General features: G+C 43.5%; 1 long non-coding RNA gene across 2 annotated transcripts; it reads right to left on the reverse strand.

Annotated features, from left to right (window-relative positions):
• Positions 1–22,506: 22,506 nt before the first annotated feature.
• Positions 22,507–60,715, reverse strand: LOC112648752 (uncharacterized). 2 transcript variants are annotated; one of them, XR_003129282.3, is made up of 3 exons: positions 60,334–60,715; positions 44,413–44,491; positions 22,507–22,869 (listed from the first exon to the last, which is right to left on the reverse strand). It is a non-coding gene; the product is annotated as an uncharacterized LOC112648752 (long non-coding RNA). The 2 variants fall into 2 exon arrangements; XR_004817670.2 differs by lacking the exon at positions 60,334–60,715 and adding an exon at positions 48,864–49,072.
• Positions 60,716–60,948: the final 233 nt, after the last annotated feature.

Below are 60,948 nucleotides of genomic sequence, written 5' to 3' on the forward strand. Positions count from 1 at the left end.
CCAGAGATGGGACACCACATGGGGCTCAGTTTAGAATCGGCTTGAGATTCTTTCTCCTTCTCCCTCTGCCCTTCCCACTCATGCCCTCTCTCTTTCAAATAAATAAATAAATACATATTTTTAAAAAACTGATTAAAACTTTAAGAATAAGATTGCTACCCTACCCCTGCAAAAGCCCTGACCCTCCCAGCATTCAGGCCCAGGCTTCCTGGCATGCCCTATACATTTGTAATTGTCATCTCGGGTCCTTATTTTGCAGACTGGACACTGATACAGTCATGGTGAGTCACATGGTCAACGTAAGCAAGCTGCCGTGTGGGGCAGTGCCCCAGGCCACTGAGCGCTGTCACAGCCTGCTACCGGGAGGGGTGAGGTCAGCAATATGCCCCACCTACCCTCTCACTTCCCTTGGCGAAATTTCAGAACAGCCCATCTTGTCTTCCCGGGATCTTGTCAGACCCAGACTCCCTCCATCTCTGCTCTTTAGACTCCTCTTAGAGGGTGATTTGAGGTCTGCTCCAAAAAAGGAGAAGTGCAGGTGGGAAGCAGTCGCCCCCCACCCCCGGGGTGGCCTCTGGATCGGTGGGAAAGCCCAGGCCTCACTGTGGATGCAGCGCGTCACCGTGTCATCTGCAGACGATTTCACTACCCCCGGGCCTTCCCACGGGCAGCAGGCTGGCTGCTCTCTCTTCCTCTAAGTGGACGGGCCTCCGGGGAATTGCCTGAGCCGGTCCCAGCAAGGAACTGGAACTGAGAGCCCAGAACTTGGTTCTCCAAAGTCACATGTCCAGGGCCGCAGGGCCCAGCCCCGCGGAGTCTCCCAGAGACCCCCGGTCATCAGAGAAAGGCTGTGTCCGCCACACCTCGGGACAAAGAATGCGTCTTTGAGGTTCCAGATGGTGCTTTTTGTTGCCCTCAGTGACTTTGCTCTGCCGGCTCAGAGGGCAAGCTGGGACTCCGAGCTGGTCCCCAGAGAGCCCTGCACCCCCGGGCGCTCACTCCCGCCCCCTCCATGCTGGGGCTGGGTGCCACCACCGTCCCTCCTGACATTCATTCGGAGTTAAAGGGAAATCCTGCACCCAGTGGCTCCAGTCTGGGAGGTCGAGCCGAAGTGGGACAGGAGCAGACAGTGCTTCCTAAAGAGAACGTTGAATGAAAATTTGCAATTAAAAATTCAGAGCATTGGGACCCCTGGGTGGCTCAGAGGCTGAGCGTCTGCCTTCGGCCCACGGTGTTATCCTGGAGTCCTGGGATCAAGTCCCACATCGGGCTCCCTATGTGGAGCCTGCTTCTCCCTCTGCCTGTGTCTCTGCCTCTCTCTCTCCCTGTGTCTCTCATGAATAAATAAAATCTTAAAAAAAAAGAAATTCAGAGCATCCCATCAAATACTTAACATCCTGCAACCCTGCATGGAGCAGTGGCACATGCGCAGGCGGGGAGCACCCAGGGATTCTGAGCGTGGCCTCCTTGCCCCGGGACAGGTGATAATTCCTAGGAATTAAGCATTCAGTGTGGTGCAGGGGACACGGTGGCTTCCGGATAAGACTTGAGCCCGTTACTTAATCTTCCTGAGTATGTATCTATAAAATTGCCATAATAATAAAAATCTCCCAGGATCTTATGAGGATTAACTGAGATAAGGTAGCCCAGCGCCCCGGCAGGACACAGTCTCAGGCCCGCATTAGACAAAGAAGGTGTCAGATTCCACTCCTTGCCCTGCAGTCTTCTTGTCTCTAGGGTCTGTTAGCTTCCTTATTCCCCAGGCTCACATGGTGCCACACGTAAACAAAAGAGCATTGCACAAATAAGTCACCTCATTAGGACTACCAAGCCCCTGATCAAAAAATTAATCCTATTTGTTAAGGTGGGTGGAGACAGCTGAACCTCCTACACTCTGAAAACCTGAGTAACATCTCTTTGCTTAGGTCTGGAATGTGTCAGAGACCAAGTCTTCCACCGCACAGGTCAGCAAACTCTGGCCCAAGGGCCCAGTGAGGTTCCCCTCCTGCCTGCTTTTGTAAGGACAGTTTTATTGGCTGCAGCCATGCTCATTCCTGGTGCATTCTATAGGGCTGCTTGCTCGGACAACCAGCAAACCAAGCTGTGTTGATCTCCGTATGGCCCACAAAGCCTAAAATACTTCCTTGTCTGGAACTTTACAGGAAAAAATTTGTCAACCTCTGCTCCACTGAATACTGTCTATTCCTCTATCATGAATATCCACAAAGCTGAGCCTAAATGCTAGGAATTAAACTGTGTAGCCCAAGAGTCATTTGAGGTTTACAAGCCCAGTGGTTGGGGATGGAGACTCAAAGGGATCTGAAGTTTGGAAAGAAGAGGCCTCTTTTTGGGTTGTGTCTGGCTTATTACTGCATAGCCCTGAAGGAAACATAGACCAAAATAAGACTTTCAAATAAACCTGAGGGTTTTAAGATTTGAGGTGGCTCAGTGGTTGAGCATCTGCCTTGGGCTCAGGCCATGACCCCAGGGTCCTGGGATTGAGTCCCGCATCAGGCTCCCCACAGGGAACCTGCTTCTCCTTCTGCTTATGTCTCTGCTTCCCTGTGTCTCTCATGAATAAATACATAAAACCTTTAAAAAAAATAAAATGTGAGGAAGCAAAGTGGAGTAGAAGCAGTGCTATCCTGCGGGTTCCAGTCCCTGGTTGGCCACCAATTATGATCATGGGCAATCGCTTCACGTTCCTGGAGCAGTTACTCTACATGTAAATAAGGTAACATTCGCCGAACACCTGTTGAACTCCTTCTATAGGGAACCCACCCACCTGGACATGGAAGTTTGGGGCCAGATCATGACAGTCCCAACACAGGCCCTTCAGCTTGGTTATGTAATAGGATCTGGGACCGGCAGATGGGCCTTCTGGATCATGCCTTTTACACTGGCGTGAGCACCAGTTTACCACCCTAAGCACTCACCAGCCGACACTGCAAGCACGGCTTTATCTCTAGAACCACTAGTCCATGTGGCAAAAGGACCCTAAAGGTGCTGCCAACAGTCTCGGGATAATTGGGACCTGGCAGCAAATAAACCCTGCAGAATCAGGACCATGTTTGTTATCCCAGAGCCCCAAAGTGAGGATCACCTTCCAAAAGCTCAGAATCCAAGCCTCCTGATCCCATCTGCAGAGAGCCCATCATCCTGGACTGCGTGCCCCTCTCTCCTCTCCCGGAAGACCCATTCGGGGTGGTGACCCCGGTTGGCAAGGCAGAGGCTCACGGACGGTGGGCACATCACACCCAGATGAGACCCACAGCTGACAGCCCGGCATTGGGGTCAGTGGCTGCTGGGCGCAGCTCTTTCCCTGCCTCCTGAAGTTCAAATGCCAGCCTGATTTCTATCTGGAAGCATCCCAGCCCAAACATGGAACAAAAGTTCCCTCTGACAAGCCCATTCCGGGTTCCAAAGTATGTTTTTATGTTTGTTGGCAAATAGAACTGTCACCAGCAACAATAACAACACTGTTTCCCCTCTACTGAAGCTACTTCATTTCTTCACATTTGTTCCAGGGCTGGCGCTGGACAGATGAATAATGTAGGCTCGGCGGCTGGCCCAAGGCCTGACCTCGTGCCTCCGAAAGCAAACAGGGTGGTGCAAACGGGGAGACTTGTTTGTTTGAACTCTCCCTGCCTGATTTTAAAAAGAAAAGGAAAAAAGAGAAAAAGAAAAACAAACCTCCCACCACCCCATTTCATCATGGTAGACACTGAGGTTTTATTGTTTTGTTTTGTTTTTCTTTTTTGTTTTCATTTCTCACTTTTTGCAACGAGGAACTACAGCCCTCTACTGGTGCGGGGGACTGGCGCCAAGTCCTCGGTCGTCGGGGCGACCCTGCCATCTTGTGGCTGCGCGGGGGATGTGCACCTGCCCGAGCATCTCAGCATCTCCGCTTGCTGGAAGGGTTCTTCCCAGGGCCCAGACGGCCTTTCACTCAAGAATTCAAGACATCGCAGGGAAGTAAGTGGATCCCAGTCTGTGGGGGGAAACGTACACGAATCTGAAGTCATGATGTTGGTTCTTGATCTCAGTGTAGTCAACTATCTGTGACCTCACGCTTGAGCGCATGATCTCATGTTTATGAACCTGTTTTCGCCATCTGTAAATTGGAGCTCATGATACACGTTTGAATCGTAGAGTTTGGTGAAGCTTTGATGAGGTAGCACATATAAAGAGTGGCTTGTCAACTTTATACATGAATACACGAAAATATATTAAACATCCATAAAGAAGTGGATTCTCTCATCGTACCTGGTAAAACTGTTTCAGAGACTCAAAACCTGTTTGGCCACTAAGCCCTCCTATAGTATAAAGCCCACGGCTTAAGATGAAAGAAAAGGACTTCACGCTGACTTCCGCCCTCCTACATGCACAGACTGTCAATTTCTCTTCTTTTTCGCTTTTTGGGTTTAAGTAAAACCAGGCTCTTTGGCCTTTCTGCGTAGGGCCAGCAAGGAATGTAGATGGGCCTGTGGAGGTTAAACTTTGCTTACCTGGAATCATAAAGTGCCCATTAGCGTTGAGGCTTGGGTATTTGGCTACCTCATATCCTCTTAAAAGCCAGAACCAGACACAGCAGCGAAAGAAGCACTCATACAATGTCTGTGCCACACGATGCAGACACAAGATGACTCATCAAACACAAGATAGGTTTGGCCACTGCTTCTCTGCAGTTGTTTGGAGGAAGCCAAGAATTTCTGGTGTCTAGCTCCGGGCTTGCTGAACAAACCCAAATATTGCGGTCCTCACCTTGCGCTAAGTTTCAGTTCTGCTTAGGCTGGCAGGCCAGCCTGTGCTCAGTCCACGGATAAAATTTCCAAGGCACTGGTCTGAGTCCAGAGGTCTCCTACTCACAGCTGGCCCTTTCTGGGTCTTCCAGTTACATAGTTTGTCACTCATCTCACTGACACGCGAGGCAGGCTTAGGGTACTTTTGGCAGCGGGATAGATAGTTTTGCAAAGAGAAAATAGCATACCAGTCAGGGGACAGCAAATCCTTGGGCAAGTAGTGAAGAACTATGACTCAGATTTCCAGGCCATCTGCACCCCCAGGCTAGGCCCTGTTACCTCCGTGCTCACCTTCTTCTAAGTTGGGTTCGCCTAGGCCTGTTGTGAGGAAGCCACCTTTAGAGTCATGCATGTCACCAAGGAGCCTGTGTTACAGTTGGAGAGGAATAGAAGACTGAGACAGGCTGTGTCTCTGGGAAGGTCCTATGGCAGATCAGGGGTGGGGTGGAGGTGAGGGATGGAAAGGCAAGGTAATGCCCTGCCCTGCAGATTGAGTGTGTCCCTCCCAACCCTCAGAGATGACATGCCGGAACTCTAAACCCAGAGAAGCCGCAGGAAGACACAAGGGGGGAAGGCTTTTCTTCAGAGATTTCCCATATCTGATCAACTATTTACATTAACCAGATGAGAGTAGGAATTCAGGGTGTGGTGGCCAGACTTTTGGAACTGAAATACAGTATGACCACACAAGGCAAAGGTGATTGTGGGCATGATAAGACTGCAGATGAAAGTATTAGCCGCCTGTGGTGTGTCCTAAAGGAGAAGTTCGGGCATCAGAGTTTGAGTGCTAGCCACATGGCCAGGAGATTGCAGAAAGCCAGAGGGTGGAGGATGTCTCAGAACGTACTATTGCACCCAACACTTTCACATCCACATATGCAACTGGAATTGGCAAACAGACACAATGAGTGACCAGACAGCACCAACTTTAAGTATAAACCAATGAATTCATTTATTTGGATGAATATAGTTATTTTTAGGATAATTTTTTAGATTTATTTGGGATAAACTTATTAATATCACCCAGTAGTTAAAATACCTATTCTGTGTACCAGATCTCGCAAAAGTTTAAGGAGGAGTAGAGAAAATATTTTCAGAGTTGGCTTAAAGGGGCGCTTGAGTGGCTCAGTCGGTTAAGCTTCCAACTCTTGATTTCAGCCTGGGTCATGATCTCAGGGTCATAAGATCAAGCACCGCATGGGTCTCCATGCCCAGCGCAGAGTCTATTTGAGTTTCTCTCTCCCTCTCCCTCTGCTCCTCCTCCCCATGCTCTCCTTTTCTCTCTCTCTAAAATAAATAAAGAAATATTTTTTAAAATGTGGCTGTGGTATATGTTACACAACACATTTGAAGATTTTGACTGGCCTTTGCCCCTGATTGCTGGGAGGAGCCTCTCCACCCTTGGAGTAGGAGTGTCTTGTTATTCATGGTGGGCCCCACAGATCACACTTGACTTTATGCTAACCAGGGGCTTCAGGGTGGATTCCTAAACAGTTTCAGGGATGGGGACTGGCCATGATGGAAAGACTAGCCATGTGATTGGAGAATGGAAGATTTGAGCCACATGATGTCAAGCCCAATCTCTGGGGAATGGAGATTCAGTGACTCTGGCCAATGATTCAATTAATCATGCTTACATAACTGAACCCCAATAAAAACTCTGGACACCAAAACTTAAGTGAGCTTCCCTGGTTGGTAATCATACACTGACATGCTGACACAGTAACTCATGCTGAGGACACCAGAGCTACATGTTCAGGACCCGCCCTGGTTCCCACTCTGGCATCCATTTCTTCATCTGGCTGGTCCTGATATGTATCCTTTACAAGAAAACTATATTGTACATATAGCACTTTCCTGAGTTCTGGGAGTCACTCCAGCAAATTATGGAACCTGAGTGAGTAATGGGAACCAAATTTCTAGCCAGTTGGTGAGAAGTGCAGGGAATCCCCAAGCCTGCGGCTGGTATCTGGAGGGAGGGAAGTCTTGTGGACGAGTGTGCCTTAATCTGATATGTGATCCAACTCGGATAGTTGGTGTCAGAATTGCATAGCACTATGAGGATGCAGAGTCCCTGGGGAAATTCACAAAGCGCTGTGTTTAATGGGAATTATGTCTGTTCACATATTCACCTCCCATATACATGAGACGCATCCAGAAATATTGGTTGAACGAATGAGTTAATGATGTAAAAGTGGGTTCTCTGCCCACTTCTCTGCCTGGGTTGTGGATCATGCCTCATGTGACCCGCCCAAATCAAGCCCCATCCCCACCTATACCCCACTAAGTGTCCTTGGTGTGGTGGAACTTTATGAGTGTCCTGGGGAGAATCTGTCTGGCTGTCTCCCCTCACCTTGATACTCAGATCCCTCCTACAAGAACGCTCATTTGCTTACTTTCACCCACAATATGGGCGAGAAAAAAAAAATCTAGTGGTATTTTATCCCATAGTCCAAAACTAATAGCAACACAAAACTAGAAAACTTATTCTTTTCCCTGGAAAGGAAAGGGAACTACTGGAAGAAGAATCTGGCAGGCATGTTTGAAGAGACTTCATTGGAACTGGAAGGGCTTTCTAATTGAGCCATAATCAACATGTAACACTATATTAGTTTTAGGCATATACACGAAATGATGACCAGAATTAGTTTAGTCAGCACTTGCCACCACACATGGTGGCAAATTTTTTCTTGTGGTGAGAAATTTAATGACCTACTCTCTTAGCAACTTTCAAATGTCCAATGCGATGTTATTAACTGTGGTCACCATGCTGTACATTACAGCCCCAGACCTTACTCTTCTCATACAGGAAGTTTGTACCTTTGACCCCCTCTATCCACCCCTACCCCATGTGTCTGGCAACCACCTATGTGTTCTTGGTATCTATGAGTTTCACTCTGTTTAAGATTCCACATACAAGAGAGATCATACAGTATTTATCTTTCTCTGTCTGTTTTATTTTACTCAGCATAATGCTCTCAAGGTCTATCTATAATGTCAAAAATAGCAGAATTTCCTTCTTTTTTGTGGCTGGATAATACTCTATCCTGTGTGTGTGTGTGTGTGTGTGTGTGTGTGTTTGTGTGTGTGTGTGTACCACATTTTCTTTATCCATTCATCCACTGATGAACCATTAGGTTGTTTCTAGGTCTTGGCTATTGTGAATAAAGCTGCAGTGAACATGGGGGTGCAGAGAGCTTTTCAAGATAGTGATTTCATTTCCTTCAGATAAATACCCAGCAGTGGGATTACTGGATCATATGACAATTCTATTTTTAGAATAGTTTTCTGTTTTCCACAGTGGCTGCACCGATTTACATTCCTACCAACACTGCATGTAGGTTCCTTTTTCTCCACATCCTCACCAGCGCTTGTTATTTCTTGTCTTTTTGATACTAGCCATTCTGACAGGTGTGAGGCGGTATCTCACATTGGTTTCAACTTGCATTTCCCTGATGACTGGCAATGTTGAGCACCTGTTCATGTGAACTGGAAGTTTAGACTGTATGACCAGGAGACTTGTTCATGGTAGTCACCCAGAACACATGCCTCACCTCCCCTCCCGCTCACAAATCCCTAAGCATTATAGAAAAGACAGTCTTAAAAATCATAAGAGCACAGGAAACCTAGAAGAGGTGCTCTTAATGATCCAGACATGTTGTCAAATCCTCAGAGCCCAGAAGGCAGGCAGGGATGGGGCTCGAGAAGGAAGCCACAGCGCCAGACACCATCAAGAGATGACTGTTGCTAGTGATGGTGCCTCAGGCCAGGGGACAGAGATGCGAGGACGGAGAGGAGGCTGGGGCGCTATTGCTGAGGCTGGTTTGGGACAGCCTTGGTGAGCTGATGAGGGATTATTTAGGTTTAAGAAGCAGATTCCCTGAAACAACAGGGAGTCCTTCAAGCTGACGTGACCCCTCCTTCCACTTTCCCCTCCCTGCTACTCACAGGAGGGGGCTACAGCCTTCACAGGGAGGCCAAGAGAAGATCTTGAGTACAGCTACGTGCCCACCACCAGGAAACAGCAACTGCTTGAGGAAAAACCAATCCCATGAAAGACAGACACCAAACTCCACAGACAGAACATTCTCAGGGACTCCAGGGCAACAGAATGAAGTGAGGCAGCCTGCAGAGGAGTCTCACAGGCTGGGTGACTTGGTGGCATAGCTGTTGGAGGCTGGAAAAGCCTAGGTCCAGGCAAGGAGGCCTGGCTGCACTCTGACCAGTATCCCCGTGTTTGCACAGAACCTGTCCTGCCCTCCCCAGATGGGTTCCATTTCCAGTCCCTATGTGAAGCACAGAATGCTCCCATCTTCAGAGCCTGCAGGCTCCACACTTTCATCTGGGATGGAGTCCCCATCTTGTGTTTCTTTCCCCTGGGATTTGGGCTGTGATTTATTGGACCTTAACCTCTCTGTGTTTTTTTCTCTTCAGAAACTTTTGCTGTTCTCATAGGGCCTCTCATGTCTGGAACACATTTGAACCTGAGAAATACTTGCTGAACCGACAGACTTACCAAAGGCACAGAAGTGCCCCTGGGCTCTGCCCCTGCTCATAGAACCTCTGGAAGTTGCATGTTGTCAGCCCCCACCATTTGGGAGCTGAATGACTGAATTCATACTTTTCTAGATATTCATTTTTAATTGTTAAGCTAATATGATGAAATATATATCCATTCCATATTTCATATCCACTTTAATACATACATCAGTCATAGAATTAGCAATATTTCTAGAAGCATATGAACAAGGTTTTAGGGCTGGATTAATGAGTGGTTCTTCTAGAGGCAGGAGTTCACAGGCACCAAGCACACACAATATCATTAGATCCCCTGGCAACGCAGGGTGGGAGGGGTGGGTGGGGGGATGTGAGGCAAACACCAGATTCTCTTCTGACTTTCAGGGGTTTTTTAGGTTTTGGGTTTTTTGTTTGTTTGTTTGTTTTTTGTTTTTTTAGGTTTTGTTTTTTGTGGGTTTTTTTTTTTTTGAAGATTTTATTTATTTATTCACGAGAGATACAGAGAGAGAGAGAAGCAGAGACATAGGCAGAGGGAGAAGCAAGTTCCCTGCAGGGAGCCTGATGAAGGACTCAATCCCAGGACCCCGGGATCATGACCTGAGCCGAAGGCAGATGCTCAACAACTGAGCCACCCAAGTGCCCCTGACTTTCAGTTTTCTAGATCATTCTAATGAATGATTCTCAGGTTGTTAGAAAATGTAACTCCCAGGCCTAGACTGTAGGGCTAAGTCAACAATTCACATTAAAATGGTTACTCTAGAGTCTGGCAATATAAATAAATAACTGTGCCACCATGTGTATTCTTATCTCATGTCTAATTCTTGGCTTTGAACACCTTTCAATGTCTAGTGTTCATATTGTTCAAACCAATAATTCCCCCTACACTACCATCTCTTCTAAGTGTGAGAATTAATTGCTGGCACCAGGATTCCTCCTAGGACGGGAGCTGTCTTTGCTGAGAAAAGATGCCTTGATTAGTGTTTGAGTAGAAGATGAGCCTTATTCTTAGGGGCCTGGGTATCAGATGGCCTCATACCTGCCAAGGATAAGGCCAAAGTGCTACATAACCAAGGGACAGAGATGAGCAAAAAGGGGATGGAGGGAGGGCCCCAAGTGGCCATCCTAGGACCCTCAAAATCTTGAGCAACATCTAAACACATGACTGTTCTGTGTGAGTGATTTTCTATTGTGAAAGCCACAGAAGTAGCTGAGTCGTTTGTGAAGGTAAACATGATCCTGGGCTAAGACAGGCTAGGGGAAGGCTAGACCCAGGGCAGAGGAGGCTGGGGGACCCACATCCCCATCACTTAGCAACCTCTACGACATCTGTGGCTTCCATCAGTTTCAGGATTGGGAGTTTTGAGGCATCTCATATGGACAATCTCAGTTGATACCTGGATTAATCAGAGATGCGGACAGGAATTTGTGTACAAGGATATAAATCACAGAATTACATATAATGTTGCAAACTGGGAAACCTAATGGTATGATGATAGGGATCTGGTTAAATAAACCAAGAGAGAGCCATTTAGTAACGTGAGAAAGTTTCCACTATAAACATCAATAAAAAAAACAATCGGAATATTACTGGTATTATCGATACTTGGTATTTGTTTGTTTTATATTTTAAATAAGTGACCTTTTCTCAAAGAAAAGAGAAAGACTAAAATTTCAACAGATCATTCCAGAGCTTGCAGGATTATGATGACTTGTCTTTTCTTTGGTTTACTTCTACATGATTTTCAGATTCTCCATAATGAGCAAAGTAAGGTTATAATCAGGAGAATCAACATCACTCTTGCAGCGTGGGAGTGAAGTTTGTTTGTGTTAGTTGGCTTACTTGGCAGACATAGGAGAAATGAGCAAGGATGGTTGCCCTTAAGTGATGTTTGGTCATCACTTATTTATACCATTTAGGTAGAGACAACATTTGTTTAGCAGAGATGGGAAGGGTTCAGAAACATTTTTTGGAAATCTCCATCCAGTCTTGTCAGGAAAAAAAAAAAAAGGAAAGAAGAAAAAACAGAGAAGGAAGATAGGAAATGGAGGGAAAAAATACATTTAGACTCTCTTCCGAAATGGGCTCTGAACTGGCAGGTGGTTTTTGTTTCACTTTTGCATGTCATTAGTTCTCTTTTACCAAGTCAAAAAGAGTGACAGTTGGATTATGGATGAGTCGGCAGTCACGCAGAACTTGCGTGTGTATGCACGTGTGTGTGTGTGTGTGTGTATCTATGTGTACAGAGGGAGGCAACAACTCCTTTCCATGTCCTATGTAAATTATCTGCTATAAAGAAAGACAGAGCCTCCATGAAGCTTTGACTCCTGCCCCCCTCTCCCACCAACCCCCGCAAAACTGAGGAAACCTTAATCATTTTCAAGCTGTAATCATTCTCAAATCTGCTGCCAGATTGAGTTGCAAGAGGTCAGGCTTGACATATTATGATCTCAAAGATATTTGAGGAAGAAATTATATCAGATGTTCTGGGTCAGCCAGATAATGCCTGAGCCTGGTGTCCCATCCCCAGCCCTGACATTAAAGAGACACAGTTCCTCCTCTTGACATCGGCCACCAAAGAACAGCATCATATTGGCAAAATTTTGGAGACCATACCATGACTTCGAATTAAGTACAGGCTATGGCACCTGTGCCTGCGCAACCCTAGTCAAGCCACCTCATGTCTTGGGACCTGCCACCTCCTCTGTAGCATGAGCACTTAACTTGGGGCATTTTTAAGGTGTCTTTAAGCACTGGTAGTCTATCATTCTTTAATTGTAGAATTTACGTACAAGAGTATGCATATGTCTGTGTCTGTGTGATATTTATTTGCCCAAATGGAAGACAAGTAAGGGCATAGGTGACAATTTCAATGATATTTAACACTAAGGGGGAAAAGGAAGGGAATAATCATTGATTGAACTACTCCTGAGAGTCTAGACGGCATAGAATAACTTTACAGTTTTGGAAACTGAGGCTCAGTTGGAAAGTGACTTGCTCAAGATCATCCAGTCTTTAGGAGCCACAGGTGAGAAACAGCATCCAGACTAACTCCAAACTGTGGATTGGCAAATCATTATGGCTTGGGACCCCTCCCCTTCATGAGGCTCTTTTGGTGTTGAGGTGGGGTTAGGTACCACCTGGACCTTACCACTCTCGTCACTCGTGGCACTGAGACAACGCTGCCAAGCTCTCACACCTTCTGCCACTAGGCTGGCCACCACCACTCCAGACAACACCCATCCGTACTACAGCAGCTGCCAATGGGGACTTGCAGTTGGAAGAAGAGTGGTTACAGCCCACAAGCTCCATGGAAGGTCATCTTGCTTATGAGCTGTGCGTTCCAGGCTCTGGGCTGAAGGGTAGTTAACTGAGAGGTAACACCTCAAGACTATTAACCACGGCCCTCAGCATGCCTGACAGCTCTAGGACTACTGGTCGACACACCTTCCCACTCAGGGTGAGTTTTCTGCCTCCCCAGGCGAGGTGCACCTCCCATCTCTCACCCCTCAGGGGTTGGGAAAGATGTGACTAAGCCAAGCTCCTCATTACTGCGCTGACTGCCATTCCTGGAACATCTGCTCATATAGGAGCAGAGCATGGGCAAGGACCCAAAAGGTTCCATCGCCTTGTTCTAGCCACCATGCCACCTTTGCCTCTTTCAGCAACCTGTTTTCAGGAGAAAGTGAATTCCAAAAGTTCAACATATGCCATACCATTTCAGGAGGCTGAGTTATATTGAAAAGAGTAAAAGACCAGGAAATTACTAGTTGTCCTGTCGCTGTTTAGCTATGAGACTCTGGGCAAGCCACCACCACTCTTCAGGCCTGAGTTCCCACTTCCATACAGTAAAGACATTAGGGAAGGCAATCCCTTGCACCTTCTCTGTCTCTGGGGTCCACCCTGTTCCCCAGCCCGGCCACTTTCCCAGGGTGCGGGCAGCATCCTTCTAGAAGCTGGATTTTGTGGAGTCACTTGGCGTTCACCTTTCTTGACTTTTCTGAGTTTACTTCCTCCCGGCATGGTGGAGCGCTAGCCTCCTTCTGTTGACGCGTGTGGCTCTCCGAGTGCCGCAGAGACAGAGCAGAGCCGGATGCCAGCCACCGCCCCCGAGAGGCACCGTTGCCCGCCACCGGGGCTGCCTGCTGACCTCTCCCCATGGCCGCGGCCATCTTGCAGGCCCTGCCTGGCAGCCTCCCACGGCGGGCAGGTGCGGCCTCCCCAGCTCCCCCAGACACCCCCTGAGGCGTCAGCTGGCCCCGGCGCCTTTGCCACCGGGAATACTGGCACCGACCCTTCGGAGCACAAGGAGCTCTTGCGCCCTGGGGCCTTCCCAGGCGTCTCACACAGACGAGTCCCCACAGGGCCAATAATCTCACCCCATTTCACAGACGGGGAACTGTGGCCACAGAAGCTCCTCGTCTTCCAGGAAGGAACAAAGGCGAGGCATCAGCCAGGGCAGCAGCCAGAGCCCAGGCACTCTCCCAGAGCCATGCAAGCTTTCGTAATCGGTCATGCGTCTTTTTACCTTTTGAAACTTTGTGGGATTTATATATAGCCTCCATCTTGTCCCTCTGAACTCGGCAGGGCTCACCATCAGTCACTGGGCTGAACACCTGGAACTCTGTGGGGACTGTCATTAGAAGGATGCGAGGCCAGGTGTGGTTTTGGACCAGAGACCTATTGGAATAGGGAGGATTTCTCACTTTCCAAGTTTACTCTGCTCAAGTTAAAACAATTAACCTCCTTTCCCCTTCAAACAACTGTTCTCCGCAGCTTTCTACTAGCTATAGCCAACCCGGAGACACAATGTCAAAAGTGGACTCTCTCTACCCTTGAAGCCTCCCAGGGAAGAGGACAGTAGACCCTCCCCCTGGGCTTCCTTCTGCCCTCGCTGCCCCCTTCCCCACCAGCGTCACCCACCACCCTCTGGATGCCAGACCTCCTGAGAGTGGGGATTTTCTCCTCTGCTGGGGTCATGACGAGATGGCAGTGAAGGGGGGCTTATAGGCCCCCACGTTGGGCCCCAGACTCATCTCTCGAGGGTTTGCCAGGCAAGCCAGCAGGGAGGGAAGGACAGATGGCAAGGTTATTCCCAACCACTTGGGGTCTTAGCTCTCTTAACTGATGTAGCTGTCAGCACGTTCCCCTTCTCGGGCTGCAGCCTCCCCCAGGACACACTCACACACACACACGCGCACACACACTCAAAAACTCTTGATGGTATTAATATTTTTAGGAAATCACCTGCCTCCTTCTTGTATAACACAGTAGCTAGCATGAATTGAATGCTGATCCCACTCTGGGTACAGTGCTGGGTGATTTTCATGCACTGATGACTGCATTCAATGCTCACAACAATCCTATGACGATGCACATGTGATGGATCTAAGGCTCAAGAACTGGGGTAAATGACCTGGGTCCCCCAGCCAGTACGTGGCAAAGCCAGGACTTGAGACCCAGTTTTATCTGACAGGTGAGTTCACTGGCCACCATCTGATGGGGCACCTGGTGGCTCAGTCTATTAGGCATCTCTCTCTCTCTCTCTCTCTCTTTTTTTAAGATTTTATTTATTTATTCAGAAGAGACACAGAGAGAGGCAGAGACACAGGCAGAGGGAGAATCAGGCTCCATGCAGGGAGCCCGATGCAGGACTCAACCTTGGAACCCCAGGATCACGCCCTGAGCCAAAGGCAGATGCCCAACCACTGAGCCACCCAGACATCCTGGCGTCTGACTCTTGATTTCAGCTCCAGTAATGATCTTAGGGTTGTGAGATCGAGGACCCTGTCAGGCTCTGCGCTCAGCACAGAGTTTGCTTGAGACTCTCTTTCCCTCTCCCTCTGCCCCTGCCCGCCACTTGCACTCTCTTCCTAAAAAAGAAAAAAAAAATTAGTTAATTAAAAAAAATTTTTTAAGTAAAAAAATACTGGCCATCATCTGAGATCTTCTCCATGATGTAGGGGTGAGCTGCAGGTATAAGACATTGCTGGTCTGTATGAGGCAGTCCCAGGCAGCCCTTGGTACCCTTGTGCCTGAGAGGGAAGGTCACCCTCATCCATTGCACATAGGCTGGCCTTTTCCTCAGGTGACAGGGAGGGGCCAGGATGGCCTGCCCCCCTTCAAAAACACTGCCCAATGCAGGCTTTTCAGATGGTTGGAAGTAATTCAGCATTGAGATGAATTGATCATCTTGCAGAAATGACCTAAAGCAGTGGTTTTCAGACATGGTTGCACACTAGACAGCAGGAGAGACTTTTTAAATCTGGATGACCAGACTACACCCCATGCCACTTAAATCAACACATAATTGGAAATCAACCATCAGAAATTTTCAAAAATATTTAAAAATTTTCCAACAATCACAAATTTGTAGAAAGTTTCCAAATTGCTGTGGATGGACTGTGTGCCCTCCAAAACTCTTATGTTAAAACTCAAGTGTGGGAGCACCAGGGTGGCTCAGTCAGTTAAGCATCTGCCTTCAGCTCAGGTCATGATTCCAGAGTTCTGAGACAGAGCCCTGTGTTGGGCTCTCTGCTCAGTGGGGAGTCTGCTTCTCCCTCTCCCTTGCCTGTCACTCCCCCTGCTTGTGTTCTCTCTTTATATATATCAAATAAATAAATAAAATCTTAAAAAAAATAAAACTCTAATGTGATGGTGTCAGGTGGCCTTGGGGATGATTAGGTCCTGAGGGTGGAGCCCTGGTGAATGGAATCAGTGCCCTCATGAGAAGAGACAGGGAAGTTTGCTACTTCTCTCTGCTTTCCACCCTGCGAGAATATGGCCATCTACAGCCAGGAAGAATGTCTTCATCAAGAAACCTGGTGTCCTGGCACCCTGATCTTAGACTCCAGCCTCCAGAAATGTGAGAAATACACTTCTGGTGCCTAACTAAGCTGCCCTGATCATGGCATCTTGTTATAGCAGCCCAAATTGATTAAGATACACGTAAAATACAAAAAACTTTTTTTCTGAACTGATTGAGTGTAATTTGCCAACTTAGCATACCACTTCTTCAAACATATTTGGGTCTGTTCCCTATAAACATAGACATTCTCCTACATAACCACAATAAAAATCCCCAAATCAGGAAATTAACATTGTTACGTCTCTACCAACTAATCCACAGACTCTGTTTGGGTTTCACCAATACGGTTGAATAATAAAAAAAAATATTATTATTATTGCCCTGACAACATTTTTAACAGCAAGAGGGTGTACTTCAGAAATCACAAGGAGTGGTCATTGGTCAAGTGTCTTCAGTCTCCTTCAGCCTGGAAAGTTCCTCAGTCTTCCCTTGACTTTTAGGACCTTGATACATTTCAAGAATATTTGGGAGAACATCCCTCCACTTGGGTTCACCCAACATCCCCTTATGAGGAGGTTCAATTTATTCATTCTTGGCAAGAATATGACAGAGAGGATGCTCTGTTCTCCTTGCATCCTGTTGGGTGGCTCACAATTTTTATTTATCCCATTACTGATGGCATCCAATTTGATCTCTTGATTTAAGGTGGTGTCTGCCAGCCCTCCCCACTGTAAAGTCGCTCCTTTTCCCTTTGTAAAGTCATTTGTATTTCATGATGAGAGGCAAGTGGTGAGTTGCATCCTGGGAGACTGGATGGTTATTTTTACTTCTTGCCAGGTGATCCCAGAGTGCAATCAACTTTGGGAATCAGCGGCCTAATTCCTCCCTGTGAAATAAGTGTCAGCAAACACATAGGGGCCTTTGTGACATGAGTTAATAATAACAGTAAATCTTACATGTACTAGCTAACATTTATCACGGTCTTGTGTGCCATCTACTGAGCTAGTTATTCTGTGTGCATTGTCACCATCATCTAACAGCTCACAGTTATAATTCATGCATTCAGCAGATTCTTATTATACACCAACTATGGGCCAAATACTTCTAGGTGCTGGGGATACAGCTTTGCATGACAGAGACCCAAATCCTCTTTCTCGTGGTGGCTACACTCTAGAGGAACGCCATGTATCAAATACCATACTAATTACTCTATGTTCATAGTAATGATGACAATAATATTCATGACTTGTCTTCATCAAGCACTATGGGCCAGACCCTTAGATCACCACCACAACAACACGAGGAGGCAGGTGCTTTTATTATGTACTTAAGAATTCATGTCAGGGAAAGAAAGGCTCTAAGGCATATAGAAATGCAGCCAGCACAGCATTTGATACATTAATTACACTCTCGTCAGTGTTAGCAAAGATGATTGTGGACGCTGGGATTTTTGGAGAATCACACCAAACTAACAAATACATTACATGCATCAAGTTGGTAGAAATAGAAAGATGGACAATATCAAGTTCTGACAAGGATGTGGGGCAATGTGACCTTTACGCAATGTTGGTTCAAATGTTAGCTAGTGCAGACATTTTGAAGAGCATACTCTATATGTATTCCCAAGAACCCTGGAAAACCATCCTTAGGTAGATTCACTGGAGAAATCACCATGCAAGTTCACAAAGAGGCATATGCATAGAAGTTCATGCAGAGTTGTGTGTACCACTGAGTTGAAGGCAAGCAAGGGACCCTTACTGGGGAGATAGACAAGCAAAATCTGTTATGTGTATTTGGTGAAATACTTTGCAGGAGACAGAAGAAATCATCTGGATTACATAAAACGTGTAAATCTCAAAATCATAATGTTAATCCAAAAATGTAAGAAACAGAATATGTATAACATAATAACATTTATAAGAGTTTAAAAACAACCTTCAGGGGCACTTGGGTGGCTCAGTGGTTGAGTGTCTGCCTTTGGCTCAGTTGTGATCCTGGGGTCCCAAAATCGAGTCTTGCATCAGGCTCCCCAGGAAGCCTGCTTCTCCCTCTGCCTATGTCTCTGCTTCTCTCTATGTCTCTCATGAACAAATACATAAAATCTGTTAAAAGAAATAAAATTAAAAAGAAAACAACCTACAGAACAACATTGTGTATTGTGGAAGATGTATATGTACATATGTGTGGTGGAAGGCGGATTGGAAGAAGATGCATTAAATATATGTCTGGATGTGCAGTGGGGATGGGGATGGGGGGTGGTAATGGGACTGTAGCTGGAGGACCAAGGGAAACAATAATAATTTAAAAATAGAAGAAAGGGCATCTGGTTGGCTTAGTTGGTTAAGTATCTGACTCTCGATTTTTGGCTTAGGTCACGATCTCAGGGTCATGAAATTGAGCGCTGGATGTGGAGCGGTTAGGATTCTCTCTGCCCCTCCCCCACTCACTCTCTCTCTCTCTAAAAAAAAAAAAAAAAGGAAGAATAGAAGAAGAATCTTGTAAGGACAATTCCTTACATGCTATGGATTAGTGAATATGACCAACTTGATCTTGCACCTGATTTGATACTGCCTGGGAACGGAATAAAAATGAATGAATGAATAAAAATGGAATGAAAGTCTGTCAAAAAAGGTAAATGAAGGGTACCTGGGTGGCTCAGTTGGTTAAGCATCTGACTCTTGATCTCAGCTCAGATCTTGATCTCAAAGTTGTGAGTTCAAGCCCCATGTTCAGCTCCATTCTGAGTGTGGAGCCTACTTGAAAAAAAAAAAAAAAAGACATATGAATAATCCAGAAAGAGCTTCTTTACACTCAACTCTCTTCAAGCCATTCCTCATAGAAGGAGTATGGTCTCTGGATCACATGAACACCCTTTTGCTTCAAATTGACCTAATGAAAACAGGCCCACACTGACATTCACTCCCACCCCTACCAGAACAACCCTGTGTCCTCTGAACTTTTCTTATACCTGTTCTCCATAATACTCTTGTCCAGTGACAGAGTCGCCCAGGAGGAAGACAGAGTGGCCCTGATCAAGAAACCAAAGCATGGGTCCTGGCTTTGCAACTCACTAGCTGTGTGACTCTGACCAAGATGTACAGCTTCTTCAAGCATTTCCTCTTCTTTCAAAGTAGGGATCATGCTAGCTGCCCGGAAGGGCTGTTTGGAGAAATAAATCAGACTTTGCATGAAGGAGCATGGCTATATAGATGCTACCTTCTCCCTCCCTCTAGAGAACCTCAAAGGTACCTCAAGCCTCTTTGTCTATAATGCCAAACGTCCCCCAACAATGGCACAAGCCCTGGACACTGTTGGTGAGTGAGGGCTACACACATGGCTGGACTGTTCTCCCTCAGACCTCCATGTCCAGACCTGCCAACGGGGGAGACACTGGTGGTCCTGGCCCTGTACCCAAGGAAGGCAAATGTGTGGGCAGGAAGTGCCTGGAGGAGAGCAAGAGTGGTGGCTCCCTGGCAGCCAGCCTACTTGTCTCCACTAAGTGGCCCAGTATGTTCCAGAGTATCCCAAATGATGTCATTGTCTTTGTTGCACTTCCCTCAAAGTAGATGGCACTGTCTCCCAACCAGCCTTTAAAGTCCCCTGCCCATGACCAGAGTCTAATCCCCAGCCAGGTCTTGTGGGTCCTGCCACCAGCGAGTCTCTCACAGCTTCCCTGGCTGTCTGGGGACTGTCCAGGCCCTCAGCACACCTTTTCTCCGGGAAGGCAGCCATGGTCATGGGGCCCCTTTCCACCACCTGTGCCAATACAGAACTCACAGAGATTCAGTCTCACGGGGCAAGGTTGTTAAACCAACATCAGAACCCTAGAATCACAAGTGGTGGTCAACCGTAGGAGGTGGTGGAAGGATGCCAGGAGAAAAGGTAAAACTGTGTTTAATCCAGAGAGTGGGAGGGGCGAGGGAAGGCACCTCTGAGGAGAGCCCATTGATCCCTCAGGGTCCTCTCAGCCGGGCTCAGAGGTCTTAGTTATCATCCTCAGTATAGGAAGGCCCTTGAGGGCTGGTCAGCCGAGAAGAGGGAGAAACACTGTCCGGCTGATATTTCATAAAGGTGGTAGAGGAGGGGAGAGCAGGGTGGTGGGGGGTGGTCGGGAACCAAAGGTCCCCACAAGGATGGAAGGTGTCTTTAGGGCTGCATTTGAGAGTTCTGTGCCTTCATTTGTCTTCATCCTGCTTCACAATAGTGTTGAAAATCGCTCTGTCTCTTCTGAGGGTAAAAAAAAAAAAATGCAGGGACAGATGCATGAGTCTACTTCCCACTAATGGTCTGAACAGCTGCTGGAACACCTCTGAGTACAATAAAGATTCCAACCAGGGTGGGAACAGGTGCGGTCATCTTTTCTATCCCAGTGAGTGGTGATTTCGGTGCATTGGCACCAACCTGTCTACTTGGAAAGAGCACGGTTGGAGTCTTCTGCTCAATGAACAACAGGTCGAAGGACCGACAGCTCCAGGAGGGGAGCTCAGGGCAGCTGCGAGTGTGTATCCAGAGACTTCACTGGTGCCTTCCCACCTCAAGCTGGGTTTACACAAGGGAGGCTTTAAACTCCACATCAGGTTTATTTTTATTATTTTTTTAAAGATCATCCATCTGAGAGAGAGAGAGCACGAGCAGGGGAGCAGCAGAGGGAGAGGGAGAAGCAGACTCCCCGCTGGGCAGGGAGCCCAAGGTGGGGCTCGATCCCAGGACCCCAGGATCATGACCTGAGCCAAAGGCAGATGCTTAACTGACTGAGCCACCCAGGCGTCCCCATCATGTTGAGGTTTTAGAAGGACTGATTCACCTTTCTCTAGGGCTTACCAGTGACCTTCCAGCCCCCTTTTCAAAGACACTAGACTGAGATGTCCCTTCAGCCTGGGGCTCTGTGTGCTCATCCCTACACCCTCTGCCTTCCTTCTCTCCTGAGGCCTGGGCAGTAGCACACCTCACCAGCTCCTCTGGTGCAACAGCTAACCTCACTGCAAAACGGGTGAAAACCAGAGGTACAGACTCTTTTCTCATCAGTGAGTCAGGCCACAGACACGGTGCTGTTGGAGACTGGCCCTGCCAGAGACTCTTCTGTGCCACCCATGTGTGCCATGGAGCCCAGCAGGGTCTTAATGAGCATCTAATGGTTATTAATCATGGCTGCACATAGAGCTTTAAAATTATCCATGATATGACATTCTGGAAAAGGCAAGACTATGGAGACAGAAAATCAGTGATTGCCAGGAGTTTAGGGCAGGGAGGTAGGGGTGGGGGAAGGAAGAGATGAATAGGGCAAGAACAGAGGATTTTTAGGGTGAAACTACTCTGTGTAGGTAGATATATTTTCTTATACATTTGTCCAAACCCATACAATATACATCTTCTAAGGTTCGTAGACTCATTTCCACCGTGGTGGGCGGGAGTTACCCACGCACAATATTAAACCATTCTTGGACCCCAGGGGGGTATCTGAGACTTCAACTCAGTTCTGATGCCATCTACTTGGAGATGGGATTGGATCCCACAGATTAAGAGTTCAGTCCTACAAGACCACCTCCCACTTTAGATGCCAGTCACAGGCCCCAGGCTGTTTGTCACCTGTGCTTCTGGTGACTGGCTGCAGATTGGAGCTTGCAACGACCTCCTCCATAGATTTGATTAATTTACTAGAGCAGCTCACAAAACTCAGTGCAACACATATTTATGTTTACTACTTTATGAAAGGATATGATAAAGGATACAAATCAACAGCCAGATAAAGAGAAACATGGAGTGGGATCCCCAGCACAGGAGCTTCTGGCTGGTTCTGTGGCATGTGGGAGAATTTGGTGCCCCAAGCGTGGAAGCTTTCTGAAAAGGGCCAAAAAAGCTCATGTGTTCTGTTTCCTTCCACTCAACCTCTCCCCTGTTATGAATTTGAATTTGCATTCCCATTTCATGCACAAAATCCTTTCTGCCTCCAGCTGAAGGTTTCTATCATTAGATCTTTATAGTTAGAGAGGGGAAGCTCTTCATCACAGGGGTTCTGGACTGCTTTGGGAACGCAGTGCTCTTGGCTGTTCATAACTCCCACTTTGAGCTAGATGGCTGTTTAAACTCTAAAGGGATCTTCAATCCAGGTTAATATCTAGGGTGAAGATGTAGGAAGCTTGGATCCGATGTCATTGTGAGCAGCGACCACTGTTAGGACATTAGAAATAAGTTGCAAGCAGGGCTTTATCAGACAGACCAGGAGGTAAAGTTCAAAAGCAAAATCAAGTATTTTCAAACAGATGGCTTTGAAAAGGTTTTTTATAAATGCACATTTATGTACATAATTGGGTCAGTGAAATGCATGGACTTTGTGTTTCTTAAGCTCTAAAACACTTGCAATACTTATCTGGAGAAATTAAAGGGAAAGGTTACATTTATTTACATTTGTATCTTTTCTCCTTTTTTAGGCTTTAGACTTTTAAAGGTCAAGGGTCTTCCTCATTTTTTTTTAAGATTTTATTTATTTATTCATGAGAGACATAGAGAGAGGCAGATACATAGGCAGAGGGAGAAGCAGGCTCCCTGTGGGGACCCTGATAGGAGACTCAATCCCAGGACCCTGGGATCACGCCGGGAGCTGAAGGCAGATGCTCAACCACTGAGCCTCTCAGGTGCCCCAAGGTCAAGGGTCTTCTGATCCATCTTTGTGTCTTTCCCTCCTTCACTTCTTCCACTAGAATCAGAGTTCAACAAATGTTTGGAGCAAGACCAGAGCAGGGAATCTGAAACAGAGACAAGGACATAGGGGATGGGCTTAGAAATAGCACAATCAATATATTTCTTATGGTTATGTTACAACCTACACCACTCCAACATGTTAATTAAGCTCCTACACGTGCCAGGCAGAGTCATAGGTCCTAGGGCTCATCACTGGACAGAACGGACAGACCTCCCAAGACACTCCCCGTTCTACAGAATGTTGGCCAATGGCCATATGAGAAATCCGAATGCATCACACAAAAAGTTAGAAATAAAAATACAGGTATTTGACCCTCCCCCCCCCCATACTTCCCACTCTAAGCTCATCATTCCCTTTCCCTCTGGAAATAGATGTGACTAGAAAAAAAAAAAAAAGGCAAGGAAAAAATCCTGCTCTCTGAATGGTCTCTTGAATGAAGTTCATGTGACACCTCCACATATTTGATGTCACCTACTCTCACAACCTAGGGGCATAGATGACATTTTTGCCCTTCCTTAGGGTAAAGAAGGTAAGACTCAAGGTGGACATGTGATTTGCCCACAGGTGCACAGCAGGTAAGACACAGAGCTGAACCAAATTGCCCAGGTCACCAACGCCCCAGTCTTGGGGCTTCATATTTTAGCACTCCATGTCCCCAGGAAGCAAGAAGCCTGGGGGACCGGGGCAGGTGGGGAGAGACAGTTCATCTTGGCCCAGACACTGGCACAGCATTCTCAGAAATGAGCATCGTGGCAAATGAGGCTGCAAAAACAAAAACCAAGCCACCCAGGTCTTGAAGGATAGCTGCATCCGGCTGGTGGAGGGTGAGGCTATGCTAGCCACTCAGCCCCAGCCCAGTTACTGCCACTGCCCCTCTCGCCCTCAGAAATGTCAAAGTGTACTCTCTCTCTCCCCCACCACACTGTGGACCCCAGAGGTGACAGATTGAGCCACGGACCCGCAGCCAGGAAGGAGAAAGATCTAACCTTCCCTCCTGCAGCTGCTGCTGCTCAGACCTCTGTTTTGAATGGACTGCAAGACCAAAACTCCAACCCCAGAGCTTAGGACTTGGTGCCTGGGGTTTATAGGCCCAGCCCAAGAGCTTCTCTGACCAAATATATCTGAAGGCAGCAGTAGGGAAAAAAACAATAGGGTGCGGTGGTTTTATTTTTTTTCTAGTCATAAAATAGCAAGAACCCAGGAAAAGCTGTTTCACAATTAGGAGGTTCTTGAGTTCCTTTAGTAATAAAACCTTCCAAGATGATAAAGTTATATGGTCGCTGCTCTGGGCTGAATATTCATGTCCCCCCAACATGTGTGTGTTGAAATTCTAACTCCCAATGTGATGGTATGAGGATGTAGGGCCTTGGGAGGTGATTAGGTCATGAGAACAGAACCCCCATGGATGGGATTAGCGCCCTTAGAGAGGAGGCTCCAGAGAACCTCCCAGCCCTGTCCATTACAAGAGGAGGACACAGCAGGAAGACATTGGCTGTGCACCAGGAAGCAGACCCTCAAAAGAATTCAACCATGGTGGCATCTCAATCTTGGACTTAGCCTCCAAAATTGTGAGAAATATATTTCTGTTGTTTACAAGTCCCCAGTCTGTGGGATTTTGCTAGAACAGCTTGAGCACATAAAGACAACCTCCCTGTCTTCAACATGGCGAGTGCTAATAAGATTCCAGCAACTGTTTCACTGGCTCTACCCCGATACCCCCAATTAGAGGTCATCTGACTTTGTGGGGGTATCTGAGGTTCATGGGGTCCCTGGGGTTGTTAGTTTGGGCTCTGAGTCCTCTCCTGTTCTTTGGCCCCTTTATTCTTTGCTGCCCAGGAAGCCATCTGAGGGCTGCTGCATACCCCTGTTGCAGACATTGAGGACCCCCAGAGTTGTGCTGGGCTTCACCTAGAGGTCGAGGAGAAAGCCTCTCTTCCTCCTCCCTCTCTGTGGAATTTTAGGACCTGCAACGTGAGCACCAAAGCTTGAGTGACGAGTCCTGTGTGAAGGCAGACCCCATGAATTCTGTCTGCAGTGCATCTCTGCAAGGACACCAAGAGGTGAACACTGGGGATAGACACCAGGGGTCCTCTTCGTGCTCATTGATTCTATTGTTTTAACTCTTTTCCCAGACTTCACGCCCTCCATCCTCTATTCCGACCAAACAGCCCTGCCCCCTCCATATCCTGCCTGTTCAGACAGGATGGTCTCAGCCTCATCTCAGGCAGTGACCCCTCTGAGAGTTTGGCTTTGCCAGCAGACAATGGGAAGCCTCCGATGGGCTCTGAGCTGAGAAGGACCCTCATCATTAGGAAGATCCCTCTCGGCGGTGGTCCCCGGAATGGGCTGGATGGGAGAGAAGCTATTCTTGCTTCCAGCCCAGAACCTGAAGCCCAGATTCAGTTCAAGACAGTGGCGCACTGGTGCCACCTGGAGGCAGCCAGCTTCAATTAACAGAAGCAGTTGACAATTCTGCAAATCAGAGTCAGAGAGGCTTTTCAGGTGCCTCCTGAAAACAGCCTGTTTATTTGGAGGGGGCCAAAAAGAACAAAGCTTCAAGGAGGTCTGCGCTAGAGACTGGAAGAGTGACTCCTCTCTAGAAGGAGATTCTCGAGTTACTTCAGAAGCAGAAGCTCCCAGGATGAGCTGGAGAGACACCCCCCTAACCAAATGAAATTTGACCCCCACAACAGATTTGCAGAATAAAGGGCAGTCTTCGCTCAGAGGAAGGAAAGTGGGCTTGATCTTGTTTCATGTGACACATTCCAGTTGCCCAGTGGCACCTGCTTTAGAAGTTCCTTCCCACTCTCGGACAGAGACCGTAGAGAGGCTGGCACAGGGACGATGGCCCTCTGAGCCTGGGTCCTCGGCTACCTTTCTTTCTCTAATTTTCCTGTCCTTTACAACACAGCCCAGGAAGTAAGCAACAAGTAGGGGGTACTAGAGGTTGCAATGGAGCAGTTTTGAAAACCTAACTCTGAATCTCCCTCTTCCTGCCAGAAGCCACTTAATTACAGACTTCAGTGTATCATTCTTGTAATATTGCGTGATTTGTTTCTCTCTTCTTTCCAAGTGGGAGCAAAGTATTCCTTATCGGCTTTCTCCGGGTCACGGAGTCATGGGAAGTTTATTATATTATGGCTAAAATCTCTCCTGCCGTTCGCTCTATCTCCTTCCTGATACTTGATGTTTTCTTAAGAAGGTTTCTCAGTGTAGACAAGCAAGGTCATATCTCTGAGTCTCTGCCAAGATTGTGCTGCACTTCTGCTTCTGCTCAGATGGGAACTTAGCAGCAGCTGAAGATCAGAAGATCAGGCATCCTGATTTGCATGGGAAGAAAGGAAGAGTAGCTGACGCCCTCAGAAGTCAGGCAGACCTGTGAGGTCTACGTCATCGTGCGCACCGTGGAGGGTCCTCCAACATTGGGTATGGGGGTGGGAGGCCAGAGGGCAGGGCTGGGGGAAAGGAAATGCCCGGCCCAGGAGGGGTAGCAGTCAGATTTGGGGTGGCCCCCATGAAAAGTGGTTAGGAAGTTAGAAGAAATTCTGCCTCCAGGGATTTCTGAAAAGCCAGTGTCCACGTCTCATCTCTGCCACTATGGTCCTTCACTTCTGTAACATCCACACCTTTCTTCTCCCCGTTCCCTCTCTCTTCTCACACCAGCCCCCTTTCTTTTTGCTTGCTTTGCTTCATTGCAGGTATCATGCTAGAGCCAGGGGAAAACTCAGGCCTCTCCTTCTGGCGAATATCACATAATGCCTTTCACTTCCTCCTCTGTTAAGGGCAAAGTATGTGCTTGTAAAATCAAAGTTCACGTTCTGCACTTGGCTTCCAGGAGGGTTGGGCTACCTTTAGCACATTTTCCTTTGAAACCGCCTCTGAGCTTTGTCTTCCCTCCATTCTCCTTTCAGTGATGACGATGGCCAGAGGCTGAGCCATAGGGAGGTGGTGGGAGTTGACCCCAAGGAGGCTCGTCACATTGAACAAATAAGTAGCTTGAGCAAATACATGTAGGGAGGGTCATGAGAGCCAGGTTGGAGAAGTGACAGGATGTGAAAGGTGGAGGTTGGGAAGGACCTTGAGGCATCGATGGGGCACCAGATTAGAACTGCCAGTATGGTATGAGCTCAGAGTGTCTAAACATATAAACAGATAAATACATTAAAAAGAAAACCACAGGCCAGAAATGGCCTCACAAGGGCAAGTCACAAAATGAGGGCTTAACACCTAACCTAACTGCAGTTCCAAACTCCCCCAGATCTGTCAGTTTTAGCTGGTCAGTCAAGAATTTTCCAACAGGCACTAATGAGGTCACCTGTCACATGGGTCCCATTCCACCCCCAAAGGGAGATGAGGTCATCCACCTAATAAGTCTCCCTGCACCCCCTGCAATTAAATGAGAAAAATTAAGCTGAGTACAGTTTAAAGATCCAATTGGCTCTACTAGTCAATTCATAAATCAGACAGCATCCCATCTAGCAAGTAGAGGGGAGCTCTGGTGGGCTATAGAAAAGGAAAGATTTAAAAATAGAGAGGGAGCAGAGAAAGGGAACTATCAGCAAAGAATTCCTTGTTTTAGGCAAGGTCACCCACCAAGGGGAAGGGTCTGCCTATAAAATTCCTGGTGCTGACCAGGAGATCCCTATGCTGACTGGTTAAAAGTTGCATTCCTTAGCAAGGGTTGGGCGGCGGGCGATGAGGGGGTTGAAACTGCAGGTAGGGGATCCCTGGGTGGCGCAGCGGTTTAGCGCCTGCCTTTGGCCCAGGACGTGATCCTGGAGACCCGGGATCGAATCCCACGTCGGGCTCCCGGTGCATGGAGCCTGCTTCTCCCTCTGCCTGTGTCTCTGCCTCTCTCTCTCTCTCTCTCTTTGTGACTATCATAAATAAATAAAAATTTAAAAAAAATAAAGACTCTGCATATTTCTTTAAAAAAAAAAAGAAAGAAAGAAACTGCAGGTAGGTTAGGTGTTAAATCTTGGTTTACTGACTTGAACCTTAACCTAAGTGATACCTTTGGGCCTGTGGTTTTCTATTTCACACCACTAAGGGAAGGCCTTGTTTGGAATAATTTTTTCTTTTCTTCTGCTAATAACTTCCTTGCTCCACCCTTCTTCCTATACAAACCTTTCATTTTGTACAGCTTCCTCTGAGATCCCCTCTGCTCGCCCGATCCACATATCACTTAATAAAGCCAATTAGTTCTTCAAATTACTCAGCTGCATTTTTGTTCTATTACATACATATATACATAGACACAGATATATACATGTGTGGAAGTACATATATGTGCATACAAATAAATTCTAGCTCTATCAGCTGAGAGCACCCAGAAACAATAGCATCCCTATAGCAGTGAGCACATGGAGCATCCAATCTTGGTTTCTAAATACCATTTTTCACTAAAAAGAACCCAGAAATGGCTGATTCAGGGGACAGAATGGGTGAGCCTGGACTATCTTCTTGTGCCAGAAAATAAGATGATGCTTGAAGAATGATGAGAGCGGGATCCCTGGGTGGCGCAGCGGTTTAGCGCCTGCCTTTGGCCCAGCGCACAATCCTGGAGACCCAGGATCGAATCCCACATCGGGCTCCCAGTGCATTGAGCCTGCTTCTCCCTCTGCCTGTGTCTCTGCCTCTCTCTCTCTGTGACTATCATAAATAAATAAATAAATAAATAAAATTAAAAAAAAAAAAAAAAGAATGATGAGAGCATGTCAAAAGGACACGGGAACCAGCCGATGGAGATCCCACTGGCTAAATCTCAGATGATCTAAACATCAAAATAATATGATAGCATCGGATTCGACTTATTAAAAAAATATGAATCCATATTGATAAATAAATGAATGATAAATAAATGGGGTGTGTATGTCTGTGTGTGTGTAAAAGTTATTTCATACAGTAGGCTACCAAGTAATAAATGTAGAAGGAATTAATGGAAATAAAAAACAATAGTATGGCAGCATCATGGTGTTGAGTTATTCAGATAGGGGCTGATGAGAGGAGCTTGATAAGGACCAGGATATTGGTATCATCTCAGAAGATCTCCCCATAGAATGGTTATCATTACTAAGGCATAAGTAGTGACTTGATGGGGGAGAAGTTTGGAAGACACCAACATGACCAAGAGATCAAGGTCACCAAGGGGTGGCATACTATAATGTGCTATAATATGTAGAGCCCGGCATCCTGTCTGTATGTTGCTGCCAACAAAGCCTGATCAGGTCTGACCAAAAGGAAATATCAGATAGAACTGTTAGGGTTGTCCTACACAATAAAAGGCCTGTATTCTTTAAAACTGAAGGACATGAAAGACAAGTGAGAAATTCTGAGAAATTATTCCATGTGGAAGGAAATTGAAGAGATGTGGTAAGTGGATGTAATGTGTGTTCTGGACTGATCAGATCCTGAACCAGAAAGAACACAGAGACATGGTTGGCTGATCTGGCAAAGCCTAAATGGGGGTCTGCGGACTGGGTGGTAGTGTTGGGTCAATGGTGATAACCTCACTTGGAGAGTCTGTACTTGTTTCCTAGGGCTGCCATAACAAATTGCCACAAAATCAGTGGCCTCAAATTGCAGAAATATATTCTCTCACAGTTCTGGTGGCTAGAAGACCAAAATCAAAGTGTCAATCAGTGGGGCTGGTTCCTTCTGGAAACTGAGGGAGAAACTGTCCCAGGTCTTTCTCATATCTTTAGAGGATTGTTGGCAATCCTTGGCATTTCTTGGTTTGTGGCACCATACCTCCAATTTCTGTTTCCATTTTTATGTGGCCTTCTTCTCTGTAAGTCTCTGAGTCCCTCTTTGTCCTCTCCTCTTATTATATGGACATCAGTTTACTGGATTTAGGGCCTACTTTAAACCCAAGATGATCGTAACTCAATATCCTTAATTACATCTGCAAAGACCCTATTTCAGAATAAGGTCACATTCTGAGGCTCCAGGCAGGCATGAATACTTTGAGGGGAACACCGTTAAATCCCCAGCAGGGCTGTATCCAGAAATACACCCTAAAGTTTCAAGGGCAACAGGGCATTACAATTGCATCTTGCTCTCAAATGGTTCAGAAAGTGGTAATGCAGGGATCCCTGGGTGGCGCAGCGGTTTGGCGCCTGCCTTTGGCCCAGGGCGCGATCCTGGAGACCCGGGATCGAATCCCACGTCGGGCTGCCGGTGCATGGAGCCTGCTTCTCCCTCTGCCTATATCTCTGCCTCTCTCTCTCTCTCTCTCTGTGACTATCATAAATAAATAAATAAAAATTAAAAAAAAAAAAAAAAAAGAAAGTGGTAATGCAGAAGTCAAGAATTCCTTATATCCCACTCTTGCAACTTTCTATATCCTTGAAATTATTTCAAAATAAACATTTAAAATTTTTCTTTAAGCTCTTTTGATATTACTTAAGGTTTTCATGAGGGAAACATTCAGGAGAGAATGAGACAAGAGGTAGGAAATGTGAATGGGCAGGAAGGAGCACAAGAACTCTGGGTCTTTTAATGCCTCACCTTTTTGCATTCTCCAAGGACTTTAAATATTCTTTTTGGGTGGATATGATCCATTTCCAGAGGGAACTGATTTAGAATTTGGTCATGACCAAATGACAAGTTTTGCTACAGACAAACCCAGAAGTGAAGAGGGGCTTCCCTAGTTCACAGAGCCTACAGTCTGCTGCTGTGTGCCCAGGACTGGTGCCCCACCACGGTCTTAGGGACCACCCATCACCACTTCAACTTTTTGCAACTGCTTTGTCTTTCCTGATTTTTTATTCCTATCAAAGAAATATAAATTTAATTCCTTTTTTGCACATTACACATATTTCTATCCTTAATCTAAAATCTATCTCCCCATGTTTTTAACCCTTTAATTTAGCTGGTAAAAGAGTTTTGCCTTCTATGTTCCTGCTTTAAATCTCAGACCGTTGATCTTTTATTGCTTTTCATTACCTTTCAGGGTTAGTGGGTTGTTTATTTTATGTTTCACTGTTTTTGTCTTATTTTTCTTATGTTTAATTTCAATTTTTAATCTTTCAAATTCCCATAGTCCCCATATTAGCCTGCTCTGACTATCTTTTCCTTTTATTCCTCCATCCTATAATCACTGGCTTTATCAGTGACTGTAAAGAAGGATGGTCCCAAGAGTGTGAGGAGTTCAGAGCTGACAAAAGCTCTCTCTAAAGCCTTGTCTATTCCCACCACAGCCCCCCAGCCTGCTGAAAGATGCCCTCCCAGAATCCTTGTGATGTATTCAGAAACTTCATCCCTCTCAGGGCTATAATTTGCTTAGAAATCTTATTTATATCACATGTAATTTAATCCTTTGTGTTTTAAAATCAATGGTCAATATCTGGCCAAACTTTGCTAAGTGAAATGCACTGTTGACCTGTAACATGTCACAAAACCAGAAGGATGTGGTTAAGGGGGTCACAGCAGCCCGGCCTTGGACTTGGTTGACCTTTTTGGCCCTGAGCCTTAGATAGGTACTCTGCAGAGGCACAGTTACCAGGCCCATGGCATGACTTGTTTTCTTATCTATTTCCATTCTGCTTATTTCCAAACTTATTCCAAACACCTCCCTTCCAGGCTGTCTACAGCAGGTTGCTGGCTGGGTAGTCCTCCATGCTCCCTTCCCTTCTCAGAACAGTCCTGGGAAAAAAATTCAATATGGAGATTATTCCGATTATTATTATTATTTTTTTGATAACAGCTATCAGTTCCTTCCAGGGTGAACCTCTATTATTAGGATCCATTCAATACTTTCTAGATGCACTTCAATCCTCATATGTAGAGAATAGAAGGCCTGTTTTCCCTCCTGATTATGAGCCTTCTTTCTTTCCCTACCCCTAAATCTCTCTCTCCCACCCCCCTACTCTCTCTCCTTCTGTCATTCCTCACATGGCCTAATGGGTATGACTAGCTTTTGTCATTCCCCCCAGGATGCAATATTGGTTTTGCTTTACTATCTTGGCTAATGTAGGGGAACAAGGGGAGAGTTTCTAAGACTTTCTTCCTTCTTAACCACAATTGCTGTTACCCCATAGGCCAAGAAACCAATGTGAGATAAAGTCAACATCAAATATGGCCATCACAATTATATATTCACATTCTAGAGAAATGACCATCAAATGGGTCAGTGGGTACAATGGACTCACTACAAACTAAGACTTGGGCTAGAATTCCATTTATGACCTGGTCACCATATGCTTCCATTCTATAACAGAGATGTCATGATCATGTTTCATGACTCTGAGGATGATTAACACCATTATCTAAGAAAATAACCATAAGGATCTTTGGAAAAAGACTGAGACAAACAATACCTTAGATAATTGTGATGTTGAAGGTTTTTCCTCATGAGGACCCAAATGATCTCAGGTCCAAAAAACGGACAAAGGATCATGACTTTTAATTATGGTAGATGCCACTCTCTATACTTTATTTTTTGGTTGTATAAATGAGCAGTGCCCTTGTTTGGTGCCCATTGATAGTGTCAGGAACGTCATGTTCTATTAACCACCTCCATAACTCTATGCCAGCTTGGTCACTTAGCTGACCAGCTGGCCTGACCACTCATTTTAATCATTGTATCACCTTGCTTCTTACAGTTAAGTGTAACCACTCTATTATTTGGGGATCTTACCATTCTCAGCAGGGACTCGGGTTCTGTAATAGCAGCCCCTACCATCAGCGCTGGCCTACCAAGTACAGTCACCACTGAGCTTTTCAACAACCTAGTGTCCTCTTCCCCTTTCATTCCTTATCATTCTAGAAAGTGGAGTGTCCTTCGGATACCTACCTCCTACCTCCTGTAAAATAGAGTGGTTTGGGCAGGTTTTCCAATCTTACAAACTATGGATATATGTCAGCATGCCCGTTTCTCTGGAAATTTTGATCTTTTCATCTATTTCCTGCTACAAAAGTCTGGCAGATCTACTTGACTTTAACATGGGCCATTGCTTTCTCCGTCCTTCTATGAACTATACCTGGCAGCTTATTTGCTCCATCTCCTGGGACCCTTGCCAGAGTAAATTAAATCTTGTATCCTAGGAGAGTGCTCTCATATCTATAAAATTTCCCTTCCCAACTTTATGTTCTACCCTTTTGTTAAAAATGTATCCAGGAGTTGTTTACTCATGTATGGTAATACAACAGATGTGTAGAGAATTTTTCATGAAGGAAGAAGTTGATGCTCAGATTCCTAGAAAGAGGAGGCATGGCACACCATGCAGAGCCACATGGAGAAGGAACAGGAACAGTCAGGAGTCAGAAGAAGAAGAAGAAAAACATGTCCCAGAGCCTTTATTGGAGTTTTTGCAGGAATAAATAAGTAAAGTAGAAAAGGTACTCTGAGTGAGGTTACAGTTGGAGATTTTGGATAATTTCAGCAGACTCTAGACTATAAGGATAATCCACACTAATCTGGTCCCTGGATCTGGGGTGATTTAGGGCAGGAGGGATATTGGCCTAGTGTGTGAGTTTGATAAAGGAGAGCATGGGGGACATGGGCTTGGTTGGGGTTTGGTTGGTTTGCATATGAGAGGTATCCCTGAGTAATTTGCTGTCTCTAGGAATTAGAGCAGCAGTCTCTCCCAGATCAAGGCCCCTGAATGCCAGTATATCAAGAATACAGAAAATAAGAATATATAGTCAGGACAACCTCAATCTTCCTCTCTCCCTCCAATCTCTAATTCAGCACTGTCAGCACCCAGCTCAGCACATGCTGGCTCATCCTGCAGTTCCTTCAACAAGTGGCACCTTTTCTCCTTCAGCAGATCCAGCACTTCCCCAGCCAGGTGATAGTATGACTTCATGCTTGTCATCAGCCTCAGACCCCAAAGGGCAGAGCCTGATGAGGGTGCCCACTGGCCTGCAGGGCAATGGCCTCTGCAGAGTCCTTGGGCCAGTGGGGTGGATGCTAGCCCTGCGTGGGGAGAAGGAAGCCAATTCCACAATTTCCTGGGCTCAGGGAACTGGATTCTGAAGCTTACCACCCCATATATCCCCACCTCTAATCTCCAGGTCCCGTTCTTCACTAATTAGAGCCTGGCCCTGGACAGAATAGACCTACCTAGGTTGAGAGTTCAATCCTCTCTGGAGCTCCTAAGATTAAATCCTGGGCTGATCCTTAGCTTTTTCAGCTCTCTGGCTACAAGAGCTGTGCCTTTCTTTACATGCTGCCAAGAAGGCTTGACTTTCACACCCACCTTGTAATTTGTGCAATCACTGTCAGCCTTTCATTTTTCAAAGCAGCAAGTGCCCCCTGCCACAGTCATCCAGATCCATATCCTTCCAATTCCTATTCCCCCCATGGTTCTTAACTGTCTAATACATGTCACATACTAGTGCATTGCCTTTCTTGGGTAGACCATCCAAATTCACTACTGGCAAAAGTTTTACCAATCACTCTGCTACCTTTCACTGGGCTAAGCTCTGCCTCAACTGCTAGCAACTATGAAATCGACTTTGCCGCCTGACAGCAGGTGGTTCAGCTGCAGAATCCCATCTTAGCATCTGCTTCTTGGACTATTCCTGACAACAATAGTTACAGGTTGATTCCCTGGGAAACTGGCTGTGAGGTGGAGATTAGCATGCAGGAAGCTTATTAGAGAGTGCTCTTGGGATTAACGCCCCTGGAGAAAGAGAAATGATTGGAAGAAGTTGGACTGTGCCATGGTTTCAACAAAGCCTCAGTTGACCCCATGAGGAGCTCTGATGCTGGGTTGCCCCTTCAGAGTTTTCAGACATCTCAGGCAAGAGGGCTGAGCCTTTATACCCTACAAAGAACAGTCATTGGATACAGGCTGCCCCACGAAGAGGACATGACCTTGGGCAAGGTGGCCCTCTGCAGCCAAGGGTAATTTCTGGAGGGCCGACAGCTGAAGGCTGTCTGCCAGCAGCACTCCCAGAGTCCTTCAGATCTGCAGGGGAATAGGGATGGAGACCATACCATCCTGCACCTTGCAATCTGGACATGATTTATCTTAATGTGCTCACTCCCCCATCAAGGTGCACACTGTCTGCTTGGACATATGGTCTCGATTGTATGATTATTTAACTTGTATTTACATTGCATCCTCCGGACAGGATTATTTAACTTTAAGACCTTAAATACTAGAATTGATGATGGATCTAAAAGACAAGCAATAAGAATAGAGGCATCATTTTCCCCTGGGTAATTTTTCTAGAGAGACACATGCTAACCTAAATGGAAGATTTCTCACACTTATTTAAGAACAGAAACTGGAAGCTCAGAATATAGAAAACTGATCATTTTGCTTTGAAGTACTTGAGGAACACTGTTGGACATCCCATACCCACCAGGATTCTGTTATCAACTGGAAGAGCAACTCATTACATTAACATTTCACTCCTGTAGATATGCTAATCACTTGAAAGTTAGTTGACATTTGAGATTCTGAAAGTAAGTGAATGGAACCACTCTTCTATCATTCTCATTCATTTCTTAAAGGAGTTTTGTGGAGAGGAATAGTTGCTTCTCGACACAGAGGATACCTATTACAAAACATGGCTCAACACAAGAGGATCAGTGGCTAGCTGCTGAAGATTTTTTTCATAGAAAGTCTTTGCCACAGAGGAATCTGGCCTATGTTTTCATGGCCACTGTTCAGTGTCATGGTTGCTGGGTTTCTCTGGAGCTAAGCCACCTTGGGTATGAATAAAAAGAAGAACTGTTTCGAGTTCAGCCTAAACCCATGGATTGTTTGGCCAGAGGGAGTCATTTTGACTCACATGACTGAAATGATGTGTGTTTGGTAGCCATGGTGTTTCCATGGTCTGCATGAAGTCCAGTACACATGGTTAGCTGAATGTTCCAGAGGGTGCTTAGAGGTAGTTAACATTAGCCTGTGGGTAGGAGAGCCCAAAGAGGGGGTCTGAGTTTGTGGTTTGCTTTGTTTTTATTTCATTTTATTTTTTAAATAAATTTTACTTGTGACAACATTTTATTTTATATTAAGTAAACTCTACATCCAACATGGGGCTTGATACCATGACTCCAAGATCAAGAGTCACATGCTCTACCAACTGAGCCAGACAGATGTGCCTCCATTTTATTTTTAAGTCAGAAGAAAAATCAATTTTATTATAAATATCAACAATTTTTATTAATATGTTTGGGTTTATCTTGTTGTTTCCCCTATCACACACATATCAATGTTTTTAAGAGTAAAAAAACATTGGTTTTGAAGACAGAGAAGAGAAGGGAAACCCAGGTTGTAAGATGAGCCTGGGTCTCATTTGCACATTACTGTGTGTCTGTATTTTAGGATGGCCAGATTTAGCAAATAATAATATGGATGTCCAATTAAATTTGAATTTCAGACAAACAATGGATACTTTTTAGTATAGGTATAGCCCAAATATCCATGGCAACCCATGTTTATCCCAAATAGTGCAGGCCAACTGTCCTTTATCTGGTAACCTTCCTGGATTTTCATGTGAAAAGAGTTGGATTTTGCTGAGAAGTTTGCAAGGTGAGAAGGACCAACAGGTGGCTGCCTGTGGCAATAAGAAGGATAATGAGCCCAAAAAACTACAGAGAAGAGAAAAAGGGGAGTTGAAGAGGCTGGGAAGATAGCAGAGTAGGAAAACCCTAGGCTTATCTCTTCCCACAGATACAACTAGATAACACCCACATCTAATAGCCTAGAAAATGGCCCAAAGACTGGCAGAACAGACTCCACAACTAAATGTAGAGAAGAGTCCACATCGAAGAGGGTAGGAAAGGCAGAGACAAAGTCAGGAGGTAAAAGGACCCATGGGACCATCCAGGAGGGGAGGGAGGAAACTTCGGGTGCAGAGAAGTGAAAGGAGCAGACACTCATACCAAGGAGCCCATGAAAGGAAGACAAATCCTCATAACATTTGGCTTTGAAAACCAGAGGGGCCCAATTTTGTGAGTTCTTACAACCAGTGGAATTTAAAGACTGGGACTTTACACAATAGTGGTCTTGGCTCTGGGAGAGCCAGGAGGCTGAGAGGAAACTGAGTCCCTGCCCTTAAAGAGGTAGCACAACAAATGGCCTGCTAATATACAGCATAGATTGAAAAATGCCTGGGGCATACAGGAGGAAGAGTTATTTACTACTCTCAGAGTGTGTCCCAAGGGACAGAGATCACTAGGAGACTCCCCCAGGAACAAGGGAGCAGGTAGGCACCATGTTGCTCACTTGTCCTCCAGTATAAACACACAGCCACTGGCAGGAACCAGCACAGTGCTGACATTCACTACCTAACTTGCTTCTATCCAGTACCTTCCCTCCCCTGGCTTTGGTGAATGTGCCCCCCTCAACACAGCCTGCCTTATTACCAGTGCTACAAGTTTCCTCCCCCAGAAAACCAGCACAAACCTTGCCAACACCCAGTCTTTCCACCCAAGAGCTTTGCAGGGCTTTGAATCCCAAGATGGCAGGGTGGTGGGCCCCCTCCCATGGAAGATCAGCACACATCTTGTTAAAATTGTGTACTCCACTCCAGCTGGCCCAGTTTCAGTGGTGGCACATCCCCTCCACTGGCCTGCAAACCTTGTGGGCACTGTGTACCCCTCCCAATCCAACACAGTCTTGTGGTCAGAGCCCATTCAAACTGGGCCGTAAGCCTGGTAGTATGCAAGCAGCCCCAACATGCATGTACCACTCCAAAGTGATTTCTGCCCCAGGGAGAAGAAAGAAACCACACACACCAGTCAGTCTGTGGCCCCAACAGTGGGCTAAGGGCAGACAGTTGGGCTGATTGCAGGCCCTGCCCATCAATGAAAACTTCTTAGGGGAAAACACAGATAAGTGCCCTGTAGTTTGGTGCTATTGCATCTCTGGCAGATGCCTAGTCTGACTCAAGCCCAAGGCAGCACCAGACTGCCCACTAACATCACAGGGACCAAACACTGCCCACAACAGGCAATGAGAGCCACTGCAGGTGACTGGAATGACAAAAAAAGCAGTCAAGCCACAATAGTAGGTGCATGAAACACACATACAAGACACCCTTAAGTGCCAGATTCTGGTGAGTAGAGGACACTGCACTACAGTGCACTATATTACCTCTTCTTCATAAAGCCATTACCTTCAAGAACAGGAGGCATGGGGATCCCTGGGTGGCGCAACAGTTTAGCGCCTGCCTTTGGCCCAGGGCGCGATCCTGGAGACCCGGGATTGAATCCCACATTGGGCTCCCAGTGCATGGAGCCTGCTTCTCCCTCTGCCTATGTCTCTGCTTCTCTCTCTCTCTCTCTCTGTGTGACTATCATAAATACATAAAAATTAAAAAAAAAAAGAACAGGAGGCATGGATGACTTTCCTAATATACAGAAACAGACAAAGAGACAAAATGAAGACATGAAGAAATATGTCCCAGATGAAAGGACAAAGCAAAAGCCATGGCAAGAGACCTAAGCAAAATGGAGATAAATATTATGCCTGGTGGGGAATTTAAAGCAATGATCATAAAGATATACCCTGGGACTGAGAAAAGAGTGGAGAACATCAGTGAGACTGTTAAAAAGGAGACAAAGAGAATTAATCTGAGATGAAGAACACAAAAAATAAAGTTAAAAATACAATAGATGGAATACAAACGAGACTAGAGGAGGCAGAAGAACAAATTAGTGACCTGGAGAACAGTGTAATGGAAAGTAATCAAGCTGAGGAGGTAAGAGGGATAGAAAGCAAAATGACAGTAGACTTAGGGAACTCAGCAATTCCATCAAGCTTAATAACTAACTTCCACATTATAGGGATCTCAGAAGAAGAGAGAGAAAATGGAGCAGAACATTTATTTAAAGAAAATAATAGCAGAAAAACTCTCTAATCAGGGGAAGGAAACAGTGTCCAGATTCAGGAGGCCCAGAGATTCCCCCCCAAAAAAATCAACAAAAGGAGATCCACACCAAGACACATAGTAATGAAAGTGGCAAAAGCTAGAGACAAAGAAAATTTTAAAAGCAGCAAGAGAGGGATCCCTGGGTGGCGCAGCGGTTTGGCGCCTGCCTTTGGCCCAGGGCGCGATCCTGGAGACCCGGGATCGAATCCCACGTCGGGCTCCCGGTGCATGGAGCCTGCTCCTCCCTCTGCCTGTGTCTCTGCCTCTCTCTCTCTCTGTGACTATCATAAATAAATAAAAAATTAAAAAAAAAAAAAAAAGCAGCAAGAGAACAGAAAATAGTTACATGCAAAGGAAACCCCAAAAGGCTATTAGTAGATTTTTTCAGCAGCAACTTTGCAGGACAGAAGGGAGTAGCATGATATATTCAAAGTACTCAAAGGAAAAAATCTGCAACCAAGGATACTCCAGAAAGACTGTAACAACAGACAAAAAGGGCACTGTGTCATAATAAAGGGTACAATCCAACAAGAACAGAATAATTGTAAATATTTATGCACCCAACATGGAAACACCCAAGTACATAAAATTGTTCATAACAAACATAAAGGAAATAATAAATAGTAATACAATAGTAGCAGGGGACTTCAACACCCCATGCACATCAATGGATAGATTATCCAAATAGATCAATAAGGAAACACCAGCATTGAATGACACACTGGACCAGATGGATTTAACAGATATATTCAGAATATTACATCCTCAAACAGCAGAATACAAATTTTTTGTACATGTGCACTCTTCTCCTAGAAGAGATCTCCCAGAAGAGATCACATATTAGGCCACAAAACTAGCCTCAACAAATTCAAAAAGATTGCCACAATGCTATGAAACTAGAAATCAATAACAAGAAAAAATCTGGAAAGAGTACAAACATGTGGAAGTTAAACAACATGCTACTAAACAATAAATGAGTCAGCAAAAAAATCAGAGGAAAAATTAAAAAGCACATTGGAAACAAGTGAAAATGAAAATGCAATGGTCCAAACTCCTTGGGATGCAGCAAAAGTGATTCTAAGACAGAAGTTTATAGCAATACAGGCCTACATCAAGAAACAAGAAAAATCTCAAATAAACAACTTAAATTTATGCCTAAAGGAACTAGAAAAAGAACAAACAAAACAAGCAAAAGGAGGGAAATAATAAAGATTAAAGCAGAAATAAATAATATAAACAAACAAACAAACAAAATAAAACACATCAATGAAACCAGGAGCTGGTTCTCTGAAAATTTGTTTCAACATATTGGTAAACCTCTACCCAGACTTATCAGAGACAGAGAGAGAGAGAGAGAGAGAGAGAGAGAGAAGACTCAAATAAAAAATCAGAAATAAAAGAGAATAAATAACAACTGAAACTGCAGAAACACAAAGGATTATAAAAGAATATAATGAAAAATTAGGCAGCAACAAATTGGACAACCTAGAATAAATGGATAAATTAAATTCTTAGAAACATATAAATTACCAAAACTGAAGCAGAAAGAAATAGAAAGTTAGACTGGACTGATAACTAGCAATTAAATTGAATCTGTAATCAAAAAACTCCCAATGGGGATCCCTGGGTGGCGCAGCGGTTTGGCGCCTGCCTTTGGCCCAGGGCGCGATCCTGGAGACCCGGGATCGAATCCCACATCGGGCTCCCGGTGCATGGAGCCTGTTCCTCCCTCTGCCTGTGTCTCTGCCGTGCTCTCTCTCTCTCTGTGACTATCATAAATAAATAAAAAATTTAAAAAAAAAAAAAAAACTCCCAATGAACCAAAGTTCTGGACCAGATGGCTTCACAGGCAAATTCCACCAAACATTTAAAGAAAAGTTAATACCTATTCTTTTCAAATGTTGCAAAAAATAGAAGAGGAAAGAAAACTTCCAAATTCACTCTATGAAGCCAGAATTACCGTGATCCCAAAACCAGATAAAGACACTACCAAAAAAAAAAAAAAAAGAGAACTACAGACCAATATCCCTGCTGAACACAGAGCAAAAATCCTCAACAAAACACTAACAAAAAAAATTCAACAATACATTTAAAAAAATCACTCACCATGATCAAATGAGATTTATTCCTAGGATGCAAGAGTTTCAATATTTGCAAATCAACCAACATGGTACATCACATTCAATAAGAGAAAGGATAAAAATCATGTGATCATCTCAATAGTTGCAGAGAAAGCATGACAAAGTACAACATTCATGATAAAACCCCCAACAAAGTAGATTTAGAGGAAACATCTCAACATAATAAAGGCCATATACCAAAAATCAACAGCTAACATCATACTCAATGTTGAAAAACTGAAAGCTTTTTCCCTAAGATCAGGCACAAGGCAAGGATATCCTTTCTCTATACTCTTATTCAACATAGTAGTGGAAATCTTAGCCACAGCAATCAGACAAGAAAAAAAAAAAAGGCATCCAAATCAGTAAGGAAGAACTAAAACTCTCACTATTTGCAGATGACATAATACTATATACAGAAAATGAAAGACTCCACCAAAAACTACTAGATCTGATAAGAGAATTCAATAAAGTTTCAGGATACAAAATTAATATTCAGAAATCTGCTGCATTTCTATACACTAATAATGTAACAGAAAGAGAAATTAAGAAAACAATCCCACTTACAACTGAACCAAAAATAATAAAATACTTAGGAGTAAACTTAACCAAGGAGGTGAAAGACCTATACTCTGAAAACTATGAAAGAAACTGAAGATGACACAAATAAATGGAACGCTACACCATGCTTATAGATTAGGAGAACAAATATTGTGAAAATGAAGAAAAAATATTGTGAAAATGTCCATACTACCCAAAACAATCTACAGATTTAATGCACTCCCTACCAAATATCATCAACATTTTTCACAGAGCAGGAACAAATAATCCTAAAATTTGTATGGAACCACAGAAAACCTGAATAGCCAAAGCAATCTTGAAAAAGAAAAACAAAGCTGGAGGTAACACAATTACAGATTTCAAATTATATTACAAAACTGTAGTGATCAAAACAGTATAGTATTGGTACAAAAATAAACAATAAATCAATGGAATTAGAATAGAGAGACCAAGAATAAACCCATAATCACATGGTCAATTAATCTTCAACTATGGAGGAAAGAATACTCAATGAGAAAAAGTCTCTTTAACAAATTGTGCTGTAAAAACTGGACAATTACATGCAAAAGAATGAAACTGGACCACTTCCTTACACATGCACAAAAGTAAGCTCAAATTGAATTAAGCACCTAAATGTGAGACCTGAAACCATACAAATTCTAGAAGAGAGCATAGGCAGTAATTTCTCTGACATCCACCATAATAACATCTTTTTAGATATGTCTCCTGAATCAAAGAAAACAAAAACAAAAATAAACTGTTAGGACTAACATCAAAATAAAATGCTTCTGCACAGCAAAGGAAACAATTAACAAAATCAAAAGGCAACCTATGGAATGAGAGAAGAGACTTGCAAATGACATGTCCAATAAAGGATCAGTATCCAAGATATATAAAGAACTTATACAACTCAACACCGAAAAAAATTCCAAATCATCCAATTTAAAAAAGAGCAGAAGACATTTCTCCAAAGAAGACATAGAGATGGCCCTCAGACATGTGAAAAGATACACAACATCACTCATTGGAGAAATGCAGATACCACAATGAGATACCACCTCACACCTGTGAGAATGGCTAAAACAAAAATCTCAAGAAACAATTGTTGGTGAGGATGTGGAGAAAAAGAAACCCTCATGCATTGTTGGTGGAAATGCAAACTTGTGCAGCCACTATGGAAAACAGTATGGAGGTTTCTCAAAAAATTAAAAATAGAACTACCTTATGATCCAGTTATCACACTACTGGGTATTTACCCAAAGAACATAAAAACACTAATTCAAAGGGATATATGCACCCCTATGTTTATTGCTCATTATTTACAATGGCCAAATTATAGAAGCAGCCCAAGGGTCCATCCACAAGTGAATGGATAAAGAAGATATGGTATATGTACATATATATAATGGGACCCCCCCCAAAAAAAAAATGTAATCTTGCCATTTGCAACAACTTGAGTGGATCTAAAGAGTATTAAGCTAAGTGAAATAAGCCAGGCAAAAGAAAGACAAAAACCAATTGATGTCACTCATATGTGGAATTTAAGAAACTAAACAACAGGAAAAAAGAGAGAGAGAGAAACAAACAAAAAAACATACCTTAGAGATCAAACAGTTGGTTACCAGAGGAGTTGTGTGTGGGAATATGGGTGAAATAGGTGAAGAGGATTAAGAATACACTTACCTTGATGAAAACTGAGTAATAAGTGGAATTGTTGAATCACTGTATTGTACATGTGAAACTCATATAACTCTGTATGTTATACTGGAATAGAAAGAAAAAGAAGAAAGAGAGAAAGAGGGAAAGAGAAAAGAAGAGAAGAGAAAGAAAGAAAGAAAGAAAGAAAGAAAGAGAAAGAAGAAAGTAAAACTGAGATAGTCAAACAGAATTGGAGTAAATTAAATAAATAATGTATTTTAATTTAAGTAAATTTTATTTTTTTTAAGATTTTATTTACTTATTCATGAGAGACACAGAGAGAGACAGAGACAGAGACATAAGCAGAGGGAAGAGGGAAGAGAAGCAGGCTCCATGCAGGGAGCCTGATGCTGGACTCGATCCCGGGACTCCAGGATTACGCCTTGGGCCGAAGGCAGGCACTAAACTGCTGACCCACCCAGGGATCCTCTAATTTAAGTAAATTTTAAACAAAGATTATGTCACATAGACCAACAGATTTGGCTTGGCAGATTGCTGAGGGAAAGTGCAGTTATTGAACTGCTCTAATGCTCATGTCCTGATTTGTAATCTCAGAGGAGTAGGGACCTGATGTGATGAGGGTTGCTATGTGTATTTCCAGTGAGAAACAGTTAATGTTAGTGTTGACCTGTAGTTTTAACATTCTAAGAGATCAGGCAAAGTACATTGTGATTAACTTACTCTCCATGTGGAGGTCTTGCCAAAAGATCTATCAGCCATGGTCAACCGAGAACAACAAAGCCTCCCAATGACTCTTTGTGGGTCCTTGTGTGCTATGGATCAACACCAAGGGGCAAGTGCCCAGCACCAAGGGGCAAGTGCCCATCTCTCAGGATAACAAATTCTGTCTCTTCTTGCCCATCCAGATAATGAGGGGGCCTTGTCCTATAAAGCTACAATAATTGAAACAGAGTGCCACAGTTGACAATTAATAGATCAAAGAAATAGGATTAACATTAGCAGTATTAGTATTGCTTGACATAATCACATGAAAAAAGTATGTAAAGCCTGAAGTGTTCAATCCATGATAGTGAGACAACTGGCTCCCCACTTGGAGAAAATAATTAAAGTCATTGGGTCTTTCCCTTGAGGAGGATTAGCATAATTATCTTTTCCTTTGGTCATCTGAACTATCAAAGCAGCCATCCTTCTCAAAAAAAGTAAGCTCCCCACTGACAACAGGGTCCTGGGAGTGATTTCTAGAGGGCCTGCTCATGCTCACCTGTCTCCCTAACAAGATTCAGTGCCCTAACTCAGGGAATTAGGTAGGTAAGGAAGAGAATATAAAGGAATCAGGTCAAAATGACAGCCCTGAAGGAAGCCACAATTCATATATTTAACCTACAAATCCCCGGAAAGCTTAAACTTACCTTCCTAGGCCAGGAGCAGGTTTCCCTGATTTCTAAGTCCCTGAAAATGCTCCGTGGTGTCCCCAGCTCTAGATGTGACCTGAAAGATTTGTAAAGAGAAAATTATATATAAAAGTGGTTTTCTGGTTGGCTCAGCGGTTTGGCCCCTGCCTTCGGCCCAGGGCGTGATCCTGGAGACCCGGGATCGAGTCCCACGACAGGCTCCCTGCATGGAGCCTGCTTCTCCCTCTGCTTGTGTGGCTGCCTCTCTCTATCTCTCTCTCTCTCTCTCTCTCTCTCTCTCTCTGTGTCTCTCGTGAATAAATAATTTTTTTTTAAAAAAGTGTTTTTTTAAGTTACCTTATACTTCATCCTTTATTGTTTGCAAATCTCCACTCTATCACATTTAATCATATTCAGTGCTGGGCACCTGGGTGACTCACTAGGTTAAGCATCTGACTCTTGGTATAGGCTGAAGTCCTGATCTCAAGGTCGTGGGATCAAGCCCTGTGTAGGTCTCTGTGCTCAGTGTGGCATCTGCTTATCCCTCTCCCTCTGCTCCTCTCTCAGCTCATGCACTCTCTCTCTTTCTCCCTCTCTCTCTAAATAAATAAATAAATAAATAAATAAATAAATAAATAACAAAAATCTTTAATCACATTCAATGCATAAAGGAGCATGCAATCTGAGTCAGAAGATCAAGTTCTGTGACCTTGCCAAGTCATTGTTCTTTGCTTGGCTTCTGTCTTTCCTGACACGTTCAGAGTGCACCGGGAGCTCTCTGAAGTTGCTTCCAAATGTGTGATTCTGTGATTTTATGATCACTGAAAGTGCATTGTCAGAGGGCCCAGTACACATTCAGGAGAGGCTGCTCAGTCTCTTTATTTAAAACTGTGCCATTACCATTATAACATCTCTGGGTAATGTTCCTGGGTCTGGGAAAACAGAAGCAAAAACTTTGATAGAAATGACTTTGAGTGGGCAGCCTGGGTGGCTCAGTGGTTTAGTGCTGCCTTCAGCCCAGGGTGTGATCCTGGAGACCCGGGATCGAGTCCTATGTCAGGCTCCTTACATGGAGCCTGCTTCTCCCTCTGCCTGTGTCTCTGTCTCTCTCTCTGTCTCTCATAAATAAATAAATAAATAAATAAATAAATAAATAAATAAATAAATAAAATCTTAAAAAAAAAAAAAGAAATGACTATGACTCCTCTTTCATCCTTCTCTGGATTTTCTCTGTCCCCAGATCTAGTTGGACTTTTGGTTTTTAGGAGTGATTCAGAAAGACCAAAGGCAGTATTTGTACAAGGCCACAGCTCTTATAGCAACACTGAGAAAAGAATAATCTGCCACTCTCTTCTCGTTCTTTTCCCTCTTGCAGGGAGGCCCGCTGAACTGGTTTGCCTAGCTGTGGAATCATGAGTACACTTTTGAATGGTTTTTGAGAAGACATTCAAAGAGTGGTGCCAGGTAAGATAGTATAACACCACTGTTAAATGCAAAGAATATCCAGTGTACAAACTCCATTGTGACCAGAATAACCGTCTGCAAGTGACCATTCAAAAACTCATGACTCAGAAATGACCTATAACTACAGAAGTACATTTACTTTCTTCAAACATTTCATTAGTGGATTAAAAAACAAAGTTTGCTTTCTGGTTGGAGAACATACCACAGCTATGACTCAATGTTCCCTAACCAGTGACTTTCAGGAGAGAAAAAACAATCCAGGCTGGTTAGTGAGGACTCACTTTAGAATTGGCTTTCCAGAAACCTGATTAAAGCAGCTTCCGGAACTGCACTATGGAAAATGTGACTTTTTGTCATTGTTTCCTCTTTTCTTGTTTTTTTCTTTTCAAAATAAATCCATTTTGGGGGAATTTGGGGAAAGTTTCAAAGTTAAGCTAAAATATGTTCCGTGTGCCTCAGTTTCCACATCTATCAGAATGGAGGTAATCAAATGTTCTAAGATGTAAAGTCTGGAAACAGTTGCAGCAGCTGCTCCACCAGTGTTTGCCATTAGTATTAATTAGTATTATTAATTATTGATTTTTGAGAGAGCATGCAGTGTGCACAGCATGAGGAGGGGGAGGGTCAGATGGAGAGGGAAAGGGAAAGAATCGCAAGCAGACTTGTTGCTGAGTGAGACCTCAACATGCCAGATCCCACCACCCTGAGATCACGACCTGAGCTGAAGCCAGGAGTCATACACTTAACTGACTGAACCACCCAGGCACCACATTAATTAATATTATTTTATTGAAAATCTTGCCACAATCTCTTTCTAGTCTCACTTCATGTCCTACACATCAGCCACACTGTAATGGCCCACATCCTGTTTGTTATGGGTTGTGTTATGCCCCACTCCCCACAATTCAGAGGGTGAGGTCCTAACCCCCAGTACTTCAGATTGTGACCTTATTTGGAAATGGGGTCATTACAAATGTAATTAGTGAAATTAAGATAAGATCAGAAGGGAGGACGCTTAATCCATAGGACTGGAGTTCTTTTCTTTTCTTTTCTTTTCTTTTCTTTTCTTTTCTTTCTTTTTTTTCTTTCTTTTCTTTTCTTTTCTTTTATTGATAATGTTCATTTATTTGAGAGAGAGGGAGTGCTAGCAGAGGGGGGAGCAGAGAGAGAGGGACAAGCAGACTCCATATTGAGCATGGAGCTCAACATGGGGCTCAGTCCCATGATCTAGAGATCATGACCCCAGCTGAAATCAAGAGTAGGACACTTAACCAACTGAGCCACCCAGGCACCCCATGAGCTGGGTTCTTATAACACAGGTGAAATTGAACACAGAGACATAGGCACAGAGAGGTGAATATGAAGGGACCCAAGGAAGGTGGAGTTAAAGTGATGCCTCTACAAGCTGAGGAATGCTGCAAATTTCCAGCAAACCACCAGAAGAGAGAGGAGAGGCCTGCAACAGGTTCTCTCCCAAGCCTTCAGAACCAACCTGCCATACCTCGATCTTGCACTTCTAGCCTCCAGAACTCTGCCACAATCCATGTCTGTTGCTTATGCATATAGTTCCTGATATACACATTACATAGATTGTAAGTCACAACCTAAATTTCAAGGACATATTCTTTAAAAACTAAACTTCCAAATTACTTACAAGGTAATCAGCACATGTAGGGAAAGATAAGCATTTCAACGAGCAACAAAATATGATGTAATAGACTTATATAATATTGTATATTACACATTCATATAATATATTTGAGTCAGGTGCAGGAAATCACAGTGTATTTGAGTGTCATGTGTTCACTGTGGTACTTCGGGCAGCCACACATGAGCAGAAGGAGCTAGCACTTTCTCCAGATTTTCTAGTCTTCTTACTAAGGTGCAGACTTGTTCAGTGTTTCTTAAAGTCACGAAGGGAAATACAGAGGAGATAGTGATGTAAACTTCTTTTCATGGTGAAGCCAGTTGTTCATCTTATATATTAAATGTGATCACCTTTCCTTTAAAAAAAATTTTTATTTATTTATTCATGACAGACAGAGAGAGAGACAAAGAGAGAGGCAAAAGCACAGGCAGAGGGAGAAGCAGGCTCCATGCAAAGAGCCCTAAGTGGGACTTGACCCTGGGACTCCAGGATCATGCCCTGAGCCGAAGGCAGACGCTCAACCGCTGAGCCATCCAGGCATTGTGACCTTTCCTTTTCTTAGTTTCTAACATTTGCCACTCATTTCAGACTTACTGACCTCTCTCTTACCTCTGCTGATTGACATTCAATGTAACCTGCATTTATGGGAGGCACTTTGGCGGTAGTGTGTGTGACTCCAGAACTATAGTCATCTCCTTCAGGAAGGAGCTGATGTGGGGACTGAAGGACACTGGCCCCTCAAATCTAGATACATTGTGCTGCCCCTCAGACCAGAAACTTTGGGGAGCTTTATCCTTGATCCTTGCTCGCCCAGAGTTGTGTCAACTCCACCTCTGGGGTACATTTCCAGCCTGTCTCCTTTTCTGTCTTTGTTATCACTGCCCTGGCTCAGGGCACCATCCATTCTCAGTAGATAACAAAGCAGTTTTCTCAAGGGTCTCCCTGTGGCCACTTGTCTACAAACCACTTTCCACACCATCACATACAAGTTTGATCACGATGATGGAGTGTTTGCAATGTGCCGGGGACTGTGGAAAGCACATCACTCATTTAATCCTCATGACAATCCAGTGAAGTAGATTCTGTTATTGCCTTTTTACAGGTGAGCAAACTACTGAGAACTTGTTCAAAGTTTCACAGCTTGTAAATGACAAAACCAGGATCCAAATCCAGCCTGGCTCCCAAACATAATTAAACTACCTATAATACTCCTTTGATAACTTTCCTTCCAAATAAAATCCAAACCTCAATAATGTAGCAGAAGACGCCTTCGAAGATCTGACTCCAAGCTACTGTTCATCCTCATTTCCCTTCCCCTTCCCATACTCCTGGCAGACGGAGCAACTTGATTACCTACCTCTGTGCCTATGCACCTCCTGCTTGCTCAGCCTAGAACAGGCTTTTTATCTCTCCTTCTGGCCTCCCTTTTGTGGTGCATTCTGATTGGATTGGGCCAGTGTGCAGGCAGTGAAAGAATTCACCTAAGGCTGAACAAAAGAGAGAGAAGTGAATCAAATGCACCACAAGGTAGGGCAAGCAGGACAGCAAAGGAGAGAGGGTCTGCAGGGAGGCGGTGGTGAGGTGCCATAGTTATAGGGTGGAGTGAGGAAGTATAGAAACATACGGAATTCTCCCTTCTTTAGTAATCTTAGGAAGTGTGTCTTGTTGTAACTGGTCAGTTAAGGCCTATGGCTGTTTCAAGGTGGGTCTCTTAATGAGCCTGTTTGTGTCAGCTCAGTGGTCAGATCAAAAGGGCCCTTTTGCCTTGTTCAAATTTCCATAGCTTAAGTCTGTTGCCTGAAAATGACCTCTAGGGGAACCTGGGTGGCTCAGCTAGTTAAGTAGCTGCCTTCAGATCAGATCACGATCCCAGAGTCCTGGGATCGAGCCCCATGTTGGGCTCCCTGCTCTGTTGTGCTCTCTCTTGTGTGCACTCTCTCTCTCAAATAAATAAATAAAATCTTTTTAAAATTAAAAGAAACCTCTAAACCTTGATCATTATGACTTCTGTGTATTGAGCACTGATTCAGTAGTAGGCATTAACTACACCATTTATTCATCATAATAACTCTGCAAGGTAGATACTCTTATCTTCATTTTATGGAGTAAAAACTGGACCTTGCAGGGTTAATAAACTGCCCACTGCCCACAGCTGATGAGTTGAATCAGGTGTTCAGACAGCTCTTATCCAATTGCTTTTAAAAATTCTTTTTTTTTTTAATTAAGGTATTACTTAGAAAAAAAATTCACCCCGATTAAGTGTGCGGTTTGATAAGCTTTGGTAATGGTATGAAATCACCACTGTTACAATATACATAGTTCTCTCACTTTAAAAGCTTCCCTGAGCCCCCTTGACTGTTAAGCCCCCACCCACATTCCAGCAACCACTAATCTACTTTCTGTCACTATAGGAAAATCAAACCATATACAGTCTTTTGTCTTCTGTGTTTAACTTCTTTCACTCAACCAATGTCCTTTAAATTCATCCATATTATTGCACACATTAATATTTTGTTCCTTTTTGTTGCTAAATGATACTCTACACTATGGATATGCCATAGTTGTCTGTCCATTCACTAAATAATGGGATTTGAGTTGCTTCCAGTGTTTGGCTATTAAGAATAATATAGTCTGAATATTCATATACATATCTTATTGTGGACATATGTTGTCATTTCCTTGAATAAATACTTAGGAGTGGAATTGCAAGGTCATGTGGTAAGTTTATGTTTGACTTAACAAGAGGCAGCCATACGATTTTCCAAAGTGACACTTTCCAAATTATTTGGAAAGTGTTCCCTCCTCTATTTTCTTTTCCAATATGTATACCTTGTATTTTTTTTCTTGTTTAATTATACTGCCTAGCACTTGCCATACAATGTTAAACAGAAGTAGTGACAATAGATACCCTGGCATTGTTCTTGATCTTGGATAGAAAATATTGTCATTAGCTGTAGGCTTTTTAGACATACTCTTAGATTAAAGAACTTCCTTTCTATTCCTAGTTTCCAAATGGATTTCTCATGAAGGGGTATTAAAATATGTCACATACTTTTTCTGCCTTTATTGAAATGATCACATAACTTGTCTCCTTTACCTTATTACTAGTGTGAGTTTAATTGATTCATTTTTAGATGTTAAATAAATCTTGCATTCCTAGGATAAGTTCCACTTGGTCATGCTGTCTTATCTATGTATTGTTGGAGTCAATTTGGTAACACTTTTGAGGGTTTTTGTGCCCATGTTCATGAGGAATGGTCTGAATTCTTTTGTGATCTCATTGTCTGGTTTTGGAATCTAGGTAATACTGGCTTCATAAAATTATTTGGAAAGTGTTCCCTCCTCTATTTTCTTACACTTTGTACATGATTGATATTATCATCTCAATCCTTAAGTTTTTGGAAGAATTCATCAAGTGAAGCAATCTAGATCTAAGGTTTTCTTTGTGGGAAAGTTTTTAATTGTGAATTCAATTTCTTTATTTTTTTATTTTTAATTTTTAAAATTTTTTAAAATTTCTTTTATTGACATAAAGCTATTCAAGTTTTTTATTTCTTCTTTGGTCAATTTTGATGATTTGTATTTTCCAAGGATTTTGTCCGGTTCATCTAAGTTGTCAAATTTATTGGCATAAAATTTTCTTGCGGGCAGCCCCGGTAGCTCAGCGGTTTAGCGCCGCCTTCAGCCCAGGGCATGATCCTGAAGACTTGGAATTGAGTCCCACGTCAGGCTCCCTGCATGGAGCCTGCTTCTCCCTCTGCCTCTCTCTTTCTCTTTCTTTCTCTCTCTCTCTCTCTCTCATAAATAAATAAAATACTTTAAAAATAAAATAAAATAAATTTTCTTGCTATCTTTGTAATTCCTGGAGAATCTGTAGTAATGTCGTTTGTGCCATGGCTGACATTAAGAATTCAGGGCATTTTTCTTTTCTTAATCAGTCTGGCTAGAAGTTCTTCAATTTTATCAGCCTTTTTAAAGAATAAAGTTTGGGTTTATTGCCTTTCTCTGTTTTCTCTTTTATTAATTTCTGCTTTAATTTTTATTATTCTTTGACTTGGGCTACAATTGTTCGTTTTCCGGTTTCTTAGCTCGTAGGTCAGATCACTGATTTGAAGCCTTTCTCCTTTTCTATTACAAACATTTAAAGCCATGCATTTCTTTCTAAGTACAACCTTAGCTGAAGCCCACAAATTTTAATGTGTGTATCATTTTCATTCAGAACACTTTCTAACATATTTCTCCTTTGCTCTATTGATTATTTAGAAATGTACTGTTTAATTTTCAAGTACTTGGGTTTTTCCTAGTTATTTTATTTTTATTGATTTAGAATTAATTCCATCATGGCCAAATAATATACCTGGTATTATTTCAATCTTTTAAATATTAATGAGATTTATTTTATTATCCAGAATATGGACTATCCTGGTATATATACCATTTGCAGTTGGATTTATATTTTACCATGCATTGTTTAGTGTTCTATCAATAATAAGTTATAATTGATTTTTTTTCTAGTTCTTTTATCAGTTGCTGAGAATAAGAGGTATTAAAATCTCTAACAATGATTGTGGAATTATTTACTTACCTCTTTGATTCTGCCAATTTTTCCTTCCTGTATTTGAAGCTATGTTACTTGGTACATACATATTTATGTTTTAAATATCTTTTCCTTATTAATTAACCCTTTTATAATCATTTAAAATATCTTATATACAAATCTTATGCATATGTTGTTAGATTTATACTTAAGTATTTCATTTGGGGGGCCACCAATATAAATCATATTGTGTTTTTAATTTCAAATATCACTTGTTCATTGCTGGTAGACAGAAAAGAGATTGACTTTTTTGTGTCCTGCAGCCTTGTTAGAATTGTTTACTAGTTCTAGGAGTTGTTGGGTTTTTTTTTAATCAATTCAGATTTTCTACATATATGATCACATCACATTCAAACAAAGACAGTTTTATTTTTTCCTTTCAATTAATGTACCTTTTGTTTGCTTTTGTCTTATTGCATTAGCTAGGACTTCGAATACAATATCGAAAATGAGTGGTGAGAAAGGACACCCTTGCCTTGTACCTGATCTTAGTAAGAAAGTTTCTGCTTTCTCACCATGAAGTATGGTGTTAGCTACAGGCTTTCTGTAGATAGTCTTTACCAAGTTGAGAAAGTTCCCCTCTATTTCTAGTTTACTGAGAGTGTTATAATGAATATGTGTTGGATTTTATAAAATACTTTTTCAGCATCTATCGATTTGATCATGAAATTTTCTTCTATAGTCTATTGATGGGATGGGTTACTTTACTTGATTTTCAAATGTAGAACCAGATTTACATACCTGAGATAAATTCCATTTGGTCAAGATATATAATTCTTTTTACACATTATTGGGTTAAATTTGCTAATATTTTATTGAGTAGTTTTACTTCTATGTTCCTGAGAGATATTAGTCCCTAGTGCTCTTTCTCATAAATATATTTGTCTGATTTTGATATTAAGGTAATGCTAGCTTCATAGAATGATTTGGGAAGTATTATTTCTCATATTTTATGGAAGGTATTGTAGACAACTGTTCTAATTTGTTACTTAAATGTTTAGTAGAATTCAATAGTGAACTCATCAGGGTTTGTATTTTCTGTTTTGAAGGTTATTAACTATCAATTCAATTTTGTTGATAGATATGGGCCTATTTAGATGATTTATTTTTTCTTGTGTAAGTTTTGACAGATTGTGTCTTTCAAGGAACTGGCCCATTTCAACCGAGTTTTCAAATTTATGGACACAGAGCTGTTTCTTTATTATCCTTTTAATGCCCATGGGCTCTTTAGTAACTTTCCTTCTTTCATTTCTTAATTAGTAATTTGTATTTTTCTCTGTTTCTTCTTTAGTTTGTCTAAAAGCTTATTAACTTTGGAAGAGACTGGGAAGATGTCAGAGTAGAAAGACCCGCTTGCCTCATCTCACAGATACAATCAAGTTATACTCACATCAACATAAAGAACCCAGAAAATAACCTGAACACTGGCAAAAAAAAAATTCTACAACTAAAAATAGAGAAGAGGCAACATTGAAGAAGTAAGGAAGGGCAAAAACATCGTTTGGGAGTGAAATGAATCATGGCTGTTCATGGTGTGGAGGGAGCCAGTGTTGCAGAGAAGGGTGAAAAACAGACTGTGACATAGGGGAGCCAGCATAGGGAAGACAAATCCCCATAACATTTGTCTTAGAAACTGAGAGGGGCCAGATTTTTTGAGTTCTTACAATCAGTTGGACTTAAAGCCTAGAATTTTAAAAATCAGCAGCCTGAGCTCTGGGAGAGCCCAGAGGGCAAAAGAAAGCTGAGTCCCTGCCCTTAAAGAGACAGCATGACAAACAGCCCATTCAGATGCAATGTAGAACCAGCAGGTTGAAAAACTGTTGGTTCTGGAGATAGATGGGAAGGAGTTATTTACCCATCTCAGAGCAAGAATTGGAGAAGCAGGGATCATGGGGAGACTCCTCCAGGAATGAAAGAGCTAACACATGCCATTTCCCTCCTCCACCCCCCAGCATAAACACAGGGCCACCTGTGGGGACCAGCACAGCACTGATTCTTTCTACTTTACTTGCTTACACCAAACCTCCCCCTTCCCCTGCACTTCAGCAGATCCATCCTTCCTAGTCATACTTGTCTCAGTCTCTGTGCTGCAGGCCCCCTCCCCCAGAAGACTGGCACAAACCCCAACATCTCGTCTCCTGACCTGCATATTTTGCAGGATTTCAGTTCTGGCAGTAGTAGTGGAAGGTCTCATTTCACAAACGGACCACTGCACACCTTATTAAAATGCTCCCCACCCCAGAGCACCTGGGTAGCTTAGTCAGTTAAGTGTCCAACTCTTGGATTCAGCTCAGCCCCTTGGTCTCATGGCTACTGGGATTGGGCCCCATGTTGGGCCCCATGTTAGGCACCATGCTCAGTGGAGGTCTGCTTGGATATTCTTTCCCTCTACCCCTTCCACTCATTCTCTCTCTCTCTCTCTCAAATAAATAAATAAATCTTTTTTTTTTTTAACAAGAAGTCATTATGTATTTTTCTTTTAATTTTATTTATTTATGATAGTCACACACAGAGAGAGAGAGAGAGAGAGAGAGAGAGAGGCAGAGACACAGGCAGAGGGAGAAGCAGGCTCCATGCACCGGGAGCCTGACGTGGGATTCGATCCCGGGTCTCCAGGATCGCGCCCTGGGCCAAAGGCAGGTGCCAAACCGCTGCGCCACCCAGGGATCCCAATAAATAAATCTTTAAAAAAAATTACAACCACCTCTACTGGGGACCAAACACTGCTAACAATTGACAGAGAGGGCCTCTACAAACAACTGGACCAAAGGAAAAAAAAAAGAGGCCAGGACTCAACAACAAGGCACACACAACACACAGAGAAGACACTTCCTGAAGTGCAGACCCTGGGGAACAGGAGACACTGCACTAGAGGGCATGACAAGACCTCTTCATAAGGCCATTACTGTCAAGAGCAAGAGACATAGCTGATTTTCCTAACACAAAGAAACAGACACAGAGAATTAGACAAAATGAGGAGAAATATGTCCCAAATGAAAGAATAGGACCAAACCACAGGAAGAGCCCTAAGTGAAACAGATATAAGTAATATGCCTGATAGAGAATTTAAAGTAATGATCAGAAAGATACTCTTTAGACTTGAGAAAAGAGTGGAGGAGATCTGTAAGACTGTTAACAAAGAGATAACAAAAGAACCAACCAGAGATGAAAAATACAGTCAACTAATATTCGATAAAGGAGGAAAGACTATCCATTGGAAGAAAGACAGTCTCTTCAATAAATGGTGCTGGGAAAATTGGACATCCACATGCAGAAGAATGAAACTAGACCACTCTCTTTCACCATACACAAAGATAAACTCGAAATGGATGAAAGATCTAAATGTGAGACAAGATTCCATCAAAATCCTAGAGAAGAACACAGGCAACACCCTTTTTGAACTCGGCCACAGTAACTTCTTACAAGATACATCCACGAAGGCAAAAGAAACAAAAGCAAAAATGAACTATTGGGACTTCATCAAGATAAGAAGCTTTTGCACAGCAAAGGATACAGTCAACAAAACTCAAAGACAACCTACAGAATGGGAGAAGATATTTGCAAATGACATATCAGATAAAGGGCTAGTTTCCAAGATCTGTAAAGAACTTATTAAACTCAACACCCAAAGAAACCAACAATCCAATCATGAAATGGGCAAAAGACATGAACAGAAATCTCACAGAGGAAGACCTAGACATGGCCAACATGCATATGAGAAAATGCTCTGCATCACTTGCCATCAGGGAAATACAAATCAAAAACCACAATGAGATACCACCTCACACCAGTGAGAATGGGGAAAATTAACAAGGCAGGAAACAACAAATGTTGGAGAGGATGCGGAGAAAAGGGAACCCTCTTACACTGTTGGTGGGAATGTGAACTGGTGCAGCCACTCTGGAAAACTGTGTGGAGGTTCCTCAAAGAGTTAAAAATAGACCTTCCCTACGACCCAGCAATTGCACTGTTAGGGATTTACCCCAAAGATACAGATGCAATGAAACGCCGGGATACCTGCACCCCAATGTTTATAGCAGCAATGGCCACAATAGCCAAACTGTGGAAGGAGCCTCGGTGTCCATCGAAAGATGAGTGGATAAAGAAGATGTGGTTCATGTATACAATGGAATATTACTCATTTATTAGAAATGACAAATACCCACCATTTGCTTCAACGTGGATGGAACTGGAGGGTATTATGCTGAGTGAAGTAAGTCAGTCGGAGAAGGACAAACATTATATGTTCTCATTCATGTGGGGAATATAAATAATAGTGAAAGGGAATATAAGGGAAGGGAGAAGAAATGTGTGGGAAATATCAGAAAGGGAGACATAACGTAAAGACTGGTAACTCTGGGAAACGAACTAGGGGTGGTAGAAGGGGAGGAGGGCGGGGGTGGGAGTGTTTGGGTGACGGGCACTGGGGGTTATTCTGTATGTTGGTAAGTTGAACACCAATAAAAAAAAAAGAAAAGAAAAAATAAATAAATAAATAAATAAATGTGAAAAAAAAAAGAAAAATACAATAAATGAAATTAACACTCGGTGGAGGGATCCCTGGGTGGCGCAGCGGTTTAGCACCTGCCTTTAGCCCAGGGCTCGATCCTGGAGACCCGGGATTGAATCCCACGTCAGGCTCCCGGTGCATGGGGCCTGCTTCTCCCTCTGCCTATGTCTCTGCCTCTCTCTCTCTCTCTCTGTGTGTGACTATCATAAATAAATAAAAATTTTAAAAATATATTTAAAAAAAAAAACACTCGGTGGAATAAATAGCATGATAGATGAAGCAGAAGAATGAATGAATAACCTGGAAGACAGAATAATGGAAAGTAACCATGCTGACCAATTGAGAGGAAAATAATTTTGCAAATTGAGAATAGTCTTAGAGAACTCAGTGATTCCTCCAGGCATAATAATTGCATTATAGGGATCCCAGCAGAAGAAGAGAGAAAAAAGGGGGTGGAAAATTTACTTGAAGAAATAATAGCTGAAAATTTCCCTAACTGGGAGAAGGAAACAGACATCTAAATTCAGGAAGCACAAAGATTCCCCCAGAAAATCAACCTGAGGAGGTCCACTCCAAGACACATAGTAATTAAAATAGCAAAAAGTAGCAATAAAGAGAGAATTTTAAAAGCGGAAAGAGAAAAGAAGACAATTACATATAAGGGAAAACCCATAAGGCTATCCACAGATTTTTCAGCAGAAACTCTGCAGGCCAGAGGGAGCAACATGATCTATTCCAAATACTAAAAGGAAAAAATCTGCAGCCACGAATACACTCTCCAGCAAAGCTATCATTCAGAATAGAAGAGAGTTACTCAGACAAACAAAAACTAAAGGAGTTTATGACCACTAAATCAGCCCTACAAGAAATATTAAAGAGGACTCTTTGAGTGGGAAGGAAAGAACATAAGTGAGAATATGAAAAGTAAAAAACACAAAAGCAGTAAAAATAAATATATCCAGAAACATCAGTCAAGGGATTCATAAAATAAAAGGATATAAAATATGACACCATATACCTAAAAAGTGGGGGGGGGGGGGCGGGGAGAAGGAACAAAGAAAGGCTCAAACAACCATCGACTTAATATAGACTGCTATGTGCAGAAGATGTTAAATACCAACTTCATGGTAATCACAAATCAAAAACCACTAATAAACGTGCAAAGAATAAACAGAAGGGAATCCAAGTATATCACTAAAGAAAGTCAACAAACCATGAAAGAGAGCAAGAGAAGAGAGGGTCAGAGAAAAACTACAGAAACAACCCCCCAAATAACTAATAAAATGGCAATAAACACATATCTGTGTACAATTACATTGAATGTAAAAGGACTGAACACTCCAAAAAGACATAGCGTGACAGAGTGGATAAAAATACGAGACTCATCCATATACTGCCTATCAGAGACTTACTATAGACCTAAGGACACCTGCAGGGATGCCTGTGTGGCATAGTTAGGCATCTGACTCTGTTTTAGCTCAGGTTATGATCTCAGGATCATGAGATTGAGCCCGACATCAGGCTCCATGCTACTCAGAAGAAGTGCATTTGAGATTCTTTCTCCCTTTCTCTCTGCCCCTCCCACTTGTGCTCTCTCTAAAATAAATAAAGAAGTCTTTTTAAAAGATTAAAAAAAAAAGACATCTGCAGACTGAAAGTAAGGGAATGAAGAAACATTCATCATGCAAATGGATGTGAAAAGAAAGCCGAGGCAGCCATACTTCTATCAGAAAAATAGACTACAAATATTTCTACTGTTCTTTCCATCTTTCTTCTCCTTCTGGTGTTGTAATTACCCATATGCTATATTTCAGTAGTTGTCCCACAGTTCTTGAATATTGTGTTCTGCTTTTTTCAATCTTTTTTTCTCTTAGCCTCTCAGACTTGGAGGTTTCTACTGCTACATCCTTAAGCTCAGAGAGTCTCTCTTCAGCCATGCCCAGTCCACTAACAAGCCCATCAAAGGCATCCTTCACTTCTGTTATACTGTTTCTGATAGCTAGCAGTTCTTTTTTGTTTTTATCTTAGAATTTCCATCTCTGCTTTTAGGCTTGTTTCATATACTTGCTGCTTTATCCATTAAGGCCCCTACATCTTAACTATAGTTGTTTTCAATTCCAGCTCTGATAATTCTAATATTCCTGTCATTTCTGAGTCTGTTTCTGAGGCTTGTTCAGTCTCTCCAAACTGGGATTTTTGTCTTGTGTGCGCCTTGTGACTTTTTTCTTGATACCTTACTTGATGTACCAGGTAAAACAACTGCTGTAAATAGGCCTTGAGTAATGGGGTGATGTGGTACAGGAAGGGGATGCATTCTATGATCCTGTGATTGGGTCTTGGAGTTTCAGGGAGCCTGTGCCCCAGGACAATGGGCTTCACCACTGCTTCTCAGTCCCCTCCTTCTCAGGTGAGACAGGATGGTCAGAGGGAGCTGGAAACAAGCTATTTCCCTTCTTCCAGGTCAGTTAGGCTCTGATATTACCCCAGCAGGTTAGGCTCTGGTAAAATAATTTTCCCTGAGAGCAGATCTTGTTAAGAACAGAATGCTCTTATTGCTTCAAATGGTTCATTTACCCCTCCCTCTCTCAGAAGCACGAGGGGAATGTTCTCTGGTATTCACTGTGAGAACCTCGTCAAAACTGGAAGGTAAAACTCACAAAAGTGTGGGGGGTCTTCTGACTGGGTCCCCCTGATGTTTTGTGGCTCATTCCTGTCCACACTGAGACCCTGGCAATGTCTCCAGTACACTGTAGGTTTTCCTGCCCCTGCATCGGGTCCCATGGAAGTTTCTGTTGTCCTGTGTCCTGTCACTTGTCCTGTGACTTCACTTCTCGGACAGGCCTAAGGAGAGGGGTCACTGACTCAGTTTGTTCAGCTTTTCTTGTTATGAGGGGGTGAGTGGTGACTTCTGAGCTCCTTATATATGGAGCCGGAATCCTAAAATCCTTGACTAATTATCTTTACTTTTAGGCATTCTCTGGACTTGGCTTAGGCATTCTCTGACTTTTGTGCCTGGGTTAAGTGTCCCCTCTATGTGCCCTTCTGGCACCCTGCACTTACTCTAGTCACAACCTAGAAAATCAGGCAATTTCTAGGATAATTATGGCACATGACCCAACCATTACTGGTCACTGAAAGCTTTCCAGAAGGACAGGAATATCATCAGAGCCCTGAGGAAAAGGACAAGTTAACCAGGTGGAAAGAGCTTATTTGTTTCTTCCTTCCTTCCTTTTTTGTTTTTGTTTTTGGTTTTGGTTTTGATTTTAGTTTTTTTTTTAGCTTGTTTCTTTTTCTTTTCTTTTTTGTATATTTTTTTTTATTGGAGTTCAATTTGCCAACATATAGTATAACACCCAGTGCTTATCCTGTCAAGTGCCCCCCTCAGTGCCCATCACCCAGTCACCCCAACCCTGCCCACCTCCCCTTCCACTACCCCTTGTTCGTTTCCCAGAGTTAGGAGTCTCTCATGTTCTGTTCCCCCCACTGATATTTCCCACTCATTTTCTCTCCTTTCACCTATAAGCTTATCTGTTTCTATGACTGTCTCCCTTTTTAGATTCTAAACCCCTGGAGGACAGACTCCACATTTTATTTATATTTGTATTCCCAGTGTTTGGTAATTGTTGAAGGTGGCGAATGAGTGAAATTTAATAAACTGGAAAATTAAAGAGAGGGCTGGGTATTAATGTAGAACAATAAAAGCATTGGAACAAACTTCACCTTGTGTCTGTGGAACCCCCAGTAGTCTGGTGAGCTTGGAGTGGCACGTGGCCTGTGAAGAACTGGGACAGACAGGCCGGCACCAGCTGATGGAGGATGGTGAATGCAGACAGTGCAGGAGAGCCACAGGCCAGTTAGCAGAGCAGCCCTCTCTAGGCACCCCTGCTTCCTGCAAAGCATGACTGTGAGCAAGTCAGTCCCACAGTAGAGTTTCCTAGATTCCACGTCTGCAGCTGAGAAGCGTTTTTAAAATAAAACTCTTAATGAGGCAAATGGGTGACTCAATGAGTTAAGCATCCATCACTTGGTTTTGACTCAAGTCACAATTTTAGAGTCCTGAGATCAAGTTCTGTGTCAGGCTCTACACTCAGCATGGAATCTGTTTGAGATTCTCTCTCTCCCCCTCTCTTCCTCTGCCCCTCCCCCAACTTGTGCTTACTCATGCTCTCTTCTCTCTCTCTCTCAACTAAATAAAGTCTTTTAAAAAAATAAACTTTTATCACTGCAAATAAAGAATGGATTAACTCTCCACAAATATTTAAAATGTTTGATAGCCTAGACAGGCCCAGTTTTTCTGCTTAACTGATGAGGGCCACACCAGTTCCCTAGGATCCC

The sequence above is a fragment of the Canis lupus genome, chromosome 7 (assembly GCF_003254725.2).
Source record: "Canis lupus dingo isolate Sandy chromosome 7, ASM325472v2, whole genome shotgun sequence".
Classification (NCBI taxonomy): Eukaryota; Metazoa; Chordata; class Mammalia; order Carnivora; family Canidae; genus Canis; species Canis lupus.